The 70,589-nt window shown below is 41.4% G+C and overlaps 6 protein-coding genes across 11 annotated transcripts in view; 5 read left to right on the top strand and 1 right to left on the bottom strand.

Annotated features, from left to right (window-relative positions):
• Nucleotides 1-727: 727 nt before the first annotated feature.
• On the top strand, nt 728-32,188 carry tpm4a (tropomyosin 4a). 4 transcript variants are annotated; one of them, XM_061824875.1, is made up of 10 exons: nt 728-847; nt 1,035-1,266; nt 4,451-4,576; nt 23,962-24,095; nt 25,398-25,515; nt 25,619-25,689; nt 26,067-26,142; nt 26,249-26,311; nt 27,747-27,816; nt 31,164-32,188. In XM_061824875.1, exons 2-10 carry the CDS (start codon nt 1,153-1,155, stop codon nt 31,244-31,246), a joined length of 855 nt encoding a protein of 284 aa, XP_061680859.1. In that variant the 5' UTR covers nt 728-847; nt 1,035-1,152; the 3' UTR covers nt 31,247-32,188. The 4 variants fall into 4 exon arrangements, with proteins under 4 accessions (XP_061680859.1, XP_061680858.1, XP_061680861.1 ...); XM_061824874.1 differs by lacking the exons at nt 728-847; nt 31,164-32,188 and adding an exon at nt 28,425-28,613 and having other exon boundaries at nt 867-1,266; XM_061824877.1 differs by lacking the exons at nt 728-847; nt 1,035-1,266; nt 4,451-4,576; nt 31,164-32,188 and adding exons at nt 9,302-9,864; nt 28,425-28,613.
• Nucleotides 32,189-32,465: 277 nt separating this feature from the next.
• LOC133503347 (small ribosomal subunit protein eS27-like) lies at nt 32,466-36,445 on the bottom strand. Its single transcript, XM_061824880.1, has 4 exons — nt 36,379-36,445; nt 33,653-33,767; nt 33,404-33,515; nt 32,466-33,310 (listed from the first exon to the last, which is right to left on the bottom strand). The coding sequence occupies exons 2-4, from the start codon at nt 33,744-33,746 to the stop codon at nt 33,217-33,219; spliced, it is 300 nt and encodes a 99-aa protein (XP_061680864.1). The 5' UTR covers nt 33,747-33,767; nt 36,379-36,445; the 3' UTR covers nt 32,466-33,216.
• A 24-nt stretch (nt 36,446-36,469) lies between these two features.
• LOC133503346 (ras-related protein Rab-8A) lies at nt 36,470-45,011 on the top strand. The gene is made up of 8 exons (XM_061824879.1): nt 36,470-36,696; nt 37,106-37,166; nt 40,037-40,097; nt 40,225-40,302; nt 40,775-40,864; nt 41,716-41,781; nt 41,856-41,906; nt 42,773-45,011. The coding sequence occupies exons 1-8, from the start codon at nt 36,573-36,575 to the stop codon at nt 42,860-42,862; spliced, it is 621 nt and encodes a 206-aa protein (XP_061680863.1). The 5' UTR covers nt 36,470-36,572; the 3' UTR covers nt 42,863-45,011.
• A 4,078-nt stretch (nt 45,012-49,089) lies between these two features.
• hsh2d (hematopoietic SH2 domain containing) lies at nt 49,090-53,788 on the top strand. The gene is made up of 6 exons (XM_061825763.1): nt 49,090-49,146; nt 49,271-49,414; nt 49,638-49,727; nt 51,335-51,500; nt 52,868-52,999; nt 53,071-53,788. Exons 2-6 carry the CDS (start codon nt 49,296-49,298, stop codon nt 53,344-53,346), a joined length of 783 nt encoding a protein of 260 aa, XP_061681747.1. The 5' UTR covers nt 49,090-49,146; nt 49,271-49,295; the 3' UTR covers nt 53,347-53,788.
• Nucleotides 53,789-54,761: 973 nt separating this feature from the next.
• tax1bp3 (Tax1 (human T-cell leukemia virus type I) binding protein 3) lies at nt 54,762-60,400 on the top strand. Its single transcript, XM_061825974.1, has 4 exons — nt 54,762-54,961; nt 56,504-56,623; nt 59,643-59,720; nt 59,867-60,400. The coding sequence occupies exons 1-4, from the start codon at nt 54,770-54,772 to the stop codon at nt 60,029-60,031; spliced, it is 555 nt and encodes a 184-aa protein (XP_061681958.1). The 5' UTR covers nt 54,762-54,769; the 3' UTR covers nt 60,032-60,400.
• A 6,540-nt stretch (nt 60,401-66,940) lies between these two features.
• The window catches only part of slc1a6 (solute carrier family 1 member 6), a 20,045-nt gene continuing 16,396 nt past the window's right edge, over nt 66,941-70,589 (top strand). Inside the window, exons 1-3 of one of the 3 annotated variants that reach the window (XM_061825680.1) lie at nt 66,941-67,167; nt 67,243-67,302; nt 69,920-70,189. In XM_061825680.1, the coding sequence (XP_061681664.1) occupies nt 69,964-70,189 (226 nt within the window). In that variant the 5' untranslated portion in view covers nt 66,941-67,167; nt 67,243-67,302; nt 69,920-69,963. Of the gene's footprint in view, nt 67,168-67,242; nt 67,303-67,652; nt 67,862-69,310; nt 69,482-69,919; nt 70,190-70,589 lie in introns of those variants that run through there. The other 2 variants (XM_061825678.1, XM_061825679.1) reach the window with 2 other exon arrangements.

The raw sequence follows: 70,589 nt of genomic DNA on the forward strand, positions 1-70,589 counted from the left end.
TTTTTGTCACACGCTGACAACCCTGCGGCTTATGCAATGATGTGGTTAATTTATGCATTTTTTTCTAACGGCCGCCAGGTGCGCTCGAGCAGAAAAGGTAAGAGTGAGAGAGGTGCAATATATGCGTCGAGGAAGATGCAGGTTTAATGTAACTTTGTGCTTTGTGCATGAATAAAATAAGCATGAACAGATCCTCATCATGGAAAATGCAAGAAGAAATGCACATGACGCAACTTTCAATTTAAAAGCAATCGAGGTGGCTGTCAAAGAAGGAAACAGAGCTGCTGCACGTAAATCTGGCATAAATCAATCGATTGGTGAGACGCTAGAAACGGCAGCTGGAAGAACTGGAGCAACGTAAAAAGAGGAAAAAAAACTTTCAGAGGTAGTAAAAGCAGGTGGCCTGAACCGTGTTGCTCCTGTGTTACTGCCTCGTCTCAGGCACTGTTTGGAAAGAAAAGCCAAGATATATTTGTAATACTTTGGAAACTCTTTTTGTGTACCGTCTTTCTTTGTAAATATCTCGTGTTTCAATGTGGGCACATGCGGCTTATAGACAGGTGCTGCTTATGTATGTACAAGATGTTTTTTTTTTCCTTTAAAAATGTACTGGGTGAGGCTTATACTCAGGTGCAGCTTACAGTCCAGAAATAACGGTACCTAGAATATGTTCTTCCTCCTCCCTCTCTCTTCCTCCTCTTTATATGCTCTTGTTAGGTGGTTAAATGCGGCTCGCTCGCACTCCTCCACATTTCCCCGTGAAAGCGCAGCAACCCAAATAAGGACATCATGCACGGGTGAAGACCAAGGGAGCTGAGCAGACCACTCCTTAATGGAACGGCCTTGGGTGAGTGCTTTGATAGTGGTGAAGTGTGAAATAGTGATAAGTTGGGACGGAGTAAGTCCAGAGTGGCGAGTGGAGAGAAGGGGATGGAGGGATGAGAGGAGGAGAATTGGAGGACCTGTGGGCAGGTTCTGTTGCACCCATATAGAGCTCAACGCTCCATCTTCCCTGTTTCTCTCCTCCACTCCAGCTCTAACCTCCTTCACCACACCGACCCACAAGGACCCTCCTCACATCCTGAACCAAGCAAAGACTTTGGAAGAAACGGTTTATCACCCCACCAAGCGGGATCCGAGCAAGCAGCCACCATGGAGGCCATCAAGAAGAAGATGCAGATGCTAAAACTGGACAAGGAGAACGCCATCGACAGGGCGGAGCAGGCGGAGACGGACAAGAAGGCGGCTGAGGACAAATGTAAACAGGTGGGGGTGTGAAGACGAGGACACACAGACCATTATTAATACGAATATAAATTGCATTAGAAAATAAGGTTAAATGCAAAAAAATATTTGCTTATTACGCATACTACAACAAAATGAACACGCTGTTTGCCAATCGCATTATCATGTCATATGTTTTCCCAGGGCACTCGTTGCTAAGCGGAATTTATACGGCTGGATAAGAGACACATCAGGAATAGGAAGTCAGACAGACAAATATTAAGGAAATGACTCCATATCAGTAGCTGGAATGTCAAGGAGTGAATCTATCCAAAATGAGAAATAACTTGTCCGAAAATCGCTGTTATCAAGTGGGGAAAAAAATGTTCATGCAAAATAATAAAGTCACTTGTAGTTTAAACAATACTTTGATGAGCTGCAAATGTTGGGACCACCTGGGAACGAACACATTTTTATATTCTGCATTCAAAGTATTCATATACTGGAAAGTCATTGTTGATGCAAAAGCCAACGGAGCTCAGAGGAGATCTTCTGGAAGCACTTTTCTCGTGTATTTACATTCCCCAGTGTTCATTTACTCTATTGCATGTCTTGGCATCGGCCTAACGGCGAAGAGCAACCCACTTACTGCGGCCAGGATAAACAACGATACCTCATAAAAGTACTCTCGATCCCACTTCTGCTTAATGTAAGATATCCAATAGAAGCACAAGACTGACGAGGGCCAAAGCAAAGAATCCGAGTCTATTTGACACGTAGAGGCGACACCGAGCAAACCCCATAAGTATTTAATTGTCACAGGGCAACAATAACATCTGTGTTGACTTTAAAAGGGTGCCTGCCTGCTCGCTGATAACAACCCTAATATTGGACGCTGAAGTGGAAACTGATTGTGTGCTATAAGAGGAACACTTATCGTCGTGTGTGTGGGAGGGGGGAGGACCTCAACAACTACTATTTAAATGTACACCACATATCTAGTTGCCGTATGACCATTTCTTTCTTAGTTCATTGTCAAAAGATATTGGGCTGATCCGTGCGCTCATACATACATACTTCTTCTTCTTTTCCTTTCGGCTTGTCGCGATTAGGGGTCGCCACAGTGTGTCATCTTTATCCATTTAAGCCTGTCTCATGAATCTTCCTCTCTGACACCCACTGTCCTCATGTCCTCCCTCACAACATCCATCAACCTTTTCATTGGTTTTCCTCGCAAGCTCCATCCTCAGCACTCTCGTCTCTGGACATGTCCAAACGATCTAAGTCTGCTCTTTCTAAACTTGTCTCTCAAACATCCAACTTTGTCTGTCCCTCTCTAATAAGCTCATTTCTAATCATATCCAACTTGGTCACTCCAAGCGAGAACCTCAACATCTTCATTTCGGCTACGTCCAGTTCTGCTTCCTGTTGTTTCTTCAATGCCGCCGTCTTTAATCCGTACATCATGGCCGGCCTCACCACTGTTTTATAAACTTTGCCCTTCATCCTAGCGGAGACTCTTCTGTCACATAGAACACCAGACACCTTCCGCCAACTGTTCCAACCAGCTTGGACCCGTTTCTTCACTTCCTTACTCCACTCACCTTTGCTCTGTATTGTTGACCCCAAGTATTTGAAGTCATCCACGCTCGCTATCTCTTCTCCCTAGAGATCCACTCCTCCTCCACCGCCCCTCACATTCATGCACATATATTCTGTTTTACTACAGCTAATCTTCATTCCTCTCCTGTCCAGCGCGTGCCTCCATCTTTAAAAATTTTCCTCCGGCTGCTCTCTGCTTTCACTCCAGATCACAATATCATCTGCGAAAATCATAGTCAAAGGGGATTCCAGTCTCACCTCATCTGTCAGCCTATCCATTACTACCACAAACAGGAAGGGGCTCAGCGCGGATCTCTGATGCTGTCCCACCTCCACCTTATATTCTTTTGACATACATGTATACATACCTCAAAATTGGATTTGGATTTATGACAATTTTCTCCAGCCATTGAGCCGTTAGCGCAACCGCTTACCCTCATTATTTTCATGGGTGTACTGTAGCCCATCCTAGCTGACCTTGAGCAGGAGGCAAGAGCACACACCGGAATGGTCACCAGACAATTGTTGGGTTGCATTCACGTGATAATCGCCGCCATTTCTACAGACAAGCTAGGCGTTGCAGATGACATCACCATGGCAACGTCCACAGACCCATCTGTAAGCGGCGAGCGGCGGATGTTTTCTGCCTACTTTAATCCACCGATGATGTCGCCAAAGCTAGATATGTACAGAAGATCAAACTCTGTGAAGATATCGATTCGTATACTTTCCACAACGACGTACTTTCAAAGGATCTGAAAGACTTCCCTTGAGTAGAATATCCGGACACTAGAAATACACATTCTTACCGCTTATAAAATGATCAGACCAAATTTTCAAATAACCATTTGCTTTGTGTACTCGACCTTCGTTCAGATCTGCACGTCATTTATTTGCAAGCCACTTTTGTTGCCATTTTTTTTCGATAACTCCATTGTATCTTCTCCTTCATGCAATCTAATCTTTGGAACACGGGAAAAATCTCTTCCCGATGTCTCTGTTTCTGCGATTTCCACACCCGTAGACGCAACAAAATTCTGGCATGATGACGACGGACAGCTGACTGCTTGCCTGCAACAATGGCGGTCAAGTACCCGGATGAACAAGCGTGACGTCACGTGCAACCAAGCCATTGCATGGCACGCATAGCTAAACATACACATTCACACCTATGGACAATTCAGACTCTTCAATTAACGTAACATGCATGTTTCTGGAAGACGGGAGGAAACCGGAGTACCCGGGGAAAACTCACACAGACGCAGGGAGACCATGCTAACTCCAGGGCACAGGCTGGATTTGAACCCTGAACCTCAGAACTGGGAGCTGGATGTGCTAAGAGACAATGCTGAGACAATTTTAGTGTTGATCAATTTATTGACACCTATTTTGCAATTGGTGGCAGCACATCGGCGTCGTTGAATATGAGTTTGGATGATTGTTCGTCTGTATTATGCCCAGTAATTAGCCGGAAACAACTGCAGGGTGTACCCTGCCTCTCACCCAAAGTCAGCTGGGATTGGCTCCAGCTCAAAGCAACAGTCGCGATGACAAGCATCACTGAAAATGGATGGAGGATTTTTAAAAATGATTCCATCTAATCATATTCTCTATTTATCTATAGCTGGAAGAAGAGCTACTTGACCTCCAGAAGAAGATGAAGCAGACAGAGGATGAACTGGACAAGTTCTCTGAGGGCCTGAAGGATGCTCAGGAAAAACTGGAATTGTCTGAGAAGAAAGCTGCCGATGTAAGCCAACACACACACACACACACACACACACACACACACACTATATACAAAGCGGGGGTCAAATAACTTTCACATCACTCACTTTCCCTTCTCGTTAATAACTCACTGAATCCACACTGGGCTCACGGCAAAGCTCAATTGAGCATTGTGAAGCCTGCTATTCCGCAGCTGGACTCTGTGGAAGTAAGAGGCAGCTGTAGCTTCACTTTGATCCGTACGAATGCTTTAGAGCTCTTCAGATATGCATTCCTGTGCAGCCACTCCTGAAAGATGAGCGTTCACTTACCAAGACACACAGACACACACAAACCACAAAAACGCTTCACAGTTTTCCGACACGTATGCTCTTCTACTCCCTACAAAAGTCAAAGTAAGTTGCAGAGGACATATTCATCACCATCCATCCATTTTTTTCAATTTCTTTGGGTCCAAGCAGGAAAGCTCACAACTAGGGCCCCTTCCAAGCTAGCATGTCCCAGGTCTCCCCGTCGGCCTCGACCCTATTGGCCATGCTCTGAAAAGCTCCCCATGGAAGCATCCATAAGGAATTAGAACTGGATTTCTCGTCATGGATCACCATTTTGACATTGTGGAAGGGTTTAGATATTGCCTAAAGCAAGGGTCACCCACCTTTCTGAAAGTGTGAGCTCCTTCTTCAGTACTGATTAATGCAAAGGGCTAACACTTTGATACACACAGCTGAAAAAACAAATTTGTCTGACATTGATGACCTCTGCTTTGGAGCTTTGTTGTTCAGGGCTTTGTAGGTATACCCTAACCGAGGTTTTCCCGAGGGAAATGCGTCCAATCGGTTCAAACTAGGAGTGATTCAGAAAACCTCTGTGAAGAAAAAAAGAAAACTTTTTTTTTTTTTAATGAATACTGGGCACCACTAACGCCAGGCTCACTGGCAAGCGCCTTGTAGCTGTGCCTTTACCAATGGGAGCTTCATCAGACTACTGCCCTCAACTGGAATTACAGGCGTAAACCTCCTTGACGGGCCAGTTTCTGGCTAAATATTCAATGCCTCTTGCAATTTAGGATAAACTAAATTGTGTTTTGGTTTGGGATTTGACCAAAATGGTGACGAAGTTCCGACATTCCCCATTCAACACATGAGCTGCCACCACACTTGGCTTTCTCATCTATACCAGTATGACTTATTTTCTAAAAGGACAATAGTGGTAAGAATAAGAATATTTACTTGAGATTATCCTTAAGCACGGTAAACTGGATGGGAAATGATGTACAGCATGTCTTTGCTGAAGTCAAGCGAGATGGACCCCAGCATAACCACGACCCACGTATGTCATATTTTAATCTTCCACAAAACTCCTAGACTTATATTTTAATGTCACGAGTTACAGTCATTCACGTATGACTACGGCGTAAACACTTTGGAGAAAGAACCGTAGTAGACACTGCATTGCATTGTTTTGAGTGCAGTTGGAGGATATCCCAGGGAAATGCGGTGTAGCAGGAAACACAAAAGAAAGGGAAGTGTGTCAGTGAGTCACCCCAGATCAAGCTCCTGTCCTATTTAAATAAACTAGAGAAGAGTTCTAAGAGCTCTTAGTTCCCGTTGTTTTTCAAGAGCCATTCAAAGCTATTTGTACTCTCTCAAATGTCCTGGAACTAAATCTCTCTGTCTCACTTATTATTAGAGGCAGCAGTCATTCCAGGCTAATGACTTAATATTTCTGCCTTTAAAAAGATTACAATGCTGTGTTTTGATTGGAATTTATTATTTAATGTGTTGTAATGTTGGAATATTGGATGGAGCTGTAGTACCCTGAAAAAACCCATGCAAGCATGTGGGGCGGGGGTGGGGTGGGGCCTGCAAACTTCACACATGAAGTCTGTGTCGGGTTTGTGCTGGAACCCTGAGACTCAAAAAGGGTGATTCAGACGTACTAACGATTAGGTCACTGTTCTGCCTCCAGACACCAGCGTTTTGGATATTGCTTCAACATTAAGGGCAGGTCGAAACTAGTCACCTTGAGCAAGAGTCCATTCAGTTGTGCAAGTGTACCGAATGGTGTGTCCGATGAGTGAAGACGCCGTTCAAATGCGGGGAATCGTGTGAGTCAAGCAGTCGTGCGTTCGTTCGCTCCACCGAAGCCGCTGATCCACAGATCAGTAGCACAAAAGGATTGAGAGAAGGAAAGACACGGTGGCACCATGGAGACACAGTTCAGCTAATGGTAAAAGCAGTAAAAACACTTCTTTAGGACGCTGTGGTGGGAGAGGAGGAGAAGAGTTTGTGGGGGCTCCTCTGGAATGTCAGGAATGCAGCTAAGGCAAACAACAACAACAAAAAAAATGTCAGCAGTCCTGTCTCCAATAAAATCTTCGCTTCTAGCATTTCCGTTGCAAATCAGACGGAGTAGCGGACAAGGTTGCCGGTTCTCCTCACGCTCGGCAGTGAAGACAGCGGAGATTTGTTTGGCTCCAAGGCCAGAGAAGCCGCCCTCTTCATTTACACAATTGACGCATCATAAAAAAAAGCAAGCAATTTCTATAGAGAAGTTCATAATTGAGCAGCGAGGACAGACCTACATGCATCACTTTCAATCCATCTATTCAGTTTTTGCCTTGTCGGTCAGTCGGTCTTTGAAGCGACACAATTAAATGAAAGGTTTCCAGAGGAAGGGACAAGTCCTCTTTGGGTTTTTTTTGTTGTACTTGAGGTACTTGAAAAAAACTCAAGTATTTATTTCAACCGTATGTGGCACAAAAATGAACTGCATTCAAAAAGCGTTGAAAGATGTGCGACTGAGGACATTTTGAAAATGTTCATCAGGCAGAAATACATTTTGTTCACTTCAAATATGAAGGAGTTCATGACCTTTGCTTAATTGAAAGCATTCAAGAGCAACACCGGCACTATTAGGCACTGTTAAATCATTCATTATGTTTTGCATTGTGTTATTTTGCTAGCTCTTGATTATTATGTGTTATCGTAAGCAAATACTTGAATTTTTAAAGGGTTTGTCAAAGAAATATTGTTCTTTTTTTATGGACTAAAAGTACAGACGGGGTTATGGTAAAATTAGCCAGCTGTGGGTTATGACTACAGACATTTGGATACAAAGGAGACAACATCTGCTTCTCGGAAAGTCGTCTCATATTCTCCATAGAAGTCTCCATTGAAACCACAAAATGTCACTAAATTTGTTGCTTGTCACTTGTATGGAAAAACATCACTAAAGGGGTAAAGAAGTCACTAAATATAGTCGCAAAATTGCTAAGTAGCCCAAATTGAGTAGTCGCTCACTTTGTTGCGACGGCCTCGGTTTGACCTACTGTTGTCACAGTACTGAATGCTGAATAACGTCTGAGATCTTTTATTGGACACATCTGAACTCTGATTGGTAAAAAAAACTGGCCCATTCCTAATAGAGTTCAAGTTACATCGTCCTGCACAACTAATGGACCTTTCCGACCTGTCAATCACTCATACAATAATAGCCAATCAGATAGCCGCATTGTCTTAAACCCTGGCTTGACACGCCCCTCTCGCAGTATTGTCCCACTAGCAATGCTGGTGGTCAGTAGCATGCGCTTGGAAAATTTAATGGTATGAAGAAAATGGTCCTCAGATGCGCTTGGGGAACGTTCAATTCTGATGAAAGATAACCTGCTAGGTTACAAGGGGCCCGCTTGATTCATTTTCCAAAGCTTAAAACATGGTTGACGAAGTGTCTACGATGGATTAAGGCTTGCAGAAGAGCACATGTACAATTAAACGTGGACAATATCGACAAACACAAGGCTTTATGTTCGAAGGTAAGAGAGGGAGAAGTATCTTTGAGTTTGATTGAATTATTATCAGTGCTTTATACATAGCAGGAGAACAACTTTCACTTTGTTAGCTGACCTGCTGAATGAAGTGTGTCATGTTTTATGCCGAAGAGTAGGGATACGTAAATGCAACAGAAATGTCTATTTGCCGATTTGTATCACATCGGACATCCATTACGAGTCAAGTCAAATGCATACACCCACTCACTTCTAAAGACTACAATGATATTAGTCCTGATCTTTCCAAGTAAAAAGTACTCACCCTGCTTGACATGCGCAGTACGATTCCACTATTTTATCCTGTTTGATTTCAGTCTGAAGTTTGTGAGGCGTCACCGTCCAAAATCTTAATTCCATGTACATATCCTCACGTGAAATAGTTGAGACATCTCTGTAGAACTCTCTTGGACAAGTCTGACGCATTTGGCAAAAAAAAAAAACATACCCCAATATTATCTGGAATACGCGATAGAAAATCGACTTCAAACATTTTATGTTCAATCGCCATTTTGAAAGGTCGCCATCGGAAGGGTCCATTATGAAGGACCTGGGTAGATAGACATGACAGCAAACAGGTTGGAATCTGATTAGACAACAACAAAAATAAATATAACATCCTCAACATGCATTGAAGAGAGTGCAGTCAGGAGAACCAAACGGACAATTTTACTCTTACTAATAATTCAATTTAAGTTGATAGAGTTTCGCCCAGTAGCAAAGGCCAACGACTAGTTGTACAACACAGTATTTTGTACGACACGTTGTACATCCGGTCATTTTAATTTCCAATCTGACATTGAAGTGAACACGAGCAGTCGCGGGTGATCAACTTGAACGCACCCTTAAGGCCCCGCCCCCCCGTGACCTCCCCATCCAATCACGTGTCTCCTCCTCTGGCCTCCACAGAGCGCCTCTCTCCTCCACTCAGCCTTTCTTTATCCTCACAAGTACCGCGGACCAAAGAACTGCCACATTCCCGAGGAGGACCCAATTTCCTTTTTTTTTTCTCCCCCCCCTCCCCACGCCTTTCAAATTTCATTGATTCTTCAGCAACAACCACAAAAAAAAAGATATTCGGGGGACCACTTGAACATTCCTATTTCCTGGTTTAATAACGCGTTTTCGTTGAACGTCTCCGTTGTCGGGACGGACGGACCTTGACTCGCTCATTCAAATATTCTACTCGGGTTTTTAATTTTTTTTTTAAGTAGTTTTTTTTAAAGCAAGTAAGACTAATACAAGCAGGCTAGTTGAAGCCACTTTTTTTAAAATTATTATTTGGCATCGTTTTCCCCCTCCCGTTCACGTGTGGTGTAAAGTTAAGGCATAAAAAAAAAAATCGATCGACAATGGCAGGTTTGAACTCTTTGGATGCTGTCAAGAGGAAGATTCAGTGTTTGCAGCAGCAGGCAGACGACGCCGAAGACCGGGCTCAGGTCCTGCAGAGGGAGCTGGACAGCGAACGAGAGCTCCGGGAGAAAGTGAGACAATTAAGTTCTTGTATTAACCATCTCGGTGCACGCGTTCATGTCTGCAGTAAGTGTGGTTATTTTATTTTTTTTAGCTGATGATGTTATTACTCGCTGGTATCGGTGTGGTTCCGTTATTCGGGCATCGCAGTCGTAGAATAAAAGCGAAGAATAAAGCTGTGCCATTCATTGGTCGGCCACAATGCAAGGCGTTGGTCTTTTTCGGGGTGGAGAAAGAAAAGTTTGGATTCCTGCGGGTCTTTGCGCATGCGCGGTGCGGCTCCATGACCAGTCTAAAACTCCCCAAAAATCAATTTTTAGCAATCTGAATTGTTTTCAACAGAACTTCATGGCGACATCATTAAATGGACCCGTGGATTGTATACGCTTTATTTGAAAGAAAAATGGATCTTACGAGCATCACAATCCTATATTCTAAGAAACTTTAAACTTAAAAGATGTTAACATGGCAGATTTTTTTTTCTCCTCAATATCTGTGGCTATCACGTGTACAATTTAAATAAAAAAATAAATCTGCAGTATTATGGACACCTCAAAATTAATAGTGGTATTAAGGATGCAATTGCGAGTATAAATATTAACATTTTAGTGCTTGCTGATACCAAGTACCAATACTTAAGAATACCATTATGTCTTGAAATTGCAATGAAAGTACTTTTATTTGATAGAAATATTGTTCAAAGGACAACTTTAACAATTTTTTTTTTAGGAAATTTTCACTGATGTAACTCTTTTCAGGACTGACATTTTAACCTTCAACTGCATGTTTTTCAGACGATTTTGCAACACATCTCACTTAAATGTAGCCTGTGACACAATTCAAATGAGTTTTAAAATACAACTGTAGCAGGACAATGGAAATTTTTACATGGTAAAATTTTTAATCTGCCAAAAAATGTCCTCCATGCTTACCTTTGTTAGGCTGGTGAAGCGGTATCGCTGTCATAGTATTGGAGCATTTTACAAGTCATATATTAGAGCATTGTTCACCATTGAAATGATTTGTAATGCCATTAATCTGTTCCAGCGTCCTAAAAAAAAATTATATTAGTAGGCCATATGTGTTTTGGACATTTGGCTTTAAGGGCCCTGGCCTAGTGAGTGACAACTAGTGCTTGAGTCGGGTTGGTTGGGTTAGTTTATTGTAAGTGTGAGTTTTTGACCTACTTATGAGCGTTGTCATTTGAGTGTTTGGCTGTTTTTCCATTCAATAAAAAAATGTATCGGCAACTGTGACTCTACTTTCCCACATGCAAAGATATTACAGTACCTGTGGACTGAAGCCTGAAGGCTGTAATTTGAATCAGAGTCTGGTAAATCAACATTTGGATACATTAGAGTAGCTAGCAGTGACTACATCATAGTTCAATGCTTCGGGGGTTTAATGTTGACTCTGGCCTTCCTGTGTGGTCTTTTCATGTGCGTGGGTTTTCTCCCGGTACTCTGGCTTCCTCACACATCCCCCGGAACACGTCAGTTTGAATAACGGCTCTCAATTGTCCATAAGTGTAAAACTGTGATGTGGGAATGGTGGTTTGTCGATTTGTCACCCAAGGTTAGCTGCTGGATTTGCTCAGCTCACGCTCGATCCTCGTGAGGACATGCGTTTAGAGAAAATGGATGAACAATAGAGTTAAAATGGACTCCTACTGTTAAACAGGGTTAGGGTTCGACTCAGTCAGAAGACATGGACTTTAATGTTTACTTGTAATCATCTCTTGGTATGAGCCTACACTGACATGACAACTTTCGTAAATGCTTACTCAATAAAGACAGTCAACTGTGTCGCAATGAGTCAGTCTTCTATTTTTTTTTATGTGCCACCTGCCACTCTCACATAAGGGGTATTCGAAGTCCACAGTGGAAGAGTCCGGACAATGGAATCGCTTAGCAAGCACGCTCGGGTAACAGTCTTGTTTCATTTATGACATTTTGCACCGTAGGGATACGGCGTGTGGAGAGATTCAAGGTGAGTGGAAGGGTAAGGTTGGGCTCTAAAGAGATAAAAGATGACGTGACGAGAGAGACTGCTTGGCCTTATTTTCTTCAAACTCTGCATGATTTAATCTGTGCACCTTCTAAATTGGCAACATTGCAACTAATACGTAAGTGAATTGAATTTCCCTTCGGGACTATAGCTCAGGGTGGCAAGGTGGCGCAGTTCAGTCCCCGCCTGTGTGAAGTTTGCATGTTCTCCCCATCCCTGCGTGGGTTTTCTCCAGGCACCCCGGTTTCCTCCCACATACCAAAAATATCCATTGATTGGACAGGGGGGAGACCTGGTCACATTGCCCCTAGGTGTGATTGTGAGTCCGACTGTTATCTGTCTTCATGTGCCCTGTGATTGGCTGGCAACCAGTTCAGGGTGTACCCTGCCTCCTGCCTGATGATAGCTGGGATTGGCTCCAGCACTCCTGGCACACTCGTGAGGATAAGTGGCTAAGAAAATGAATGGATGGACGACAGGTCAGGGCGGCAAGGTGGCGTAGCTGGAAAGAGTTGGCCTCACAGTTCTGAGGACCTGGGTTCAATCCGGGCCCCACCTGTATGGAGTTTGCATGTTCTTCCTGTGCTTGCATGGGTTTTCTCCAGGTACTCCGGTTTCCTGCCACTTTCCAAAAACATGCATTCATTGGATACTCTAAATTGCCCCTAGGTGTGATTGTGTGTGCGACTGTCATCTGTCTCCATGTGACCTGTGATTGTCTGGCAACCAATTCAGGATGTACCATACCTCCTGCCTGATGATAGCTGGGATTGACTCCAGCACTCCCAGCACACTCTTGAGGATAAGCGGCCAAGAAAACGGATGGATCTATGGACTATAGGTTGGTGGAATGGTGGACAATTGTTTAAAGTGACAGCCTCACAGTTCTGAGGACCAGGATTCAAATACCAGCCCCGCCTATGTGTGGTTTTCATTTTCTCTCTCTGTACTCACTTTTTGTCAGTCAGTACTTAAGAGAGACTTCAAGTTCTCATAATGTTCTGAACTCCTTTTTCTGAAAGAGGACTTTGGTGATGTGAAACTGGGTGTACAAATCCCGAGAGCCTATGCTGCTTGTAGCCCAACTTGCAATTTTTTGATAGTAATAATTTATCAGAATCAAATAGCAAACATTACTGTACTGTATCTACAATTTCAGTTTCAGTCATTTCTCTTCACCGTCGCGCTTCTTTATAAAGTTGAATTGAGCCCCACGCCTGTTGTGTGGCAGAGTGCTGCACTCGCATATGTGAATAATTAGGACAACCTGGAGTTATTCCTTGGCACAAAAGTACTTTCATTGGAGCTCAGGGAGATCAAAAGAGGAGCATTGCTGAATGCGTTCGTGTAATGAATCATTGTTTCACAACGTGGACGCAAGAGACACACAGCCTGCATTTCTGGCTAAAAATGAAAAGTACTGGGGTTTGTTATTTTGGATTTCAGTGGTTTCAGGCTCTTTGGACGTGTCACTCTGTCGTAGCGCAGGGTTGGTTGTGTGTTTGTTTTGTTCTTGTGTACTAGAGGAGTTTACTATAAGTTCTTTACATAAACTGTTTATTGGCTGGTTTATGGATCAACAGACCAGACTTACTCGCTCCCCCCCTGCTTTTTTTTGTACTTAAAACTGCAATTTGTTTACCATGAAGCATGCATGCTTGAGAAACCTTGGCTGCCCTGCCCAGGATGTTGACTGCCAAATCTGGCCTTCACTTCCTGTCCCTGTGGGTCCAGTCTCACAGGAAGATGAAGTGTATGCAACGCACTGCGGGTTCAGTGGACAAAAAAAAAAAACCTCATCCATTCATTTAAACTCTTGTACTCTCTCCCTCTCTCTGATCCTCCATTTAACAAAAAAAAAATGATGCAGCAACTGGAAAGATGAAGTTCTATTCCACACATTCATCTTCCCTCTTCAACGCTTGGCAACGACTCTACCCATAATACGCCTTGACTGCCAGCAGTCAGGCTTGAAATCTGGTTGTGTTGTGCCAGTAGTGATGAACGCAGCTGTCACACTAGAGCGCCTGGTGGCTTCTTCGAGCCGACGGATGGTTCTGGTTAAGCGGGGTGAAGTCATTTTTTTAGTAGATGATCAGGTTTTGTGCACTTTGTAATCTTTTGAGGAGTATGTTACTTTTTTTAATGTTTGTAAAGACAACTAAGTGACAATTTCTTGACAGTGGCATGTTCAGATCGCAGAGATGTCAGGGTAAGGCGGTATCAGTGAGGAACCTTTGACATTTTAATTTCCTTGTACCTTGTTCTTACCGCCAATTTACTGTTTTATTGTTAAGTTGCCGTTTCTCTATTGCCTGGTCACGACAGTACAATATCATTACCCGAACACTGATTCCACAGTTGAATATATTCCACTCTGTGACCTTCTTTGACTTCCAGTTTGATGAAATGTAAATTCTCTGTCAGAGTAGGTAGCTAACCGCTAACCAATGAACCGGCCGGTTGTTAGTGGCGCCCACTCAATGTCGCAAGCTACAGGTGGTCTCAAATACACGACATCGATCACAGAAGATCCAGCAGAAAGGGAAACAAACAAAACAGGAAGTATAACCGTAGTCAAATAAAACCACCGACTTAACAGAACCCACACTTATGCTCAGTCATCCATGAGGAATAGCCAAAGATACAGCGAAAAATGCGCCAACTTAATCATTTGGAGGTTCTAGCCAGATTCCAAGTTAAGGGCATTCAAAAGTTAAGGGTTCCATGGTTTTATGGTGTTTTTAAAAAGTATTTCAATTGGAAGGGATGAGATGAATTCTGTGGTCCCGTACATTCTTGCTCAGTATTGCAACAATTCCAGTTATTTGTCACTCTCCATCATTTACGCCCAAGAATATGCAGAACTGAGTCGAAGAATGCAAGTGTTTTCCATTATAAGCATTATTTTCCTCGCTGTCTGGCGTGTATAAATTGAAGTTGTCATCCCCTCTGCTGCAGTGGGCTTCTGCTTCTCTCACACTCGACAGTCTGTGGAAAGAATGACTTCCTGGTTGCTCTGTTTTCTTTAGAATTCCAAATATAATGCATATCGGTTCCGTATCGTCAGCGCCGGGCATTCTAGGGAACACTCCCACGTCGGTGGCTTTGTGGCAGAGAGATAATTACGTGATTATGCCGACCGAGACTGTGCGATTTAGTTGAAATGATTGTTCAGTCTGTGCCAGCAAATGCCAGATTTACTCCTAAACTTTAAGGTGTTTTTTGGCCGACCAAATTGATTGAGTGACTCCATATATTTAAAGTGGCATAATATATTTAATAATAGAAATGTATACTGTAATTCCTGGCCTACAAAGTGCACCTGGTTATAAGCTTCAACCAGTACATTTGTAAAGGAAATACCATTTACATGCATGGGCTGCAGCTGTGTAAAAGCCGCAGATGCCCATATTGAATTTGACTTTGAAACATGAGATATTTACAAAGAAAGACGTTACACATAGTTCAACACTAGCGCCGAAGTGCTAACGCTAGCGCTGCGCTAACAGGGTCGGTTACAAAAAAAAAACATACTGTTAAAAATCACTGAGACACGACAGTAACATGCTAGCGCAGCGCTATAATGGCGGGACCGGTAAAAGTCACTTCCTCTGCACATATATTCCACTGGTCTCACTCTTACCTTTTCCGCTCGAGTGCCCCCTCGCGGCCGTGAGAAAAAAATGCACAAATTAGCCGCATCACCACATAAACCGCAGGGCTGAAAGAGTGTGGAAAAAAGTCGCAGTGTATAGGCCGGAAATTACGGTAATTACAAAGCAATGAACAAACAAATTGCAGAGTTGCTGTATCAAATACTGTACATGTTTTCAACAAGTAACAGAGTGGAATCCTGGTGCCTTGTCTGCAGATATAGTATCAGTTCATAATGCAAAATCATGGCAGTGATAAGGTTTACTCATGGTACATCAAAAACCTAGAGCACAAAATAGAATTCAAAGATCAGGACTGAAATACATTTTGTTGCATAGCTTACAAAACACTACAAAATAATAATAAAACTGCTTACAATGTTCCAAAGCCCAACATGTTCAAATCACCTAGCAATAGTATTTATACAGTGCCCAAAAGTGGCTTGTAAAATGTTTTGCTGGGATGTTTACTTGACCAGTGGACACTTAAAAACCCTAACCTCTATTTATGGACACACCAAACAGTATAAAGTTGTTTTCCTGCAATGCGACACAAGAGACTGACGTTAGTCTGAATTCAACTTTGAAATCGTCTCAAAGATCAATTGTAGGAGAAACAATGTTTATCCAAATTACTGTAATTCCCGCCTACATAGCATACCTGGTAATAAGCCTCCCCCCAGTACATTTGTAAAGGAAATACCATTTGGTACATACATACGCCGTAGCTCTGTAAAAGCTGCAAGTGCCCATATTGAAACACGAGATATTTACAAAGAAAGACGGTTCACAGAGAGTTGAACGCTAGCGCCGCACTAACAGGGCCGGTTAAAAAAAAACATACTGTTAAAAATCACTGAGACAGCGCAGTGGTAACAGGGCCGGACCATCAATTCCTCGGCACATATATTCCACCGGTCTCAGTCATACCTTTTTCGCGCGAGTGGCCCCTTGCGGGTGTTAGAAAAAATGCACAAATTATCCGCATCACCACACAAACCACAGGGTTGAAAGCGTGCGAAAAAAGTCGCGGCTTATAGGCCGGAAATTACGATAAATGTATGGGCAAACATTCCATTCAAGGAGCTGTGAATGATTGAATGTGAGGCTCATGTTAACCTTTGTGGCGAGAACAAATAAATGTACAGACTAACTCCAAACTAAGACTTGTGCGATATGCTAACATTGAGCACAACATTGTGTTGTATGACAGCAACTCCCCGGTGTGTTTGGCTTTCAAGGTTCCACTGTACTCGTCTATATTCCCATATTGGTTAGGGAACCGTTGTATCAAGAATAACCTCCACAGAACCACAGTGGCGTTATGTCGCTCATTAGCCCACTGCCCTGGAATCGGCTCGTAATTAGATTCCGCTCTGACTTGGCCTTGATTTTCTTTGTAAAAGTCTCTTCGGTGCTGTGTTTCTGTAAACTTTAATGTCAGTCCCGATGAGCTGAATCATCTCGAAATGACAAATTAGCTTGCAGACAATAATGATTTTCAGGAAATATTAGCTTCTTGCTCGGCCACTGGGGTTGATGTGCGTCTTATTAAATGTGCAATACTGCTCCAGTTTAACTTATTTTTTTCTCTAAGGAAAGATACTTCTTTTACAGCTGTAAAGTACAGAGTGAGTGCTGAGACTATGGTGTCATTTAAGGGGGGGGACTCTCTCGTAAAGGAAATGTAAAACTGTTGGGCAGCTGACTCATGTCATTGTTGAGTGCAGTTTTATAGAATACGAGAATACACTAAAGCGTCATTCGTACTGGAAGGGGTGAACAGTAACAGCACACATGAAGAATTTAGCATAAACATATGTGTTCAGTGGGACCTTGACTTACAAGTGACCCAAATTACAAGATTTTTTAGAGTTATAAGCAGTTGGTAGATTTATTTATTTGTTTGTTTTTCTTGATTGACTTCAATAATGAGCAAACTTCATTTATGCTTCTGGTACATTGCTTTACAATGCAGTGCTAGTTTTCATAACATAACAAATACACATTTTGGTGGTTTTTTTTTGTTTGTTTTTTTTGTCGGTCTGGAACAGATTAATGGTAGATGAATTATTTCAGTAGGGAAAATTGATTTGCTGTTTGAGTCAACTGAGGTAACTTGGTCAAATGTAACTCATAAGTCAATGTACCACAATAATACTTGTAATAACTGAGATGTGTACATTGTAACTGTACATGAATAAGTAATATTAAAAATGTGGATGCAGAGGTGGGAACAGTAGCTAAATATTGTACTCAAGCAAGAGGACTGTTACTTGAAAAAAGATAAGTGATATGGATGATGAATAAAAAGTAAAAAGTACTCCTAAAAAATACTTGAGTGAGAATGAAGTCAGTTAAAAATACTACTCAAATACAGTACTGAGTAAATGGTGACTAAACTGATTTTTATTTTTAGAAATCAGAGCACAAACATCAAATAAAATATAAATAACTGAATAAAGTGTGTGTGTGTGTGTGTGTGTGTGTGTGTTGTGTGTGTGTGTGTGTGCGCGCGCGCGCGCACATGCATGAAGGCTCAGATTGTTTTAGTTTTACAGTTGTGGATGACCATGAAATGGGGCTAATGTGGGCTAATGTGCATGTGCCAAAACAAAAACATCTGCAATTTATCGCAAGCTGTTTCCTCAGGTTGGAAATGGACAGGTTTATCCATGTTTGGGCAGACAGTTCCAGACGAATACAGTACTACAATGCATGAAAACTGTTGTATTTAGTCATATGAAATGTAATCACAGTCGCATGTCGCTGCCTTCTAAGAGTGTGCTATTATACAGATGCGAAAGTAAACAAAAGCAGAATTAATACTCAGAACAGTTAATATGGTAACAGTCATCTCAATATGAAGTTCTTTTGGTCTTTGCCGGAAGTGATTGAATTGTGGGCAAAGCTGTCATTTAATCTTGAAACAATATTCGTTGTCCTCAATGGATTCCCCCTCCTCTGGTTTAGGGGGGAAACCTGTTCACATTAATACGGTTGCACCAATTTGGTACCTCAACCTGGTTGTCCATTCTTTGTGTTGGCGATCCGGCATGTAACATGACAACCTACGCTTAGCTGGGCATCATTCTAGCTAGTTCCTAGGGTTAGGGTTAGGGTCTGTGTTTTACAGGCGGTCCCTTCATTCGAATCAGTGCTTGTACTGTGTATGTCTGGAAGCGCGTTAATGCGTCTAGTCTAGTTGACCTTAAGCTCATGAAAAGCCCGTTTGTTTGTACTTCAGCGTTCGTCGTTGAACACAATTCAGGAAGTAGTAGGTCATTTCTGTTATTTCAGGTTCCACCCAAGTTCTGTTCTCTTGAGCCAGATGTGCTGTCGACAGATGTCAGCCCGTTCAAAGTAGATTTGACAATGTTGAGCCGATTTAGTGCTTTTCATTCACCCCGCGGTGGGTGAGGTTTTCCCCTCTTATCAGCCGCTAACTGTTTTAACACACTTCGACTCTGATTCCGCGAACATTTCCTGCCTGTACTCCGTAGCCTCCCCCCCCCCCCCCCCCGCAGCAGTACAGCAGACTCTAGGACTCTGGGGGCGGGGTGGTAGAATGGTAAGGTGGAAAGACTTTCCAACCAATTAAAACAGCAAAGCGACAATGCGGATAAATTGTATTGCTTTCAAAAGGAAACCATGCATTCATTCTCCAGCTGACCCAGTGACAGGCTGACGCCACTCTTACGTTACCCCTAAATGGAGCGGTGCATAATAGGTACCAATGTGGTCCAGATTTTGGGTTTTTTTCTCAGAACTGTAGTCAGTTCCATATGTCCTTCCTCAAATTCTGGCCGCCCCATTTTGGATACTTTTTTTCTGGTGACAATGTTTGTATCCTAGCTGCTTTGCTGTTTGCAGACGTCAGGTCAGGATCTTTGAGGGTCCGTGATTTTGAGCAATAGCCAAGATCCCAACATTGTCAAAAGTCACACGCCTTTCGTCAAATTTAAGAAGTAGATTACCGTATTTTCCGCACTATAAGGCGCACCTAAAAGCCTTTAATTTTCTCAAAAGCCCACGGTGCGCCTTATAGTCCGGTGAGCCTTATATATGGATCAATATTGAGCCTTTAGTGCAGCGCCATCTAATGAGTGCATAACGTAACCCCAGCCTCTTCTGTAGTGTCTATTCTAGTCTCCTTATAATGTGGTGCGCCTTATATATTAAGTTTTTTTTTTTTTTTAGATAGGCCATTCATTGGGGGTGGCCTTATAATGCGGTTCGCCTTATAGTGCGGAAAATACTGTACATTTTTTCTCTCTCAGAATTGAAGGTTTACCCATTTTGCAAACCACTAATTCTGTTGAGAGCTGTGGTTGTTTATGGAGACTGTCGCAGCCGACCATTGGAAAATGGAGGGCGACACTAATTTGTTTTATACGGTCAAGAAGGCTTTTCCTACAAACCTCTTCTGTAAATAGTCTTTTAACCTCATTTTATTCAGTTAAGGCGATTGAGAACAGTTTCTTATTTACAGTGCTGACCTGAGGCAAGCAGAGTAAAAAAAGCAAAATAAAAATAAATAATAATCAAATACAACAAACTGCCAGTGTGATAGTTTCGTAATACATTACATCATAGGACATGATGAATAAAACGTTCATGATTACCGTAATTCCCGGCCTACCGAGCACACCTGGTTATAAGCCTCAACCAGTACATTTGTAAGGGAAATAACATTTGGTACATACATACACTGTGGCTGTGTAAAAGCCGCAAGTGCCCACATTGAAACACAAGATATTTACAAAGAAAGACGGTATACAAAGGGTTTAACGCTAGCGCGTTATAATGCTAATGCTAGAGCCATGCTAACAGGGCCGGTTGGGAAAAAAAAAAAAAACATACCAGTAAAAATCACAGAGACACGGGAGTAACAAGCTAGCGTAGCGCTAACAGGGCCAGACTGGTAAAAGTCACTTCCTCGGCACATATATTCCACCGCTCTCACGCTTACCTTTTCCACTCGAGTGCCCCCTTCCGGCCGGTAGAAAAAAATGCACAAATTAGCCGCATCACCGCATAAAGCGCAGGGTTGAAAGCCTGTGGAAAAAAGTCAGGGCTTATAGGCCGGAAATTATGGTAAGTACTGCACTTAACCTATCCAGGTTCATTTATAAAGCACTTGTAGTACAACCCAGAGCTTGACACGGCATAACCTAAACAAATAAATAAGACACACACAGAGCAACGAACAATACATTTTCTGATTTTACGACTGTGTTGGCGTCGGTATGCGACACAATGGTGTGTTCTGCTTTTTGTACAAGTCCGGTTACGTCGCCACCACTGGAACAGTACTACGTCATAAACCGAGTTCCCCCTGCACATGAGAAAATCCAGATGGTGGGATACAAGTTTGTGGGGTCAAGGTCAATTGTATTTTTAATAGCCAAATTGGACTAAGATTATTGTCAATTAACCCGAGCTCTTTACTGAGCTCACCAACCTCTCTGCAATGCTTCCTTTTTGTCTTTTTTATTTCACCACATGTGGAAAACAAATGACCCGGCCACCGCTGATCCAAGTGGAAAGCCCTCGTGCTCGGCGTGGATCCGACTTCTGGACAGCATGACGAGTTTAATGAGTGACTGACCTACTAACTTGTGCCCTGCAGCTGAACACAGAATCATTTTTGTCTAAGAAACTACCAGCTACTATCCTTTCGGAAACTGAAGTACATTTTTAGTGCTTGAGGTTTTGATAAGTGGCAATTTCTGGAAGCATATAAAAGCCAGTAAATGGATGAATTTGTGGAATTGTAGAATTGCAACTCAAATTTTCAACCCCTTCAACACTGGACATCTAAGAGGAAATTCCAATATAGTTGTATGTTTGTTTTTTGTTTGTTTTTTTTCCCCCCATCTCCTGCCTTTGTTTTGCAAAGAGACAGATTAGGGGGAAACACCCCAATTGTGCATGCCAAGTTACTGGAAAATGACTTGCAATCTTCAGATATTACAGAAAGAATTTAGGTTTTGTCAGGTCTTATTTATTACAGGGATTGTCCTGTCAGGGAGATGTCCACTGAAGACCCCCCCCCCCCTCCCCAAAAGCCAAATAACTGTTCATTTTTAATGAAATTGGATAGTCTAAATGTTCTGAGCTATCATATTGAACAGGATCATTTTTTAGCGGAGATTTTTTTTTTATTTTTTTTTATTTTTGATATACCGTGTAACCTTGGAGTTGGGGCATACTGTAATTGGTTCTTGTGAATGCATAAACTCAAAGCAAGTTAAATGTGTATCATTTTCCTTTTTGGTTGGGCACGTACTCTGTGTTGAGGTGAGTCTGAGAGTCAATATGTGCCACCAGGATTTGAATTTGAAATGCCACAGAAAACTGGATTTGGATTTGAAATGTAAAGTGATCACATTTTCAATAGTTGAATTTCAGTGTAACATTTCAATGGTAACAATAGAACTGGCTACAATTTGCTGTCTGAAATCCAACCGGCGACAACTCGCAGTCTAAAATTCAGCGCCTGTGCCACCAGGTAGGGTTACTTCAGGTCAGAACCGAACAGCCAGCCAATCCAGTTACGCTCTCTTAGTATGTGACGTCATGTGACTAACAAAGCGTAACTGCGATTGGCTGGGTGTTCGGTTCTGACCCGATGTAACCCTCCCTGGTGGCACAGATGGTGAATTTTAGACAGCGAATTGTAGCTGGGTGAAAAGTTGGAAAGTTACACTGAACTATAACAATTGAAAATATGATCACTTTATATTTCAAATTCAAATTCTGTTTTCTCTGTCATTTCAAATTCTAATCCTGATGGCGCATATTTACTTCCATACCCCCAGCTTGTCAATGCAGGGAGCAGCAGAATGGACATTCAATTGACCTGTGACAAAAATTGTTTATTCCTTATTGTTTTTTCTCATTTAAAAAGGAATATTTCGGGGGGGGGGGCTGGAACAGATAAATGCCATTTGCATTACTTTCAACATGTGAAGACAGTCAGAACTTTATTTACCAGGGTGAGAGTTGACAAATACTTCTGATTCATAATGATAACCCTACCATGATGTAGGACATTTGTGTCCTGATGAAGTCAGTATCCACCACTCCATCTTTCTTATATAGTATTTGTCCCCACGAGGCTTGCGGCTAGACTGGGGCCTCTCTGTTGAAGCTGACTTTGGGTGAAAGAACGGACACACCCCGGACTTATCAGTTAATTACGAGAAAGACAAATGAGCATTTCCATTCACATTCACACCAACAGGCAATCAAGAGCCTTCAATCTACACAAGATTTTGGGAATGCGTGAGGATGCCGGAGATCCTTCATTATGTATTAATTCATAAGTATCAAATTCAAGTCCTGGTGGCACATATTTACTTCCAAAGGTGATCAGGAGATCCTCCTACTGATACTAAGTATGCCAAAAATGAAGACCTGCAATATGCTGGGGGCGGCATATTTATTACCAATTCACCAATGTGTTCAGTCCAATGCGCAGTGTTGATCAGGAATAAAAATGCTATCAATGAATTAAACCTGACACCAACCAACCACAAACACAGGAGATTTTCAGTGAACTACTGAAGTAAGGTAACAAAAAAATTTGTGAACGCCACCATGGATGCTCTGTTACTCAGCTTGTCCTTGTTTAGACAGAAAACAAGTTGACTGAGTCAAGGATATCTTTACTGGTTACAGCCTAGTAGTGTACAGTACAGGTACTCCATTTTGCTTCAATCGCTTCAGCTTCACACAATCTGTATTAATAGTCATATTGGTGGGGTGGGGCACGACGGATCAGCTGGAAAGCGTCGGTCTCACAGTTCTGAGGTCCCAGGTTCAATCCCGGACCCGCCTGTGTGGAGTTTCCCTGTTCTCCCCGTGTTTCCTCCGGGCACTCCGGTTTCCTCCCACCTCCCAAAAACACGCAACATTAATTAGACCCACTAAATTGCCCCTAGGTGTGATTGTGAGCACCGCTGTTTGTCTCGATGTGCCCGGCGATAGGCTGGCAACCAGTTCAGGGTGTACCCCGCCCCCTGCCCGTGGACAGCTGGGTTAGGCTCCAGCACTCCCCGCGACCTTTGTGAGGATAAGCAGTTAAGAAAATGGATGGATGGATTCAGAGGGGGGAATTGAATTTCGAAATAACAGATTTAATCAAACTTTGGAATCTTTTCATCCACTTTTTGATGTGGAGTTATATTGGCGTAGTGAATTTCTATGGCTTTAAATTATTGTGCTTTCTGGAGATTAAAAATCAAGGTATAGACTCTTCTTTTTGTTGTTTGTTAGTCCTTACCAAGCAGTGGAGTTTGGTTTTTTTTTTCAACCCCGTTTGTGCTATTTCCCCTTCTTCCTGTTTAATATCGGCGGGGGGAAGGGTGTTCCATCTTGTCTGAGTTAAAGCTGAATGAATGACTAAATGTATCTTCCCCCTCTCCTGCGGTTTTTCAGGCAGAGGGTGATGTCGCCGCTCTGAACCGTCGCATCCAGCTGGTGGAGGAGGAGTTGGACCGGGCCCAGGAGAGGCTGGCCACAGCGCTGCAAAAACTGGAGGAGGCCGAGAAGGCTGCAGATGAGAGCGAGAGGTTAGTTGGTTTCTCTGTACAACACATGCAGTTCATGTGTGGCGGCATGCTGCTTCTTTCACGTTTCCTATTATCCTCGAATCAATACACGCCACTGAAAATACGAAGAAAGAGATATCGCGACATATCGGTGAATTTATCCCCTAATGTGATACTTCCTCTTCTTGTACAATTATTATTATTGGCAAAGTATTGCAATAGAAAAGATAGCTTGTCAGTACAAAAGTGTAAACATAGTGTGTGTCTGTGTCCAGATTTTCAAAATGTATTCAACTATGAATATTTATTCCAGAGTTTATTAGCTGTACTTTTACTGGGGGGGGGGAACAAAATTTTAAGTTGTACTGTTATACATCGGTTGGTTGGTAGGTGTCAATAATTCATATATTTCACATCAGAAGTTTGCTGTATTAAAATATCTGTCAGTTGGGAGTCTGGTCTGGTGGACTGAGGTGTACTTTACATAATTAAGGTTGGTAGCACACGTTAGCGAAAACCTCAACACAAACCGGCTTGTTACAAAATCTTCTTTTAAAAATTTTTATTTTTAATACGTAATTTCGGCCTACAGAGCACTGGATTTTAAACCTCACCCAGTACATTTGTAAAGGAAATACCATTTGGTACGTACACAAGCCGCACGTGTGTAAAAGCCGCAAGTGCCCACATTGAAACACGAGATATTTACAAAAAAAGACGGTACACAGAAAGAGTTTTCAAAGTTTTAATACCTTCGCTTAGCAACAACACGGTATCACGAACAGGGCTGGTTTTGGGTGGGGGGGGGCGCAGCAGTAACACAGCAGGAACACGCTAGCACCGCGCTAACAGGGCAGGTTACAAAAAACGTATACTGGTAAAAATCACCGGGACATGGCAGTAACATAGCAGCAACACGCTAGCACAGCGCTAACAGGGCCGGTTACAAAAGAAAAAAATGCTGGTAAAAATCCCTGAGACACGGCAGTAACACAGCAGCAACACGCTTGCACAGCGCTAATGCTAGCGCAGTGCTAACAGGGCCAGTTAAAAAAAAAAACATACATATAAAAGTCACTTCCTCGGCACATATATTCCACTGTTCTCACTCTTACCTTTTCTGCTCGAGTGCCGCCTTGCCACCGTTAGAAAAAATATACATATTAACTGCATCACTGCATAAGCCGCAGGGTTGAAAGCGTGTGAAAATACTGTAATTTAATTTAATACTTTAATACTGTAGCTCATGAAGCTTGTGTTGATAACATCTTTCATTATTTTTCACGGCCTTCACGTTACCACCTGTTCTCTGGCCTGCTTTAGAGGAATGAAGGTGATCGAAACCCGAGCAATGAAGGACGAGGAGAAGATGGAGATTCAGGAGATGCAGCTGAAGGAGGCCAAGCACATCGCGGAGGAGGCCGACCGCAAATACGAAGAGGCGAGGCTTTCAATCTTTGACTTCAAAGAACAAGACTGACACATGGGTAATGTTCATTTTGAAGCCATCAGAGAGGCTTAAAATCCCCGAACTCTTTCTCCAGGTGGCTCGCAAGCTTGTGATCCTGGAGTTGGACCTGGAGCGAGCCGAAGAGAGGGCCGAGCTCTCAGAATGGTAAACCCCCCCGCCCCCCATTGATTTATATAATCCAGTTAGGTCTGCCGTCGTAAGGACAGTTTAACTTTTTTTTCTTTTTACACTCCCACACTGGAGCTGGAATGAAACAATTAAGATGTGAAGACTTTCATTTCACTTCATTTTCACTTCATTTCACTTGAATTGAGAATATTTCAATTTGCTATCGGAATTATTTTTAATTTTATGTAGTGCAACTCCATGGACTCAAAATAATTTGGACAAGGTGACATACTGTAATTGTATATTTGTAATCATAGTTTTACGCACTTGACTTTTTCTCCCTTTTTGGTTGAGGTGAAAATTCTTTAGCAGTCAATGACCCTCGCGTATCTTCCCTGTGAATGTTTCCACAGTAAAGCCAGCGACCTGGAGGAGGAGCTGAAAAATGTAACCAACAACCTGAAGTCCTTAGAAGCCCAGTCGGAGAAGGTGATGAAGTGTGTGTGAGGCAGAAAGTGTATGATTAACAAGTCACACTGGAAAAACATCTCGGTAATATGTTAGGTAACAATGTGTGTGTGTTTTGTGTGTACAGTACTCAGAAAAGGAGGACAAGTACGAGGAGGAGATCAAAGTTCTCAGTGACAAACTGAAGGAGGTGTGTTTCATTTTCTGTTCATGCCAATATATATATATATATTTTTTTTTTTTTTCAATTAATTTCCGTAGACTTTTTCACGAGTGAAACGAGTCACAACAAATGGGTTATCTTTTACATTTGTTTGATGATCTAAAACAGGGGTGTCAAACTCATTTTTTCTCACGGGCCACATTGTTGTTCCGGTTTCGCTCAGAGGGCCGTTATGACTGTGGAACAAAAATATTTAATCATCTCGTCATATTTACATCATCAATTCATGAACTCGTTTTGGAATCAGAAATCAAGGGTAATGTGTTTTTCAAGTATTCACGTTTGGTCACATAAAAATGCTTGTCAAATCTCAACGTTATCATTTATGTTATATGAGCATTTCAAATTTTGGTCCAGATTTTTACAAGAATCATGGAAATTCACATTCTAGATTTGGCTTCGCGGGTAACATAAAATCATGTGGCAGGGCAGATCTGGCCCCCGGGCCTTGAGTTTGACACCTGTGATCTAAAACATTGTAATGGGAAACCTATGCAAAAAAAAAAATAGTTTGACAAGAGGGTGAATATTTTTATCATAGCCCTGTGTAGGGTCAAAAGACTTATACATGATCACAAGATAAATGATCTTAAGATAGTAACAAATGTGTTCTGCAAAGGTTTATGCAAATATGTTTTAATAGATACTAATGAAAGAGGAACCCCATGGGACACATTGGAACGGTAGTCAGTAGCAGTCACTTTGATTATTACTTTTAGTTGCAGTAGTAGAGCTTAACGTCTTCTTTTTTTCGTTCGGCTTGTCCCATTAGGGGTCACTCTTTGCAAGGTCCATAAATTGTATCTTGGTCCTCCATTTTGAAGAAGTTGCCTTTTGAAAGTACATATACTGTACCTATGCAGTATCATGAAGCAATGAAATTGTCCACGTCTCTGCCTGTGTTTTTCTAGCTTTATTCCTCTAACAAGCATCCTCCAAAAGACATTTAAAATTAAAACCCATATATTCACGGCAACGAGTCCCGTAATTTCCGGCCTATAAACTACGACTTTTTTCACCCGCTTTCAACCCTGCGATTTATGCGGTGATGCTGCTAATTTGTGCATTTTTTCCAACGGCCGCAATGGGGCACTTGAGCGGAAAAGGTAAGAATGAGACCGGTGGAATATATGTACTGAGGAAGTGACTTTTACTGGTATGTTTTTTTTTGTTTTTGTTCTTTTTTTTTTTTTTACCGGCCCTTTTAGCGCTGCGCTAGCGTGTTGCTGCTGTGTTACTGTCGTGTCTCAGTGATTTTTACCAGTACTTTTACACAGGTGCGACTTATGTATGTACAAAATAATTTTTCCTTTACAAATATACTAGGTGAGGCTTATGATCCGGTGCGCTCTGTAGGCCGGAAATTACGATAATCCTGGATTATTGTCTGTGTTCCCGTCAGGCTGAAACCCGTGCAGAGTTTGCTGAGAGGACAGTGGCCAAACTGGAAAAGTCCATCGACGACCTGGAAGGTATCACTTTCATTCTGTTCATTCCAAAAAAAAAAAAGTCCAAAAATATAGACAGCACAAATGAAAGAATTGAAGAAAGAAAATAAAACAAAAATGTCTGTACCTGGTTGCGTGGATAACACAGCTGGTTTGTCAATACAACGTTCTGCTTAATGTTGATCTCAGAAGGGGTGTCCTATTTCTGCATCGCTGGAACATTTTTGTGGTATGGAATATATAAATATGTGGAAAGCAGACCATCTAATGTAGGGACAGAATATACAAAATTTCCAGCCCACACTGAGTTTTGTATTCTTCAACTAAAATTAAATGCACGTTATGTTCACTGAAGACACAAAACCGATTACGGGTGTAAATGTGAATGTCGACAGTTGTCCCGGGTGCACCCCCAACTTTCAACCAAAGTGCCAAAATTCAAAATGTTCGTAAGGTATATTTTTTTATTTAAATAGTCAAGCATTCACTCATTTCATCTTTCATGTTTTTCTTGCTGACCCCCTCCCCCCCCTTCCTCCTTGTTCTTCTTCCTCCTTCTGCCTGCCTGCCTCTCGCTCTGCTTTTGGGCTCTGCTCTCCACGACACCCGCCTGTGTACTTCCTGACCTCCAGATGAGCTCTATGCTCAGAAGCTGAAGTACAAAGCCATTAGCGAGGAGCTGGACCATGCTCTCAATGACATGACGTCTCTGTAGATGCGCTTGGCTTTCTTTATATATATTTTTTTTTTGCTCAAATTCATCCTTGCAACGTGCCTTCTTTCAATCTCATCAAACGGCAATTAAAAGCTTTCTCTTTCTACGTCGCAACTCTTCTTCCTCATCATTCATGCCCACATAATGATGTTGATGTGCACTCTTTTGCAAGTGCGTTGACAAAAACAATGTGTTGCCTCAGGTGAGACTTTGTATGTATTTTCCCCTTTAACATGATTTTGGTGGTTTTATGGACACTTAACAGTGACTATAGTACATCTGCTTGTTGTAATAACATTAAATACAAGAGTTGTATCACCCCCGCAAAACTAAAGAGTTATTCAAATGTAGCTTTTAGTGAAACCGTTAACTATTCATTTAAAGATGTTTATTAATATGTTTATAGAGCTCGTGCACCTGCATCATTAAATCACGTGACTCGCCATATTGCCGGTCAAACAAAGCATTGTTGCAAGTTAATCCCGTTGAGACGATAGGAAAATACGGTTTATAGCACGACGCCCAGAGTTTTGTCCGACACCGTTAAACATTTAGAATGTGATGATAAACAAGGGTATGTGGAAAAATAAAAAGACACTTGGCATAGAGGACCCATATTTAACGCTGAAGTCGATGTTTTTGACGATTTAAAAAAATTGGACTGTTAACCCGTTTCCGTTTGTCTTGGACAACTGGATCTACACATGGATCTGGTGAGTAAGTCGTCGAGATTTACACTGAAAAGTTTGAAGGCTTATAAAAGTCTGGACGTATACAAATACTTCGTTTCTGGATCTGTTCTCAATTAAGAATAAATCCCACATAGTGATGGAGACACTCAGATTTTTTTCAATACAAATACCAATATTTAAATAAATGGCTACTGGTTTTGGCGGCACGGTGGCTCAGCTGGTAAAGTGTTGGCCTCACAGTTCTGAGGACCGGGTTCAACCTGTGTGGATTTACATGTTCTCCCCGTGCCTGCGTGGGTTTTCTCCGGGCACTCCGGTTTCCTCCCACATCCCAAAAACATTAATTGGGCACTAAATTGCCCATAGGTGGTATTGTGAGTGTGTTTGTCTCTATATGCCCTGTGATTGCCTGGCAACCAGTTCAGGCTGTGCCCCGCCTCCTGCCAGTTGACAGCTGGGATAGGCTCCAGCACTCCCCGGGACTTTCGTGAGGCTAAGCGTCAAAGAAAATGGATAGATGGCCCCTGGTTTTGCACAAACTCGCATTCATTAACTATGATTGGGGGGGGGGAGACGACAGGGAGACGGATTCTCCGTACACGGAAGCGTATCACTGCCACACATAAACCTCTGTAAACCATCTTTGCGACAGACGGTTTATTTTCTTTATTTAAATATGCATTGTTCTCAAATGAGTCAACTTGGTATTATAAATACTTCTTGGTTATTTAAGATTGAGAAGTATTATTTCCTCCCTGAAATGAAATGATCGCTACACACGCCTGTGTATTTGGTTGGGCACCATCCATCACATTTAATTGCCAAAATCCATCAATCTTTTCATCTGGTATGCTATCGAATGACCTCTTTGAATATTTGTCTCGTCTGTTGTGACAACAAACAGCACAACAGGTCTCGGGTTTTTTAAATATTCTCCTCCGATTCAATGTCTCCCACAATGTCGAGCGGCTCTGTTTGACCTGCAATATGGCACCGTGAAAACGGTGACGTCACGTGCACGAGCTCTATAGTTTTCACAGGTAGCAAATAAAAAGGTGGTTTTGGCAGTGACTCAGACTACATTTAACTAATTTAGCCAATAAATTCCATGTGATGTTTTCTATGGAAACAAACCATAGCATTTTTGAATTCTTCAAATTAATTTGTGAAAAATAGAAGTTTACAATGTCGACCCAGCTTTCCTAAACACGGTATCAGCTACGGAGTCAAATTGCAACTTTTTAGAATGTAAAAAGTCTGAATTTCACACTGCAGTATTCCAGTATTTCATCTCCTTTAGGAAGCCTCGAGTCTACCTTTAGATACAGTATCAGAAGGAAATGTGCCTTTCTATATTGTGGAAAACAACAACAGATAGAGTCATGCATTTATAGTTAGTTAGCCTTCTGATTTACAACCATGAATGCCTTATTTTTATTGTTTGGGGAAAATGAGAACAAAACAACAAATTTAGCAAACAAGAAGAGTCCAGTTGCCTCGATTCCAACTTTTCAGATTACATCCTGACAGGGATGACTGAGACATAAGAAGTTAGGTAAGGTTAACGTGTTTAAAGCGTGTAGGAAGGTTAATATTATTCTAGAAATGCTGTCACATAAAGGCTGACTTAGGTGAGTAAATTAACGCCCCCTTTCGACAATTTGAGGAACTGCGGCCTATAAAGCCTGACTGTTTCATCCAACTCTTTATATTTGATTCCATTAACTTGTGCGGGTAATATCTAAAGTTTGGCATGTGCAGTTTGTTGCATGATAAGCACATCATTGTGGTTATGATTATCTGCATGTTGCACAACTTAACCAAAATAGTGTCCAGGGCAATAATTTTTGTGTGTGTGTGTGACAAAGCCACACTGTCAAATTAAGAAGCACACTTTTATACTTGGTTCTTTTTCACACAAAAGTTGAATGCTCACTGTGTCTAATTTTTTTATGTCTTTGCAGAAAAATTGTCACATGCCAAAGAGGAGAATCTGGATATGCATCAAGTCCTGGACCAGACCCTGCAGGAACTTAACAGCTTATAAACACACACACACACAAACACACACATAAGGATGAGATGTAACATTCCATAAATGTTCAACTCCATTCCACTGTCTTCCTTGAGTAAGAGGGGATTGATGTAATGTCCCTTTGATGTTCTTTTTGTGTCATTGCTTTTTTATTTTTTTTTTTTTTTCAAAATGCAATCTTGTTTTCAAGACTGGAAGTTATTCACGCTGTTCCTCTCAAACTGTACAAATTGCATCCCCGCATGCAGCCCCCAATTATTTAGACCCCTTTAAATAGAAACTATTCAAATTGAGATTATTTTGTCCCATCCAGCCACACCTCACAGTTGTGGAACAAGCACAAACCATTTTTTTTTTTAACTCTCAATTGTAACGGGACTCTGAAGCGCCACACTGTGGTGGAATGCAGCTATTGAACACAATCAGCATGGTTATTTTATGTAATTCACATATACAATACCCACTTGTGTGTTTAAATGGGCATTTTTCTTTTTTTTATTGTTTGGTCCTGGTACAATACAATTTAAGTTAAAATATACATGTATTGGATACAAGGTAATTTTCCAGCTTCATCCAAATTATTAAAAACTTTTTTGTATTGCTAAACTGCAATTATGTACGCATTATTTTGTTTAGATATGCAATCTTAACCCCCAAACCACTGTAGGCATTGTGAAGTATGATAAGCCACGGATCCTCATTGTATATAGTAGAATAATGTTAGGTTTAGTGCTGCCTTTTTTCTTTTTTCTTTTTTTTTATCATATATCGATGCCAGAGGAACTTTCAAGACCAAAGAAAGCAAACAACGCACACAATAAATTGTCAACACCCTTTTTTTAAATGTCATCTCATGCCAGGACCATTTGAAAATGTCTACAATTTATGTTAAGAACATTCACCAAATCCCCTCGTCACCTAATAAATGTTTTACAGAAATATTGACCAATTTGACTCCATGTGGTTTGTATTGGTTTTACAGCATTAAGATTTTGTTTTAAGTGTACAGTCATGAGTTTTGAAGATGAGAAAAATATTTATTGTACATTTCTCGAGATTTTTAAAGGGGTGGAAACTTCCCATTTGAATCCCACGAGATCACCTTTTAATATGAAACTATTATGCTATTACTTTTAACATTTAACTTCATAAATGCTCTATTCCACAGGCTATATTAATCCATTGCACTAAAATAAGATTTTACTCAATTAAGAGTTATGTAATGAATTTTTTTAATACCTTTCTTAATTTATCCCATTTTTCTCCCCTTGAAGTGTGTAATTTTGGATTCTTTCATTAAATATTTGGTGACTATGAAATTACTGTAATTATAAGTACTTAAATCCTGCGACCCTTTTGAGGATAAGCAGCAAAAAATGGATGGATGGATAATTAAAATGAGGATGAAATATTTATTTATTATCAAGCTTAAATTATTTTACACATTTTATTTTCACCTCCTCTACAGATGACCTGGCCCCTTTGCCCGTTTCAAAAACTGAGCACAAAAATTTCTCCATCCGTCTTCTATTATTTTTATCCATCCATCCATCCAAAAACATTCCATCCATCCATCCATTTTCTTTGCCGCTTATCCTCACAAGGGCCACGTGGAGTGCTGTAGCCTATCCCAGCTGTCAACGGGCAGGAGGTGGGGTACACCCTGAACTGGTTGCCAGCCAATCGCAGGGCACATGGAGACAAACGGCCGCACTCACAATCACACCTACGGGCAATTTATCTGTTATTTCTAATTATGTATATTTATTCCCATAAAAAATTCCAATAACAAATGCCTGCAATTTGATCAAATTAAGACTTAAGATGTTTAATTTTGCTGGGATAAGGTATTTTCAAACACATGCTTTACAGTAAATGACAAATCTGTTGATTTTTTTTTTTTTTTTTTTTTTTAAATGTCGGATTTATTAAACTACAACTTCTTTTAATGAGAAGGCCTCGTGGACTAACGTTGTGTAACCTTAGCCGTTATGACACACATTCTGGTCGGTGATCCTGCCAGTCAGGATGTGGGCTGCCACGTTTCCGCTCAATACTTCCTCCTGAAGGCACATCCTGGATGGACAAAAGACCTTCTGCATTAGTTTGTTTCGTCCTGCACAGAACCATTTGGAACTAGAAAAGCAGTAGAAATGTCTTGGATCTCACCTGTAGTTAAGTTTGCATTTCCCTCGACGGGGCCTGCAGAGGATCACCGAGCAGCCAGCACAGGGCACCACGGTCTGGGAATGGCTGAAGATGCTGGTGATCTTGGAGCACCCTGGTATTAAAAGTCATCTTAACTCACTTAATTCAAGTGCTGGCATGTATGACACCCGCAATGGAACTAAAACTAAATTTCAAATTGTGAAAGAATCCAGGTTGAACACCGAGTTGGTAAATCCGAGGGTGGCTCACCCATGCATTTGACATCCACGAAGTAGCTGTTGGGGGACTGCACCAGACGCTTTTTCTTATGTCTGGCATTCTCCTCAGCAAAAGTGGGGAACATCAGGTCACGGATTTCTTGTTTCTGAAACACACAAACAATCATCGAACCCGCTCCCTCCCGGAACTGGACCCACTGCAGTTTGCCTATCGAGCTAACAGGTTCGGGGGTGACGCCGTCAATATGGGTCTGCACTTCATCCTTCAACATCTTGACAGCGAGGATCCCTTTTGTGGACTTCAGCTCTGCGTTTAACACAATCATCCCTGAACTCCTCTCCTCCAAACTTCTCCGGCTCAGCGTCTCGCCTGCCATCTCCCGGTGGATCCACAACGTCCTGACGGGCAGGACGCAGCAGGCGAGGCTAGGGGGACGCCACCTCATCCACCGGGGCACCCCAAGGTTGGGTCCTCTCCCCTCTGCTCTTCTTGATCTACACAAATGACTGCACCTCGTGGAATCAAACTCCTGAACTTTTCAGATGACACCACGGTCATCTGCCTCATTAAAGACGGCAAGGAGCTTCGACTGCCAGAGAAAAATTCCTTGCGTGTTTTTACACACTTGGCACACAGCTGAGGTCGGATTTGAACCCAGGTCCTCGGAAGTGCTCCATTCATCCATCCATCCATTTTCTTAGCTACTTATCCTCACGAGGAGTGCTGGAGCCTATACCAGCTGTCAAAGAGCAGGAGGCGGGGTACACCCTGAACTGGTCGCCTGGTCATCGCAGGGCACATGGAGACAGGCAACAGTCAGACCTAAGGGCAACTTAAAGTGTTCAATTAATGTTGCATGTTTTTGGGATGTGGGAGGAAACTCGAGTGCCCGAAGAAAACCCACGCAGGCACGGGGAGAACATGCAAACGCTACACAGGGAGGGCTGGGATTGAACCCAGATCATCGGAACTGTGAGGCCAATTCTTTCCAGCTGATCCACCATGCCACCTCTGTGTTTTATCGAATTAAATGATTTAATGTATTCTTTTGAAATAGTTTGCATCCCTTGCCAGTTCAGAATTCAGTCCAGTAGTCTAAGGAAATTTAGCTTCCATCCAGTAACCAGTGCCACCTTCTACAAAGAGGGTTCCACTATAAGAAAGAATCAGAGTACGGTGCCTCAAATGGAATCAGGACAGGAATGTGCCCACAAACTGCCCAGGCACACCTCATTTTATAATCAACACATGCAACGGAAGACTGAATTATGACTTACCACTTACTCGATAGTAATAGGTAATATTTCCTATCAAGCACACTAAATGAATTTTGACTTTTATTGTACGAGGGTGCTTGGGCAAACCCACACAGCAAATCCAAATTTGTTGACAACTTACTAATGCTATACAGTTCAAGCTTTAATACGTTTCATTTAGAAACAAAAAGTTCTCTTGTCATCATATTAAAATACAATCAACATAGTGTTAGGATAAGAAAGTCTTTCTTACCATTTTGTTCAAAATCACGTCATTTTTTCCTCCCAAGAAAAAAAAATTGTATATAAAACAAGAGCTATTAAATGTGCCTCTCTCAACAGAGTTTGCCGTTGATTTAGTGTTTAGATTTGAGCATCAGAGTTTGTTAAGCAAGGCGGAGTTAATTGGCACGCCAAATAAAACACAGCCGGTCTAACTCTTCTCTGAACATCAATTTTAGCTGACAGTACTCATCATCATATACTATACATCTTATAAGTCGTAGACTATAAAGACCAAGACAGTAACAGTAATCAAGTCAGATAGATCTGATGGGCAAGGTCATTTATAGATGAGCTCATAAAAAAATAATGAAATGTGAATGTAAAACACTTTATTTCAAACAAACATTACATATTTACTTTGTATTCTATAAATTATACTAATCACATCTATTACATTATGTTGACAATACAATAATGTATCGAGTCTTTTTCTAGTATAGAAGGTGTAATAGAGTTGTATTTTTTAATTACTTGTTAAAATATGACTTCACAATAATATTATATTTCGACTTTACCATGAAAAAAAAACGTTATTTTCATATTAGGATATTTAGATTTATTCTTGTAGATTAAGAAATACATTTCTTGGGGTGGGGTGGGGGGGGTGTTATTCGCTTCACTTTTTTTCTCGAAAAATATGAATTTGTTTTGAAATAATTATGCCCTTTTAACAGGTAACTTTTGTATATCCGTGGCATATAGGGGTGCACAAGATAGTTATGTTTCATTAGCATTATAAAGTCTCTGGGGGGGAAAAAAAAATCTCCCTTTTAAGGGCTCTCTGGACCCCAAAAGTTTGAGGACCCCTACTGTAGAATGCCTTCACTGTGATTTATTTTTCTTTTAATGCCAGAAGTTCGTGGTTATGATATTGCTACCAGATAACGAATCTTATGCAAATCTTATCTTGAATGATATAGGGAATATCTTGCTTCTCTTTAACTTGTGTCATCATCATGGAGGTTGGAAAAAAGTAAGGCATAAAACGTATAGACTTTTTAAATAAAATATAGGTCTAAATACTAGGGTAAAAATACATAGAAAATGTGCTGAAGTACAGTAACTAAGTATTTGTACCTGCTTACATTCCAGCACTGAGGGAAAAAGTGAACAATTTTGACAAAGTAAAGACAAGCAGAAATTATACCCGCTATTAAATCCAGGGAGCAGAAATACAAGTTTGTTTGAAAAATAAATACTCAAATAAAAACCTACATTTACGACATTTTTGTACTTTGTTACATTTTGGGGAGTCAAGCGCTGGCTTATAAGCAACACACCCAACCCGGATTTCCGGAGCCACGAGGGCACCGCTAATTGACAGTTGGTCCGACCAATAGGCCGCTTGCTGAGACCCATGACGTCACAACGGGCGGGACATCCGCAGCGGTAAAGCTCGAGCTAATAACATGGCGAAGACTTACGACTACTTGTTCAAACTACTTTTAATCGGCGACTCCGGGGTGGGGAAGACGTGCGTGCTGTTCAGGTTTTCAGAGGACGCCTTCAACTCGACGTTCATCTCCACTATAGGTGAGTTCGTGGCGAACTTTGAATGTGTCCGACAAAGTGGTCCGAGGAGCTGCCCATCCCGTCAATGCTAATTTGCTGCTAACTTTTTGAAGCCAGGAAGCAGCTCGTTGAAGGGGATATTCCGTTCACGCAAACAAAGGCAAATTTCGAAACCTAAGCCCCTTGGCTGTAATGTTACATCTTCTTCTCTCAATCAAACGTGACATTAAGTGTACTCTTCGGAACAAATTCCTCCTGACTGGCTAAAGCTAACGGCTAGCTTAGTTAGCAGTACCATTTTTCTCTCGACCAGCTGAGTACCAAACCACACAGAACGGAAGTTCTATGTAACTCGTTCATAAATCCACATTATATGCTGTTTATCCCAGTCGAATAACCTCTTTGTGATCAAATTGTATTTTTTTTCAAGGTATTGATTTCAAGATCAGAACAATTGAGTTAGACGGGAAGAAGATCAAGCTACAAATATGGTAAGATGTCACACACTATCACATGCTGAGACTGGCAGTTCAGCCATTAAGCACCAGGGGTGTCATTTAATTTTGCTTTCACTTTTTGCAATGTCATCACATGCATATATGCAACATAACATAGCATATCCACTGTGAATACATGTACAGGTGTATCTCAATAACTCAAACTATTGTAGAAACGTTCAGTTATGTAGTTCAAATTTCAAAGTGGTACACATTGGACAATGCTTTTGAGAAGGCCAATCCCTCCCAAATCTCAATATTTAAAAGATAATTTTGAGTACCTTTTTATTGGAAGCCTTCACACCAGATGTTGGAAGAGGGAACGTCTCCACTAAATGTGTCATCAGCAAATTGAAACTTCCAGCAGATACAGAGCAGCTCTTGTAATAGGCCTAATATGGACATAATTTGAAATTAATATGCTAGAGACAAGTTGTGCTGAAAGTACTGAAACATTGGGCAGTTGGATGTGGATTCTGAAATGTCATTTTTCAAATTTAATTTAATCTAATCAAATTTGTTGCAATGCATTAGCATATTTATTCATTCATTAAATAAACTCAATTTTCTTTAAATCAACATTAAGCAGTCTTTTTTCGGAATATTACCTCATGATGAGTACGCTGGTTGCTTCACGCTTGAGATCCTTTTGTTTACGCTTGAGATCTTTTTGTTTGACATGTTCGCGCTGGGATTTCTTTATAAATTTTGCATGTTCTCCCCGTGTTTTTGTGGGTTTTCACCAGATATTCTGGCTTCCATGGGGTTCATTGATGACTGGAAATTGTCCATACAAGTGAATGTTAAAGGTTGCCTGTATGTGCCCCGTGCTTATCTGCCAACCAGTCAAGCTCATTCTCAGCGCTAAGCATTACAGAAAATGAATCGATGGACTTTTATGTGCCTTTAGGTTCTTTACGCACTAGAAATTAAATAAGCATTTAACACTGACGGGTGACAAGATGGCAAACGGGGATGTTCCCCAAATATTTTGAGTGTTTCTCCATGCCAACACAATAAAGGACTAGTGGAAGGTCTTAGATTGGCAAAGTCAGTAATTGCACTTTAAACCAGTAGTGCATTTTTTTTTTTTTTTTTTTTTTTTTTTAATAAAACCTCCTGAAGAGTAAACTGAAGGATAACTCCCCCAGAAACTAACAAGAAGTCAGATGCTGCATTTAAGGCCTGGGAAAGAATTTGGAAGAAAAAAGAAAATAATTTCCGAAGTCACTGGATCGCAGGGTTGAAGCAGTTATTGCAAGTAAAAGTTATGACACCAAATATTAAGTTATCCACGTTAAGTTCATTTAATAATGTCTGTTCCAATACCTTTGCTCACTTAAAAAGTAGGTTGCTTCAAACAAAAGGTGCTGTGTCCTGTGTTGCCTAACACGTCGAGATGTGAATACTGTGAAATAATAGCTGGAATTGGGAACTTTTGTCTCATATTCATCTTGTGATTTGAAACCTGAATTTCTTCACTATACAAGAAAAACAAAGGAATTGACCTTGGCATTCCAAAACTTTTGGAGGGGACTGTAACTCTGTCCAACACCATACAGGATCAACACGGAAGTGTAAAATAAGGGATATTACCGATATTAAACACTTTAAGGTATACGTTTGGCATGGGCAGACTCTTCTCCAGTTGCTCTAAAGGCCATTAAATGTTACTACACACTTACCTGTCTTTTTATGTCCCCTGTGACTGACTGGCGACCAGTCCAGAGTGCAGTCCGGCTTTCGCCCGCAGTCAGGTGGGATAGGCTCCAGCACCTTGCAATCTCAAACAAGGTAATCAGTGTGGAAAGTAGATAAGTGGGTTACCACACTCCCCTCCATCGACAGTTATTTTAGGATAATGATGGGCGTACCTCTAATGTAGCATACGTAGACCATATTTAATGCTTTGTCCTCAACAGGTGTATTTTGTTCATTTGTGTTGTCTGTCTGGAAATTGTATCTATCACCAAAATAGTTTATTTTATGTCAAGCTTGCATTGGTGGGGTATAGCCGATCTGTACGTTTATGCTGCGCTCTCATTGGCAGATATCCAATACATGTTGGATTTTTATCTACATGTAGAAGAGGCTTGATTCTGGTCTGAAGCAATCCAATTTTATTTTTTTCTGTGTGCGCAGCCATGATGCTTGTATGATTTTGCGCCACTTGGCTGTCACTTGAAACGTGCAATGTAAACATCCATCCATTTTCTGAGAGGCTTGCCTCACAAGAGTCGCGGGGGTGCTGGAGCCTATCCCGACTGTGAACGGGCAGGAGGCAGGGTACACCCTGAACTGGTTGCCAGCCAATTGCAGGGCACATTGAGACAAACAGTCAGACTCAAAATCACATCTAGGGGGAACTTAAAGTGTCCTATCAATGTTGCATGTTTTTGGGATTTGGGAGGAAACCGGAGGAAACCCACGCAGGCACGGGGAGAACATGCAAACCCTACACAGATGGGTCTGGGATTGAACCCCGGACCTCAGAACTGTGAGGCCAACGCTTACCAGCTGAACCACTGTGCCGCTGGTCTGAAGCAATCCAATTTAATTATTTTCTGTGTGCACAGCCATGATGCTTATCTGATTTGGGCCACTTGAGAGCAAAACCAAAGTGACTTTCACTTGAAACGTGCAATGTAAACACGGTCTTGGAAAAATTCGTATCTTAACATACTGTGACATTTATTTCATATGTGTGCTAATTAACACCATTAAACTTAAAAGAAAGTGTGGTTTTCATCTTGAGTACAAGCTACCCAAATCCCATTTGTTATTTGAGGTGATAAAAGACAAAGATTATGCTGTTTCTTGTCTGCTATCTGTAGCTGAAGTTGTACATAATTTTTCCCATGCAGGGATACAGCAGGACAGGAGCGATTCAGGACAATCACGACAGCCTACTACAGAGGAGCCATGGTAGGAACAATGACTTACTACATTGACGAGCATTTTTTCAGATGATACTATTGAAAACTTAGCACATATTGTATTTGCGCTTAATGTTTGTGCCTCACTTACATGTTATCTTGTATGAATGCTGCAGGGCATCATGCTAGTATACGACATCACCAACGAAAAGTCCTTTGACAACATCAAGAACTGGATACGAAACATAGAAGAGGTAAACCTTCCAAATATGACCTCATATTTACAAACATTCCTCACATTTATGATCTCTGTTTCCAACTGTTCAAACTCACTCCAATTCGAGGTTGCGCTGTGGTGTGAGAATCCATGGTCACGCCTCAGTGGTTTTCAAACTGGGGGGCTACCAATAACTTACCTTGAACACTCTATTAACGCCCAGCTGTTGTTCACATTGTGTCCCACCCCACCCCCACACGTTTAATATTTCAGTGCTAGTGCTGGGGTGGGGGCCAATGTTAATCACCAAAAAGGGTGCTATGCCCAAAAAAAGTTTGAAAACCCCTGGGTTAGTGAGAGGATACGGTACATTCTTGGAGTGCGATCATTAATTCTGACACCACAATAGAGCAGTCATTTAGATTATCTTGCATCCAGTAAATTTCACAATTGAGGGTCTCTTTTATTGTTTTTGTATAATGTTCACAATTTGACTCTTGTCTCCCCAGCACGCCTCTGCAGACGTGGAGAGGATGGTCCTCGGCAACAAATGCGACGTCAATGACAAACGACAGGTGTCGAAAGAAAGGGGAGAGAAGGTTTGTGTTACATTTCTGATTAAGATGGTGCCTCTCAATAAATTGCATTATCATGTTGTAAATGGGGAAAATCAGCTACTTTTGACTAAAACGGTTCTCAAAGCGTTTATACCGAGTTTCTACCCCAAAGAAAATACTTCTCTATATTAAAATACAGTAGCTAAAAGGCTAGTGCTCTTCAAAAACAAGTCTGTTTTTTTTTCCCTAAAGTATATGTATTTTAAGCTATTGTCAAGATAGTCTGAATATTGGCAAAGCTTTTAAATGAAAAAATAAACTGACTTAAATATGGTTCAAGTACAATAAAATGTAGAGTACATAATGGTTAAATAAAAATTGCACCCTATTATAAGTTTAAAAACACAAAATGTTGTTTAACATTAAATGCAAAAGCTTTTAACAGAAGTTAAATACAACTGAACTGTAATCAGCGAGTGATTCTTTCATGGAGCACTCGAAAGAGGGAGCTCATGTGCCACACTTTGAGAATATAAATGAAATTCCCAACACACTTGAGCACAGTTCATTGGCACCAAGTTCCCACAAGATGGTGGCAAAGCTATAATTTTGGCTTTAAATTTTTTTTTACCTCAATTCATTTTGTTAGCTCCTTGGCACACAAGATGGTGCCCAAATAATGCTTTAAATGCTTTGTGAACTAAAACAGAAAATATGTAAGTTTTTCAGATAATAACTGAGGAAAGTTTCCCGCAAAAATCTGCAAATATGTCGAATCGCCAATGCTGAACCATACCAATCGCTGAACTGCATTGCGATGTATCGAGATGCAGTTGTCCATCATAATCCTGCAAGGCCGCACAAACTGATTGTCTGGCTTCAAATCTGTTTAGCTGGCCCTGGAGTACGGCATCAAGTTCATGGAGACCAGCGCCAAGGCCAACATCAACGTGGAGAACGTACGTTCACGCCTAACAATTGCTGACGTTAACCCGCCTTCGTCCATTTTGAATTTTTAAACCTCGATCTGCAGGCCTTCTTATCACTCGCCCGAGATATCAAAGCAAAGATGGACAAGAAGCTGGTAAGGATAAACACACTGGAGCAGACATACCGTAATTTCTGAACTATAACCTGCACCTGGTTATAAGCCTCACCCAGTACATTTTTAATGGAAAAAACATTTTGCACATACATAAGCCCCATGTTTCCACATTGAAACATGAGATATTTACAAAGAAAGACGGTACACGGACTTTTAACACTAGCACCGCTCTAACAGTGCCGGTTAAACACGGAAGTAACACGCTAGCACAGCGTGAACACGGCCGGACCGGTAAAAGTCGCTTCCTCGGCACATATATTCCACCACTCTCACTCTTATCTTTTCCGCTCGAGTGCCCCCTTGCGGGCGTTAGGAAAAAATGCTCAAATTAGCCGCGTCACTGCATAAACCGCAGGGTTAAAAGCGTGTGGAAAAAGTCGCGGCTTATAGGCCAGAAATTATGGTAATCTTATTCCATTGAGCTATATGTTGAATACAAATCGTTTTCTGACAATAAGGTAGCAATCTTGTCTTTTTTTTTTTTTTTAATTACGAGAGGGAAAAATCTTTGTCAAGACAATGGTACAAATCATCACGAGTTGTTACTCCTTATTGAAGCAAAAGCAAACAATCATGTTTGTTATACAGAAGTGAAAGAGCAGAAAAAAGGAACACACCCTGCCCGTCATTCTGAAAACATTCTCGAAATTGGCTTCATCCGGGTATGCTAAAACGTATCTAAGGGAATGGGTGAAGGCACAGGATGAGAGAGAGAGAGGAAGAGGAATCCAGAGAGTAGTCAAAACAGTCCTGAGCACTTTTGCAAGGGCACAGAGAAGTACTGTGCTTCCTATTATGTGGAACAGAACTTTTCCCAAATCACCGTATTGTGCCTGGAATTTCAGGAGGGCAACAACCCCCAAGGCAGCAGTCAAGGAGTGAAGATCACAGAGCAGCCCAAGAAGAGCAGCTTCTTCCGCTGCTCGCTCCTGTGAGCCGCCGTCGGCATCCACCATCGATCGCCTTAACTTTTTGTCCTCCCCCCTGCCACTGGACAGAACTGGACAGAGCCTGCTCAGATCTCTCCTTTCAAACGTCTTAACCCGTCTTCCTCTTCGCTCGGCTGCCCCCCAACACCACCACCCCACCCCCATCCGTCGCTTTATACCAGTCTTCCCGTGACTCCTGTGAATTGATCTACAGTGGCCTGTTACATACGTGCTGAAGCCAATAAGTTTTGTACAAATGCTGGTTCAAAGTGACGACTGTAGATTTTATTGACTTTTAAAGATCCCCCCCCAAAAAAAACTGACATTTTTTTATTAGCTTTATCTGAACAGCACTATCCAACCCAAAGTGTACTAATTGATCTTTTTTGTTTGTTTGTTTTTGGTGAATTTTCAATAAGTTATCCTTTTTTTTTTTTTTTTTTTTTGATAGCTGACGGGGAACTCTAAATTACCACGGTCAGTAAAGGCACCATTTAATACTTCTTGCAGTGGTACCTCGACTTTCTAACAAATTTAGTCATCGCTTACTTTTTTTTTTTAAGTTGCAAGCATTTGATTGGTAGACTGCGGCAGAGTTTGCTACACTCTGCACCCAGCATCCCGTATTTTGCTCACAAATCAAAGCACACGAGTTATGTCGTATAAACACTGGGTTTATGCTTATATGTCCACCCTCCCTCCTCAAGCTGAGACATTCCGTTTTCTTTTTTTTTTTTTTTTTTTTGTGAAGACTTGGATGTGCAATGTGATGATGTCATTAGAGGCCAGTCTGGCTCGGTTCGTTGACATTTTTTTTGATATTCATGGCACAAATACGGCTGCCGCTTTGTCGTACACACTTCCTCCACCCCCCCCCCCCAGGAGGAAACAAAGTCACAGCAGCACAAGAGGGGGGGGGATTGCAGTGACAATTTAACATCTCTTTTTTTTTTTCCCCCCCTCTCGTTCCCCCATGCATTTCTACTTCTTCCTGTTGCCGGTTTCCAATGGGGGGAGTCACATACACGACTGTTTTGAGGGCCTTAGATTGGGGGCTGTGCTGTAGCAGTATTTATCGAGCAAAGAAAAAAAAAAAAAACAGGACATAGCACCAAAATGACAAAGTGCCCTTTTATGTTCTTATCAATCATGCACTTTTTTTTCTTCCTTTTCCTGTGTTCTTTCTGTACAAAGACAAAAAATATCATCGGATCTATCGTTTCTTCACATTTGTTGACTGTTTTTGCTGCAAGTCTTAACTGAAAGCGTTCATGCACAAAAAAAAAGAAAAAAACACCCACGCACTGAAATGCATTTTATGAAAATGAAGATGGCATGTCTGCAGTTTCCCTTCTAGTGAATTTGAAATGTTTTCAGCAATGCAAACATTTAGTTATGTCCTCTATGTCTTAGCGCAGCCATCTGAACTATGCATTCCGGGTGCATGCACACCTCAAGAGCTTTATTTGAGAATCGTGCACAGTATGCAGATGATGCGGAAGTTATTCAGACCCCCCTTCAATTTTTCAAGCATTTATTATATTGCAGCCATTTGCTAAAATCTTCTCCCTCAATGTACACACAGTGCCCCATTTTGACAGAAAATTTAAATATCTGAATATCACACTGCAATAAAACATTTTGCGTGACAAACAGAACAAATGATTGTGAGAAATTTGTGGCATACAACTGCAAAACAATTCTCGTTTTTCTGTCAATATGGGGTACCATGTGTACATTAATGGAAAAAATGATTTTAGTGAATAGCTGTAACAAAAAAGAAAAATGTAAGGGGCTCTGAATACTTTCTGTATCCGCTGTATTTGTGATTTCTTTGTCTTAATGTCACTCCAAATTCAGCTCCAATGTTAAAATATCGGAAATAGTTGAAGTTTGTTCAAAATCACCTATGTGTTACTTACCTGTGGATTTAAATAAATTTGCCAGATTAAAAAAAAATCTTCAATTTGGGTAGTTCCAAAATATTTTGTTTCCCATATTAAATTGAGATTTCGTTGCGTTCGGCGGTCCTGACATCATTCAGCGATTGTAAATAAGATCAACGATTGTACTGTAGTTTCATAAATCTCATTGGTCTACACACCTGTAGATATGTGTTCTTTGGATGATTTATTAAAAGATGGGATTGAAGGTGTTCAGTGTTGTGTGGTTTCAATTTTCTTTTGTTTGTGCGCACCCTTTTTTTTGTTTCGTAAGTCCACGTTGCATTTGCGTGCACGTAACATGAGTGTCTTCAATTGGTCTCACACCTTCGACTCAAATCATTTGAAATAATTGATGCTGCCGCTCTTTTCCTGGGTGTGTCCTTGGTTTCGTGGTACAACCTTTTACGACAAGTTTTTAATCAAAGACTCCGAACTACAGCTGCATCTTGATAAAGTAGAATATGAATAGCTAACTGATTAATTAACAGTGCTCATATGTGAATGACAATGTTAAAGTAGAAACACCTAATTAAAATTGAAATGGAAGTGTAATTAAAATTGAAGTCCAAGATGGGAATTATAGTGACTGATATTACATCTTAATACTGTATGCATATGTGGTATATTTAAAGGTAGAAATAAATGAAAAAAGTTCAAACTAATTTAAAATATTCTAATTCACAGGTGTCAAACTCAAGTCCCGGGGGCCAGATCCGGCCTGCCATGTAATATTATGTGGCCCCGGAGGCAATTCATGTGTATCAACATTTGTGATTTTTTTTTTCTTCAACTCTGTACCCAAATTTCAAATTGTCGTATCATAAATGATAATGTTGACATATCACAAACATTTTTGTGTGACCAAACAAAAATGTTTGGAAAAGCCCATTACTTTTGATTTCTGATTCCAAAACTAGTTTATAAATTTCGTGTGTAAATACGATGAGCCGGTTAAATATTTTTATAGTTTCACAGGAAACGGCAAGTACAATGTGGCCCGTGACAAAAAATGAGTGACACCCTTGAAGAGTGAAACTATAATTTTAGATGAAATATTTTATGAATGTTTTTTTAAATTGTTGAACACATATCGTGAATGAAAAGTCAAAATCCAACATGGTTGTCAAACTTTTTACATAAAATGGCATCTGAAAATAATGTACTACCACTATAATGACCAACATTCCTAAAAGGTGTATTTAAAATTTTAAGCAACTGCATCCATTCATCCATCCATCCATTTTCTACCACTTCTCCGGGTCGGGACGCGGGAGAAATAGCTTCAGCAGGCATACCCAGACTTCCCTTTCCATAGCCGCTTCTTCCAGCTCTTCCGGAGGGATCCCGAGGCATTCCCAGCCAGCCTAGAGACAGAGTCTCTCCAGCGTGTCCTGGGTCGTCCTTGGGGTCTCTTTCCGGTGTGACATGCCCGGAACACCTCACCAGGGAGGCGTGCGGGAGGCATCTGGATCTGAAGCCCCAGCCACCTCACCTGGCTCCTCTCAATGCGGAGGAGCAGCGGCTCCACCCAGCACCTCCCGGATGACTGAGCTTCTCACCCCATCTCTAAGGGAGAGCCCAGACACCCTGTATTGAATGTATTGAAATAAAAAATTAAACAACTCATGCAGTACCACTTGACTGGAGGACCCCATTTACAGTAGTACCACAAGTGGGAGGAGCACCACACTGAGAATCTTTTACATTAAACAGGATTTTTTTTTAATTGGGAACTAGTGTTTTGATTTATTTTTAAAGTTCCTCATTACTTTAGTATTTCATGTTCATCATTTTAAGCGTGTTTATTCACATCTCATAACAGGTGATTTGACAATGTCATTGTGATGATATGATGTCAAACAGGTTCCCTTCGATTTGAACAGCCGGTTCAATTTCAAGACTTGTCACAGTGTTTGTTTTTTTGGCGCAGGCGTGACGTCAAGAGACAAATGATTAATTTGGCTTTATGTTAGAGTACTCAAAATAAACCAATGTGGATGATTGAAAAAAATAAAAAACATTTGCACGTGTGTTTGGGCTATGAATAGGGATAATCTTAAAAAGGTGTAACAGGGTGTCAACAAGACTGGCGTGCGAAAACCTTTCAAACTGGTTCTCTCGGCTATGACTCCACGGGGGGGGGGAATACAGTACAGTGCAGTATATCTAGTCCATAAACTATCTTGAGTCACAGACAGTACCTAAAAAAAGCCTACAAACCTATCCAGTGCCCAAATAATATCGCTCAAGAATACAGTTTAATAATACAGTACCCAAAGTGACAACTTTTGGACACAAGGTCAATTGTTTTACCCACATATCTATTTTCTCATGATCAAAAAAAGGATATTTTCCAAAACAGAAAATAACGGGATCTTAAAAGTTACTCCCACAGTGACCCGCCGTAATTGGACCCCTGAACTTACACCAAATTAATTTGGTTCTGGTCTATGATTGACTGGGAACTTGGTGAGGGTGTTGTCTGCCTTTGGCCTAAAGGCAGCTGGGATAAACTCTGTGACTCAGTACAGCATAAGCTCTTTGGAAAATGAATCAGCGGCTGGAGTTGAATTCCCCTTAAATAAATTTTGGTAAAAATATCTATCGAAATTATTATGAAATTATTAAGGATGAACTAGAACTGATTGTGTTAGCCTGAATTGCCCGTACTGGTTTGACTACCTATTTCTCAATGGGGAACTGTGCATTCAGCATCATCACGTACTTCAGTGGAAATTTACCTGACTTAATCGCATCACAATTATCGAAACCAACAATCCAATTGAGAAAAAAAAAATCTTTGCTTCTCTACATCATCTCGAGCAGTTCAGAATCAATATTTACCTAATATCCATCCATCCATCCATTTTCTGAGCCGCTTATCCTCACAAGGGTCGCGGGAGTGCTGGAGCCAATCCCAGCTATCATCGGGCAGAAGGTGGGGTACACCCTGAACTGGTTGCTAGCCAATCGCAGGGCACATCGAGACAGACAACAGTCGCACTAACGATAACGGCGAGTGGCAATTTACAGTGTCCAATTAATGTTGGATGTTTTTGGGATGTGGGAGGAAACGGGAGCGCCCGGAGGAAACCCACGCAGGCACGGGGAGAATATGCAAAGTCCACACAGGCGGGAGCGGGAGAATTGAACCCCGGTCCTCAGAATTGTGAGGCTGACACTGTAAACGCTTGTGTCACCGTGGCGCGCCAACAAAAACTTTTGCAAATTAAAAATAATATGTTATACCCAGGCGGCACAGTGGATCAGCTGGAAAGCGTTGCCCCGCCTCCCGGCCGATGAGGCTCCAGCACTCCCGCAACCCTTGTGAGGATAAGCGGCTCGGAAAATGAATACATGGATAATAATCCCCAAATACCTTTGCTCCCCTTCCAAGGGAAAATTGAGCATAATTGTTCTGTGTCTGGCAGCACGGTGGATTAGCTGGTAAAGCATTGGCCTCAACCTTCTGAAGTCCCAGGTTCAATCCCGAACCCGCCTGTGTGGAGTTTGCATGTTCTCCCCGTGCCTGCGTGGGTTTTCTCCGGGCTCTCCGGTTTCCTGCCACATCCCCAAAACATGCGACATTAATTTCTACACTCTAGGTGTGATTGTAAGGGCAGCTGTTTCTCTCCATGTTCCCTGTGATTGGCTGGCAACCACTTTAGGGCGTACACCGCCTCCAACCCGATGATAGCTGGAATAGGCTCCAGCACTTCCACGACTCTTGTGAGGATAGGCAGCTCAGAAAATGAATAGATGTACATTACACTCACAACAGATGCCGATTATTAAATGTATTACTATGTGTAGATCACTGAAGATGTGTACTAGTACTAGTACAAGTTGAACACTTTTGTTCTGACCAGACATTTAAACAATGGGAAAATGTTTTGTATTTTGTGTAAATAACCGCTTGTATAACCATATTTTTTTTCAGATTTTCTGCCAGAATAAAAAAAATGAACCATTCAGCAAAAATGAATACATAGACGTACTTGAATTGCTTTACTGCAATTGTCTACGTGACATGCTGTCGGGGGTCATTTCTAGTCCCCAGGCCTCGAGTTTGAGACCCATAAAGTATCATCTACGGTAGGGAGCGTTAAGCAATAAATAATTTTTTTCCCCTCTCCAACTGCGTTTATATTTGTATCTGTGTTGTTTACTTCCTCCTCTCCTCTTTTGTTGACAAAGCTATAAGGGCGCTATTTTTCAAAACGTCCTGATTTTGATCTGACCTTGTTTTTCCGGCTGATGGATTTGGATCCCGCCCACCCCCAGGACAGGTTTGTTCAGGTGCGTGAACGCGGCTGTCATTTTGCAGCCGAAGGTTTCGTCAGAGTGAGTCGCTTTGTTTTTTTAAACGAAAATGAAACACGTTGATTTTTTTTTAAAAAAAGAAAGAAACTTAAATGTATCTTAAAAAAAGATGAATTGTTAAAATGTCTTTCTCTTTTCTTCGTAGACCTTTAAGTGAAACCTTTTTCAATATGACCGAGCTGAGTCAGCTGTCCCAAGTGCGGAATAATACCTGGTATGTGGCTTCTCAAGCCGCTTGGATTCAAAACGGATTCGTCCCCGAATGGTTCCACGGCAGAATTAGCAGGAAGTAAGTCACCGCTCGGGCTTTACCATCTGTGTGTATACTTACCAGTTTGACCATAAATCCGGTGTGGGCAAACCTTTCACCCCATGAAGTATGTTAAATGATGTAACATTTTAATTGATTTTGTGAAGCTGAGATGTTCGGGTCACAAAATGGACCCCAGTTGGAGACATAAAGACGGATCACTTTTCTGATTAATGAGGCTTGTCTTTGTGTTGGTGTGCAGGGTTGCGGAAGAACGTCTGATGTCCAAGCCCGCGGGTTCCTTCCTCATCAGAGTGAGCGAGAGTAGAGTTGGCTACACGCTCTCGTATCGGTAAGCTTGCACAATATGAATGATGCCCGGCGATCGGAGGAAAGTTTGAAACTATAAATATTTGAACACCCTGCTATATTGCAAGTTCTCCCACTGAGAAATCACGCAGGGGTCTGAAATTGTCATTGAAGGTGCATGTACACTGTGGGAGAGATAATCTTAAAAGAAAAATCCAGAAATCACAATGTATGATTTTTTTAAACGATTTATTTGTGTGATACAGCGGCCAATAAGTATTTGTACACCTGTCTATCAGCTAAAATTCTGACCCTAGTGCTGTTGGTCCGCCTTTAAAAGTCCACCTCCACTCCATGTTTTATCCTGAGTCAGATGCACCTGTGTGAGGTTGTTAGCTGCATAAAGACACCTGTCCACCCAATACCATCAGTAAGGGTCAAACTTGTAACATGGCCAAGACGAAAGAGCTGTCCAAAGACACCAGAGACAAAATTGTAGAACTCCACATGGCTGGAAACGGCTACGGAGAAAATGCCAAGCATCTTGGTGAAAAAAGGTCCACTGTTGGAGCAATCATAAGAAAATGCTAAACATGATCAGAGTGGAGTCCCATGCAAGATATCACCTCGTGAGGTCTCAATGATCCTCAGAAAGGTGAGTTTCCAAGGTGACTGGTAATACACTAAGACGTCATGGTTTGAAATCATGCATGGCACGGAAGGTTCCCCTGCTTAACCCAGCACATGTCAAGGCCCGTCGTAAGTTTGCCAATAACCATTTGGATGATACAGAGGAGTCATGAGAGAAGGTTTTGTGGTTAGATGAGACCAAAATGGAACTTTTTAGTCATAATTCCACTAACCGTGTTTCGAGGAAGACAAATGATGAGTTCCATCCCTAGAACACCATCCCTACTGTGAAGCATGGGGGTGGTAGCATCATGCTTTGGGGGGCTTTTTCTGCACATGGGACAGGGCGACTGCACTGTATTAAGTCAGAGCATTGAAGATGGGTCGTGGCTGGGTCTTTCAACATGACGATGACGCCAAGCACACAGCCAGGAAAACCAAGGAATGGCTCTGTAAGAAGCATATCAAGGTTCTGCTGTGGCCTAGCCAGTCTCCAGACCTAAACCCAATGGAAAATCTTCAGAGAGAGTTGAAACTCCGTGTTTCTCAGTGACAGCAGTGACAGAAACCAGTCTGATCTTGAGAAGATCTGTGTGGAGGAGTGGACCAAAATGTGTGCAAACCTGGTGAACAAGTACAGGAAACGTTTGACCTCTGTAATTGCAAACAATGGCTACTGTACAAAATATTAACATTAGTTTTCTCAGGTGTTCAAATACTTATTTGCAGCTGTATCACACAAATAAATCGTCAAAAAAAATCATACATTGTGATTTCTGGATTTTTCTTTTTAGATTATCTCTCTCACAGTTGACATGCACCTGCGATGAAAATTTCAGACCCGTCCATTTCTAAGTGGGAGAACTTAAATGTAGCAAGGTGTTCAAATACTTGTTTTCTTCACTCTATTTCTGTTGCTGGGCCGTTTTTAAGTAAAAGCACGGATCCGTGTCTGTCTCATTGCTCCATTTATTAGTCCACAACAATAAATGACTAATTTCACTCCCGTTTTCGCCTCAGCGCCGAGGGCTGCTTCCGACATTTCATGATCGACGACATGAAGGATGGCTCCTGCGCCATCGTGGGCGAGAAATTGTGTCACCCCGGTCTGCAACAACTGGTGGACTTTCACCAAACGGTCCCCATCGCGGCCCACAATGAGGTGCTGACTCAGCCCTGTGGAAAGGTGAGGACGCCTGAACACTCGCTTAACGATACAACAACATCTCCTCGAAGCTACCTCGACATCCAAGAAAAACAGATCCTGCTACCACCATATTTATTATCAGACCTTTGGTGATGACTGGTGCCAAAGACAACTTTTGGAATTATTGCACCATAACATATCTTCCCACATTTTACCCCATATACTGCCAGGCCGCCACGTTAACACGGATATTTTAATCCAACAGCCGTCAATAGCAGTGAATGAACTTCACAGTGGGTGTGTGGACAGGCACTAAATACAGAGACACGAGAATTTATATACAAGCCATTAAAACCGTGGTCTCAAACTCACGACCTGCGGGCCATTTTAGGCCCCCAGGGGGGATATTTTGTGGGCCCCACCTCACTATGAAAGTTAAAGGTCAAGTGTTATCCCTATAAACATTCTAAAATAGATAGTGAAATGAAAAATACATATAACATTATTCACTTCAATGTCTACACAAAAAAATAAACATCAGCGGAGAGCATGTCATCCATGCGCAAAGTTGCGGAAGTCTAATTCGACATCGAAGCGGTCGCCATATTGGCTGCATTTACTGTCCGTGACGTCACCACGGACTGTAGGACACGCCCCTTCAGACAGGGAAGCTCTTTTCAGACATCTCAGAATCAAGTGAAGTGTCCGGGGCAATATTACCCTGTTCTTTCGAGCCATATTTAGATGATATGTGGATCACTTCTAACTAACAACAGACTCCCCGACTGTATGTAGCGTACTCAGCCGCGAGCGATCACAATGCCATGGCCCGGGTGTGACAAGCCGATCCCGGCTTTGGCCGGGGTGGCACCGAGGTGGCTCATCGCGGCGGCGAGCCGGGCCACTTTAAAGCCATATATGTCAAAATCATGTTTTGTGGTGAAAAAACAGATGGGTCCATACCGGCTGCCGTTTTTTTCATTAATAACATACTAAAAATCATCCATTTCATGACGCTTGACCTTTAACAATAGTCACGTGGTGTTGCCATGGAGTTTCATGAGTACTTTTGGACACAACCCTTTTACACCAGCTTCCTTGCTTATCTTATTTTGTGCTATAAAAGAAAAAAAATACCTTTTTTACATTGTTCATTTAAATTGCAAGCATGTCCGCCAAGACGCCGCCCCAGCCTCAGCTAGCTTACGCCCACAGCGGCCCCCCAAGGGGAATTGAATTTGAGAGCACTGCATTAAAAAGTCAATCTTCTGTGACATCTGCACATATATGTAATGCGTTTGTCCCAACACAAAAGCGGAACCTGTGCACATTTGGTACACTCCTATCGATTGTGTGGTGTGGTCTTCATGAAAGTTTGGGTTCATTTATTCTGTCTGCTTGAACAGACCCCAGCTGCCAGGAACAAGTACAGTGGGATGAGCGCTGTGGATTCTACCAAGAGTCACATCATATCAAAAGAACTCGGACCTAATGCTCAAAATAATCATAAACATAGCAGTGATACACGTCCAGCCGCGGTAAGACTTATTTGACTATCATCGGTTGGGTTATGCTTCATATAATTACATTTCTGTCTTGTTTTTTGAAGCCCATTCCAAAAACCAGGAAGCGATACATCACTGACATGACTCTTCCCGTCCAACCTCCTGAGACCCGGGTGGGCCTCCCTCCTACCCGTGGCCCCGATAACGAGACAAACGTGAAATGGAACGCTCCCTGCAAGGCCGAGGAGTTACAGGAGTTGACCTGGGAGCAGCTTTTCGACGCCGCGCTCGCCGCTTACGACGACGACGGCGAGATGCTGCCGAAGGAGTACTCGCCACCTCCTCCTTTCGCGCCCGGTTACCAAGCCGAAGACGCATGAAGGAGAAAACTCATCGATAGGATTGTTTACTGGATTGGAGATCACCCATCAAGACAGGCAAAACCCTATTAATGTGAATGCACACACACCAAAAAAAAAAAAAAACCACTGAGACTTTTCGTATTGTGTAAAATTGGCATTCACTGGACTTGCATTAGCTGCTTTGTTTGAATGATTCAACTTCGTGTGGGTGTATTAAGTAACACAATTATAATATACATCATATGTTGTGACTCATAATCACCACCCAGGTATTCTACTGCAGTCACTAAGTGCGTTAAGGAAGTGGCTTGCAATTGCAGAAAAGCACAGTTCTAACACAGATCTCCTAATAAAGGAAGGCTAGATGTTATAATCAGTACATTTTGCAGGTATGTATGTGATGTAACAATCAAGCTGTGACTACTCCTTTTTTTTCAACTGATTAAAAAAGTAATATGTACACCCATCCATGAATCCATTTTCCATTTCAGTGATTCTCAAAGTATGATATGAGTACCAATAGTGAGGCGTGGGCTCCTTTTAGTGTTACGATGAACACTCACCGCCTCAGTGCAGTCCAGTTGAATTGAACTATTCAACTCATTAATGAAAAGAATTCAAATTGAAATACAGGAGTTAGATGAGGCAAGAGAGCAATTATTTTTCAATAGATCATTCTAATAAGGTTCTACTGTCAGGTCATACAGACCGTTTTAACTTATATTAAGACAGCTGTGGTTTTAAAACCTCAAACTCTACTTTTAGGTTTTTGAAGTGCAGCGTCAATGTTCAAACTGAGCATAATGTTACAGTGATTTACAATATTAACCGTTTGCAAGTGAACGGGATTAGCAGCGGCGCATGCATATTTCAAATTTCAAATTACCGTAACTCCAATCTACTTTGTACAGTTTGAAACTGCCCCTGAAATGTGTGAAACTAATATATTTATTGTTATTATGGTGCTAAAAGTTCTGAGGACTAGGGTACAAATCCTGGCTCCACCTGTGCGTCGTTTGCATGTTTGTGTGCAGGATAAGGAGCTCGCAAAATGGATGGATGTTCTGTACTATTTGGTCTGGAGCTAAACCCTGGACTGGTGGTCCGTCATTCATAGGGGTATACTGTATTATTTTTCATTTAACATTTATTTATCCAGGAAAATCTCATTGAGATGTATGCATTAAAAAAAATAAATACAAATATATATTAAAAATATACACACACACACACACACACACACAACACACACATATATATATATATATATATATATATGTATGTATGTATATTAGAGAGACAAAGACTAAAAAGTTGTTCTCTGCATGAATACTATTCTATTTAATTATATATATTTGTTATTTTAATTATATATAACACAACTACATTAACCACAATGCACCAGGATAGCGATATTTTATTAGGCCACGCCCACTTTTCCATGTCGGGATTTGCCCTGCCTGTAACTCATGTAGCAGATATCAAGGAAGTTGCCTCACTTTGGATTTTTTTTCCCCCCCTCCCCTCCCAAACTTTCTCTTTAAGTTGTCCTTTACGTTGTTATTTCCCCCCTTCTGAACATTTCAACAGTAAAATGTCTTACATACCCGGACAACCGCTAACTGCCGTTGTGGTAAGTTCATGTTTGGGGCTGGGGACTGACACGTTTAACGTTACTTCAATTTTCACATTCTTACGCCAAGTTTAAGACCATATTCTTGTCATTCTCCATCTACTACAGTCCAGGTATTGATAACGTAATACGGTTCAATAACCAACTTAATAGTTTTTGAATTTTTTTTTTTGTATCTGAACTATTCTCTAGCTAGCTATTGTAGCGAAGATTAGTCGCTTTGTTGGGCACTTGAACGCATCAAATCAGTAAAGCGTCATTAACAGTGAGTTTATCTTATTATTTATTTATTAAAGCCATTCATCCCATCATTCAACCAAACATGAAAAAGATGACAATTCTGTTTTTTATGTTTGCCAAGTGGTTGTTGATAGCCCAATGGGCGTCACCGTGTAATGACGTGATTTTCAAGCTTCCATAAAATCGCGGGGCCTTCAGTTGCTGTGGGAATTATCACTATTACGACCAAGTCCACTGCAGGTCATATAAAGTACAGTATTTGAACCTTGTGATTGTCTATGAAATGTTTGTGTATAAGGCAACTATATCTCTGTCAAGTAGAGCCTCTCATTCTCTATATTACTAATCTTCTAAATTATGTATTAAAATCGACTTTGCACTTGTCGTGTGCTTGATCAATGAACACTTTGGTTCCTAACTGTTCTGTGCATGTTATTGTGAACGGTTGTATTTTTCATCCGGTACCAAATCGGCTGAAAGCTATACGCCAGGCCCCAGTTTGTGCTGAAACTCAGGTGTTAAACTCAAGGCCTTTGGGCCAGATGCGGCCCGCCACATGATTTTGTATGGCCCACGAAGCCAAATCCTCTGTGTCAACTTCCATGATTCTTGTGAAAATCCACACCAGAATTTCAAATTGTCGGATATAATAAAGGAGAATGTTGAGATATTATCAGCATAAACAATGGTTGCAAAACCCATTACCTTGGAATTCTGATTCCCAAACTAGTTCATAAATTCTGTGTGTAAATATGATGATTTGATTAAACACTTTTATGGTTTCACAGACTCCTTCTGAGGGAAACCTTAACTACGTGACCCGCGCAAACGCGAGTTTGACACAACTGCCCTAAAATATTCAAAGGGGCGCAAGATGAAATGATTATTCCTCTGAATGGACAGTGCGAGTGGACGTTGGGTGACATTTTTAGAATTATTCGAGGTTCTTAAAAATGATTTTCTGACACCTCATTGATTGAATGACATCCAGGCAGCGCTCCAGGCCACTCTCGACATCATTATCAGCTGTACTCCTGATGGAATGTCTGGTTACACACACACACACACACACACACACACCACACACACACACACACAGACAGAGCACGTCTTTGTGTTGATGAGCCACCACTCGATCGCAGTCATCCAACTTCCAGCTGCTTTTCTGTGTCACTCGGACTGACACTATTGGTTCTGTCTCGGGGGGGGGGTGTCGAACGGCAAAATCGCATATTTGTGCGTCAGTTGTTTGAAACCACCTTATGATTTATTTTATTTATTTTTTTCTCGCTGTCTTAACAGCAAAGGATTGAGATCCAAAAGTTGCGACAGGGAGACAATCTAATCCTGGGTTTCAGCATCGGAGGAGGGATTGACCAGGATCCCGGTCAGAACCCCTTTTCAGAGGACAAATGTGACAAAGTAAGTGCACCCTTTTTATGTAGGAATGTCAAATCGGCCAAAATTGTCGTCAAGAAAGAGTACATTGGAATAATATGACTCAACTAATACCCGAATCAGACTACAAGACAACGTGGTCGTTCACGGTGGCACTGTGTCCCCGCTACTGCCAAATCATTTTGCCGAATCTTGGTAAGCTTCAGGCAACATTTTATTACTAGTTATTATTAGGCAAAAAAAAAAAAAAAAAAAAAAGGGGACAAAAATAGGAAAAACGTGGTTTTGTCACCAGTGCTCAGGAGTGGGCTGTCTGTTGAAAAAGACAAAAATAGAAACTAGTATTAGGCAAATTCACATCCATCCATTTTCTTCGCCGCTTATCCTCATGAGGGTCGCGGGGAGTGCTGGACCCTATCACACCTGTCAACGGGCAGGAGGCGGGGTACACCCTGAAGTGGTTGCCAGCCAATCGCAGGGCACATGGAGACAAATGGCCGCACTCACAATCACAACTAGGTACAATTTAGAGTGTCCAATTAATGATGCATGTTTTTGGGATGTGGGAGGAAGCCGGAGTGCCTCCAGAAAACCCATACAGGCACGGGGAGAACATGCAAACTCCACACAGGCGGGTCTGGGATCGAACCGTCAGAACTGTGAGGCCGGCACTTTACCAGCCGATCCACCGTCACATGTTTTAACGTGTTGTTAACCCGCTAGAATGCAAGTGTCGCGCTACCACAGGTGTCAAACTCAAGGCCCGGGGGGCCAGATCAGGCCCGCCACATGATTTTGTGTGACCGGCGAAGGCAAATCAAGTGTCAACTTTTTTGATTCTTCTGAAAATCTGTTCCAAAGTTTCAAATTGTCATATATCCATCCATCCATTTTCTTAGCCAGATATCCTCACAAGGGTTCTCGGGATTGGTGGAGGCTATCCCAGCTGTCAACGGGCAGGAGGCGGGGTACACCCTGAACTGGTTGCCAGCCAATCACAGGGCAGATAGAGACAAACAGCCGCACTTACAATCACACCTAGGGGCAATTTAGAGTGTCCAATTAATGTTGCATGTTTGTGGGATGGGGGAGGAACTGGCGTGCCTGGAGAAAATCCATTCAGCCATGGGGGAGAACATGCAAACTCCACACAGGCGGGTCTGGGATTGAACCCGGGACCTCAGACCAACGCTTTACCAGCTGCTCCACCGCGCTGCCGCAAATTTATATATTACCCCAAAATATCGCGTTAAAACAGTGTATTTTTTAAAATAGCACAAATTAAGGCAAATCTGTCACATTGAATGGGCTCGAACTAACCTGCTTTGTTCAAACGTATGAAACGGCACGGTGGGTTCACTAGGCCAGATCTGGCCCACGAAGGCAAATCATGTGCATCAACTTCCATGACTTTTGTTAAAATCTATACCAACGTTTCAGAGTCATATCAAAAATGATAATGTTGAGATATTGCAAGCATTTTTTTTCTTAGCAAACATGAACAATAGTTGAAAAACCCATTGCCCTTGATTTCTGTTTCCAAAACTAGTTCATAAATTGCAAAAAATATTCTATATTGTAAATTGTGTGTAAAAAAAGATTATCCCATATGAAGGTGGAAAGAACACATTAACAGGGAAGTATTCTTAAATTTGTTGGCAGCTTATCTTTTGCTGGCACCTCCCGTTTACCCACCTGTTGAAACAGATATCGACAACCTGCCCGAGCAGCACCTGGTGCCTCAGGTGATTTGCTGTGATGATATAGATTATGTGATGACATAAGATGGCTGCAGGTTGATACCAATCTTGCATAGTTAGCATGTATGTCATCACTTTGTACTTCCATGGTCATCGGTTCACATTGCACGCAATATACTACTATGATTATCATCATCACCTTGAAATGTATTTGTTCCGGCACCTCGTTGTTTTAGTGGTTAGGATCTTCACAGTTTTGAAGATCTGGTTTCAAATTTGTGTGTAGTGTGAATGTTCTCCATGTGCTCAGATCAGTGTCAAAATATTTTTAGTGTGATATTGCTTCCAGAAAAAAAGTTACATTTAAGGTTATCATGACTTCAAAATAGATTTTAACTTTTAAACCCCAGACAGCTGCAAATGTTTAAAATATTACCGTAATTTCCGGCCCATAAGCCACAACTTTTTTCACATGCTTTCAACCCTGCGGTGATGCGACTGATTTGTGCATTTTTTTTTCTAACGGCCGCAAGGGGGCACTCGAGTGGAAAAGGTAAGAGTCAGAACAGTGGAATATATGTACAGAGGAGTGACTTTTACCAGCATGTTGTTGTTTTTTTTTTACCGGCTCTGTTAGCGCTGCGCTAGCATTATTGCTGTGCTAGAGTGTTGCTGCTGTGTTACTGCCGTGTCTAAGTGATTTTTACCGGTATGTTTTTTTTTTTTTTTTACCGGCACTTTTAGCGCTGTGCTAGCGTGTTGCTGCTGTGTTACTGCTTCGTCTAGGTGATTTTTACCGGTATGTTTTTTTACCGGCACTCTTAGCGCTGTGTTACTGCCGCGTCTCAGTGATTTTTACCGGTATGTTTTTTTTTTACCGGCCCTGTTAGCGCCACGCTAACGTTAGTGCCGCGCTTGCGTGTTGCTGCTGTGTTACTGCTGTGTCTCAGTGATTTTACCAGTATGTTTTTTTTTTTTATACCAGCCCTGTTCGTGCTACCGTGTTGTTGCTATGTTGACCTAAGATAAAGTATTAAAACTTGAACTCTTTCTGTGTACCGTCTTTCGTTGTAAATATCTCATGTTTCAATGTGGGCGCTTGCAGCTTTTACACAGGTGCAGCTTATGTATGTACCAAATGATATTTCCTTAACAAATATTCTGGGTGAAGTTTATAATTCAGTGCGCTCTGTAGGCCGGAAATTACGGTACTTTAAAAATGTTGTGTAGTAAAACTGGATTTCGTTCAACCTTCCACATTCAACTGTATTATTTGGTTTAAATTCATAAATTCGACTTTTAGATGTCACTGAATGAGTTCAGCTTTTTTTTTTTCCTTTCAGGGTATTTATGTGACCAGAATAACACCAAAGGGACCAGCAGACATGGCCGGCTTGATGATGGGTGACAAAATTATGCAGGTACTCGAAACGTCCACCAGGCAGCACTACGTGACCACAAGCTCACTGCAGGGGCTTCCCCCCCCCCCCCCAACCACCCCCAAGAAGGAAACTATTTCAACATTTAATTTAGTCCTTGAGGAAATCCGTCTCGTTTGTCTTTCCAGGTGAACGGCTGGGACATGACCATGGTGACTCACGACCAGGCCCGGAAAAGGCTGACAAAGAAGAAAGAGGATGTGGTCCGGCTCCTGGTCACCAGGAAGTCACTGGAGGACGCTGTGAAAAATTCAATGGGGGGCACGAACCCCAGAAAGCAGCAACAGCAATGAGAAGCTTTCCGGCAACCGCCAAGTAGCACAAACACAACCACACAGATGCTCTTGACTGTTTTGAGACCCTTTATTCCATTAAGTCGCCAGACAAGAGGAGCACATCTGTTTATTCCACACACACACACACACACACAACGGTACATGTTTTTGTAGCATGGAAAGCAGGGATGCATTTTGTCTACATAAAAGACACCATTTTGAACAGAGACTGAATGAAACTTTGTACCTGCATGTCAGATTTTTTTTTTTCCGATTTAATACCTTTTTTTTTTACTATCTTTATTGTAGCTATTTGTAATGTAGCGCTCTTTAATTCTATACCACTGCAATTGCCAACCACAATAATAAACTAAATTCATCACGCTCTTATAGTTTCAATCAAAAGTGAGAGGCAGAATTTCTCATCTTATACTAGAACTAATACGTACTCATAATTATGGCTGATGAGTGGATCCGTTGCTCTGTGAGGTTCAACCAAAAATGGGTTGGAAAGTAACATGGGGAAAAAAAACGGGTAATTTGTATGTGAGGGTTGCCAAACTAAAAGCAAAGATTTGTATAAAGCTGTGGTTGCAAGCGTAGCGCTTTTGTTGCCAAGGTGAAGGAGCACACTTCATTGTACAAACACTTGAGACTCCTTTGAAAGGCACAGAACAATTATGATCAATTTTCAGAAGGTTTCCGTTGGAAGGGGAGCAAAGGAAGTTGGGGATTATTATCCATGTATCCGAGCCGCTTATCCTCACAAGGGTTGCGGGAGTGCTGTAGCCTATCCAAGCCGTCATCGGGCGGGAAGCGGCATGCACCCTGAACTGGTTGCCAGCCAATTGCAGGGCACCTGGAGACAGAGAGTCGCACTCACAATCACACCTCGGGTCAATTGAAAATCGCCTGGAGAAAACCCGCGCAGCCACGAGGAGAACATGCAGACTCCACACAGGCAGGATTTGAACCCCGGGTCCTCAGAACTGTGAGGCTAACGCCCTAATAGACCGTGCCACCCTGGGAATTGTTAATGGACAAAGTTTTGAATTCATGATCATTTGTTGTGCTAGCAATCAACTGGTAAGTTGTGTTTCCTGACAATTACTGTACCTCGTATGGTCTCCTGAATCTCCAAATTTCTCAACTTTGAATGAATTCCAGCATAGTGGTTAGCATGTCTGCCTCACACTTCTGGGATTTGTGGTTTGAATTTGGTCTGGCCCGTATGGAATTTGCATATTCTCCTTGTCTTTACGCAAAACAAGTAACTTACGTTCATCAGAGACTCAAAATTATGCAGAGGAATCAATTTGTCTTTATATGTCCTACTACAAATCTACGGTGTCTTGGCCAAATGCAGATGTGATAGACACCTACAAACCTAGCGAAAGGATGGACGAACTCTCTAGAAATGTTTTGCAACCCTGTTATAAAAACACGATTCCACATGATTTCACGTGATTTTTTTTCAAATCACTATGTTTCAACTTTAGAACTCTTGGTACTGAAAATTCATTGGTGCTTATAGATTATTACATTTTCAAACTGTTAATGCTTTTCTGTATCTTTTTAATCTTTTTCTTTGTTAACAATGACTTTATTCCTTCCTTTGAAACCTATTGTGAAGCTAACATAGGGTGTTGCTGACCCCCTCCACCTTGGACGCATTTCTTTGGAATGTCAATTTTCCTTGTCCGCTTTCATATTTTGGATGAACTTGCTTCACCGCTCAAATGTTTGGCATTTTATTGTGCTAATCCAGATGTTTTGGTTTATAAAAAAATACACTAGAAATGAAACATGGCTCAATGCTTTATTGTATTTGGTAGCCCTTTTGAAAGGACTCCACAAAGTCGTGTGCAATTTGCCTCTATCCTCGTACCGTAATTCCTGGCCTACAGAGCGCACCTGGTTACAAGCCTCAACGAGTACATTTCTAAAGGAAGTATTTGGTACATACATACACCGGAACTGTGTAAAAGCCGCAAGTGCCCACATTGAAACACGAGATATTTACAAAGAATGACTGTACACAGAAAGAGATTAACGCTAGCGCGGCGCTAGCGGTAGCACCGCGGTAGCGCTAACGCTAACACAGCTGGTTAAAATAAAACTGATAAATATCACTGAAACACCCCAGTAACACAGGAGCAACACGCTAGCGCAGTGCTAAGAGGGCTGGTAAAAGTCATTTCCTTGACACATATTCCAGCGGTCTCATTTTTACCTTTTCCACTTGAGTGCCCCCTTGTGGCCGTTAGAAAAAACGCACAAATTAGCCGCATCACCGCATAAACCGCAGGGTTGAAAACATGCAAACAAAAAAAGTCACGGCTTGTAGGCCGGAAATTACGGTAATTATCAATTACAGTAAGACCCCTAATGATGATTATTCGCAAGTTTTTTTCATTTTTTTTTAATATGGCAGTTATTAATTACGGATTTTCTGGTGAATGTTTTCGAAAAGTTGTAATATTACAAAGGAAAATTTGAAATTTTATTTGTAAGTTCTAATATGGGAAAAAGTCAAGAGAATAAAGCTGTATTTATTGCATGATTTAAGTTATAATATAAAACTATAGTCATGATTTTACGTGAGTAATTTAAAAAAAAATCTAAATTTTTGTCATAACACAAGCATAAATGTATCCCTGTGGTCATTCGCAATAAATAATGACTACCAAAAAGAAACTAAAAATATTGTGTATAAAAAAAGATCTTTTCTGAGAATACAGTAACTGGTAGACTGTACCTAATAGGTTCAGGGATACTTTTATTCTTGCAATATTACGATTATTCCTTTAGCATTACAACTTTTTTTTTTTACCATCACGACACAGCTTCATTTATTTTTATTTTCACTATCTTGATAACAGTATGTACAGAAGGTGTGTTTTTCCTACACAAGAGTAAACTTGCTACCTCATATTTTGTACCTGGAATAACACCTGCTTGCTGTCATCTCATGGCACTAGTTCGAGTCGGGCATTGCTCATTCCTTTTGAGAAATAATTGATGAGCAAAGTGTGTGTGTGTGTGTGTGTGTGTGTGTGTGGTGTGTGTGTGTGTGTGTGTGTGTGTGCTGAGTCGAAGGGAAGCATGCTCCAATGCTCCGTTCCACTCGCTTGGGCATCCTAATACTATTACGCAATAAATATGATGAGACAAGAAAGAGGCTGCACAAACATAGCTCGGACTCCCAAAGTCTGTGAGTTTGTCGTCACTTATTGCACATCATGAACACTCGTGTGTTGCTAGGTAACAAATGGACTCGTCGTAAGCGCCCATCTGATTTTATTTCATGAGATAATGTGTGCTTAAAGTCAACCAACATGGACCAGCGCTCATTATTTTGTTACCAAGATGACTTAATGGACCTGCAGCTTTACACGTACTGTAATTCTATTACTTGTGTAAATCATTTTTAAACAGCTTAGCAAAGCAAATTTATTTGCATAGCGGATTTAATACACAAGGTAACTCAGTGCGCTTCACATGATAAAAAGCATTCAAATGCAAAAATAAAAACATTTGAAAATAAAAATTACAATTGAAACGGCTTTTGGTGCAAGAAATATCACAGAAATTTTGCGCACCATAAGGCGGACCTTCAATGAATGGCCTATTTTCAAACTTTTTTTCATCTATAAGGCGCACCAGATTATAAGGTGGATAGAATAGACGCTACAGTAGAGGCTGGGCTTACAATATGCATACATTAGATGGAGTTGCACTAAAGGCTTAATACTGACTCATATATAAGGCGCACCGGATTATAAGGCGCACCTTCGGCTTTTGAGAAAATGTTTTTTAGCTGCGCCATATAGTACGGAAAATACGGTACTCTAAAACAGTGATTCCCAAACAGTGTGCCGGGGTACATTAGTGTGCCGTGAGGACTCTTCAGATGTGCCGTGGGAAGTTATCCAATTTTATGTAATTGCTAAAAAACAAAACATTAAATAAATAATGTATCTTTATTCATCTATTTATGCCAGTGAGGCACAAAGACAGAACAAAAAAAATCCTCTTCTATTAGATGGCAGGAAGTACATACAATAATTAATCAATCAATTTTTGGTGACATTTACTTTTGTTGGTGTGCCGCGGGATCTTTCAATTGTAAAATATGTGCCTTGGCTCTATAAATGTTGGAAATCATTGCTCTAAAACACACAAGAAAAAAGAATAATTCTTTTTATTTTTTTTTGCTGCATATTAGCTAAATGCTGCTTCACCACGTTTGCTTTGGACTTTGCACTCCACCATTTGACCTGAGTCAGTTGATCTCAGACCCCTAATTGGATTGTCTTCCATTAGCATTTCTTTCATATATTCAGGACCTAAACAACTTAGTGGTTTAGTTTCAGAACTTTAAAATCTATTCTAAAGAGCTAACTGGAAGCCACTGTAAAGACTTTAGAATTGGGGTTATATGTTCTGACCGCTTTGTTCTGGTCATAACCCGAGCTGCGGCATTCTGAACAAGGTGCAGTGGTTTAATGCCCTTTTGGGGGAGTCCAGTCAGAAGACCATTACAATAGTCAAGTCTATTTAGGATAAAAGCACGGATGAGTTTCCTTTGGTCTGCTTGACAGACACACATGCAAGCTTTCATCCGAGGTAGGTTCTTCTGATAGTAAAAGGCAGTTTTAGTAATTATTTTGATGTTAGTAACTGATTTGATATGACTATTGAAGGTCAGGTCGGAATCTATCAGAACACCAAGGTTCAGACTTGGTCTTTGCTTTTTAAAGATAGTGGGTCCAGGTATTTACGAACAGCAATTTTCTCTTCTCTGTTGCCAAAAATAATTATCTCACTTTTGTTGTGGTTAAGTTGAAGGAAATTTTGGCTCATCGAGAAATTTATCTGCTTTAGACAGTGGCACAACACTTCAATTGAACTACTGTATGCATGTGTCATCTGCATAGCAAAACTCAAGTTATGGAAAATTTGACCCAAGGGTAGCATTTATAGGCCGAACAGGAGGGAGATTGTTGCACTCAATGTGTTTCGGCAGAGCACAAAAGAGAAGCGTTGCCGCCCGCAGGCGTGTGTGTGAATAATTACATCCATCTAAATGCGGATCATATGTGTTGCGTTCCTCCCACGTTATATGGCAAGATAATTGTGTTCCCACGGCGATGCCATCTGTTCCTCATACTTTGGGCTTAACACTATGTTTTACATTGAGACACACGCGTGGAAAGCGTTTATTCGATATACTGTACTTGATATCCAGTTTAAGGTCCATTTATTTGTCTGCACTTCAGCACACTCGTACAATGACTGTCTTACTAGTTGTTTTTTTCCACTACTAGTGCTACGTTTGCCTTGCTAGTACGTAATAAAACTTTGGAACTATAATGTGCAGCCCTAGTAACATTATTCGGCCCAATTCATGAGGATATTTCTTCCACGAGTATAAGTCTGATTATGTTGTGGGGCTGCTTTGCTACAAATGGCACAGGCTACGTGTCTTTAATTGTTTGATTGCAGTGATTGCTTCAAATGTTTGCGCAACTAAATATTACCTTGAGTTTACCATATTTTTTGTCACTTATTGCTTTTCTCAGTTCGGACAATATTTCAGTGTAAATTGTCAGTTTTTCTTTCTTTCATGGAATGGTACCAACAATTTTGTCCATGTGTTTGCAATGCTACCAATACTAAACTAGCATCATATATGTGTAATGAAGTGTCACTATAACGTGAAATTTTATTGATTTTTTTTATTTGTATTATTTTTATGATTAAACACAATTATTGGTAATCCCACATTGCTTCTGAATCCTCTCAGTTGCCTGAGGTTACCCCTCCTGCCTCCTGCCTGTTGACAGCTGGGATAGGCTCCAGCACTCCCCGGGACCCTCGTGAGGATAAGCGGCTAAGAAAATGGATGGATAGATGGATGAATAAAACACATAATGGCGACTAGGACTTCCTAGGATCTGGGTTCAAATCCGACCTCAGCTGTGTGCCGTTTGTTGTTTTTTTTCCTCCTGCACATGTGGATTTTCTCCGGGTACTCTGGTTTTCTCCCACATCCCAAAAACTTACGTTAGGGTAATTGAGGACTCTAAATTGTTCATAGGTGTGAAAGTGAATGAGAGTGCGTATGATGGTTTATCTGCCCTGCAATTGGCCGGTGACCACGACCCATGTGAGGATAAGCGGCTAAGAAAATGGATGGATGGATATTCTTCCAACGTTTCCGCAAAGCTCCTGAACCCCAAGGTAACGGGGCACTCGGAGGCCATGGGGTGCGGCAGCCATGAGTGTGCCCGGGAGTGCACAAGAAATGATTGCCTCATCGTCAGTCATTTTTTTTTTCGGGTTAGGTCGTTTCACTCATGTCCTGTCATCAGATGAAAGTAATCGTTTTCACAAATATGTCAAAAAGTGAGTTATTCGGGTACTGTAATAGAAATAGAGGCTGATGATTGGTAAAACATAACTGCGGCATTGTCTTTGCGGCGGTCAGCTTTAACGTGACGCTTAATAATTATTGTTATACGGTACAAAAAAAGGCAGAAAACTGGTGTAGTTTCATCCCGTTGATCGGAAGCCAACGTTGCATATGACTGCCGCGAGCTTGCTGAGTGGGTGCGAGGGCGTCCGGCCGAGTGCCAAAGGGTTACAAATCCATGAGTAGATGCATGTTGTCATAGCAATGACTCGCAGTACTGTGTTTGCGCGGGCAGCCTTCTCCTTCAGAACCACAACAACTTAGTGTTCCCAATTAAGAACTAAATGGGGATGCTAGCATTCCTCCCCGTGGAGGGTCGTGTCACAATACATGACAAAAATAGCCATCACGCACGTTCCAACTAACGGGTCCCATCCGCAAGAAAGAGGTGTCATAAGTTGCACCACATGTGGGTGTTGTGGGCGCGCAACAGGTGGTCTGTCTTCATTATTTATTTTCCTTCTTCCCCGCTGAAGGATCCTTAGCCTCTCCTCCTCCCACGTAGAGTTCCCGCGCGCCGCTCCGCCACGGAGGCTCCACAAACCGGCGTAGAACGTGACGGCGGGCCGACGTGGAGCGCGTGGGCAACGCCAGGCGCTTATCAGTTTTTTTTTTTTTTTGTCGTCGGAGAGAGGAGACGTCCACGTGGCGGGGAGAGGGGAGCTTCTCGGCCCAGGTGCGTGGAACTTTCCTAAAGAAACGACCCGATTGGCTTTTTTTTGGAATGAACGTTTCAGTCCTCTCTTTGTAGCTTCTTCAAGGAAGGATGATGAAGACCTACAGACGCGTGTGTGGTTGACTTCAACCAAGGGTATCTATTTACTTATAGACTATATCTTTACTATGTGTCTATCTGTAATCATGACAGCTTGACTGCAATGAAGCATCCATTCATCAGTCCATCTATTGATTCAAAATCCCCCGACTACAACTAAATGTGTCATCCATCCATCCATAGCCTCACAACAGCGTACTAACACCAAGGCGATCTGCTCATCAGGTTCTGCATTCACCCCATTCTTATTCATGTTTGGATGTAGGCTGTGTGTCCCTGTGCTCCCCGTTTGAATCAAAGTTGGCAAATTTCATTCTCCTATTAGGTCAACTTCCTGTCACGTGAAGGGCCAATCGAGAACCGCACTTGCACTCAAACTGGTGTGTGGTCAGTGCCTGTCTGTAAGGTATAAAAAGGTCAGCGCTTGGGAGGCATTTTCATGTCTGTCTGCTCATGAGGGGTGAGCGAGCGGCGCCGTCCTCACCATCCCTCGACACATAACCTCTGGACTCACACACACAAACATACACAACCACATTGAAATCAGAGTCACACAAGCTAGATTGGACTGACCCGACACGCTGAATCATGAGCGGTGAGTTTTGACTTTTCACTTTAGTAGGACTAAACATCGTTATTTTTAGTTGAAAAGGTGCTAATTAATTGAATATAAACTAAAATATTTGGATATGTTGGCGGCAACATTGTGCCACAGGAGGTTGGCAGCCGAGTATATTTTGACAAGGTGGCTTAAAGCGATTTTCACTTGTGTGAAATGCTGCATATTTTTTTTTTAGAAGCAGGAACAGAATAGAATTTAAAATCATTCAGTAAAATAGTAAAAGTTAAAGAAAAGTAAAATAAATGATTAAAAAGATTTGTAAATATTTGCCATTTCATAAGTTATTTTAATTTTGTTGATTCTAGTCTGCTTCCTGACTACTGTAAAGGTGCTCTTGAGCAAAGCATCGACCCAATCAACGCCAACCTTCTTGGTACAATAAGTAGAATAGTTTCTTTTACATTTGTAATGAAATCATTTCCATTGTTGTATTAATGAGGCATCCTAATAAACATTACATATATCTTAAGTTGTACTTAATACGTCATTATATTTTAAACCGTGGTCTGGTTAGAGGAATAGAAAATGTGTCAGCACAAGTTTGTAACATGAGTAGTTATGGGGGTTCGTGGCACAAATATCACAAAAATTACTGCCAACAAAAAGAAGCAGGAAGGGCAGTAATTTTAAACGTCATTGCTGTGATGTTGTAATCCAGTTGAAAATGTAGTAGTAAAGTAATAAATGAAGATATGAAAGAGGAGCCCAATGAATGTGCACAAGGAAAAGCAGATAAGGACTCCACTGCCTGTTCTTTTGTAGTTATACTATCTATAAGTTTGTTTGTCGAGGCCAATTGGGAGGAAATGTTGTGACCTACTGAGATAAGGCGGCTTGAGACCAACCGCCACATGCGCGCCCGCCACTGTTTTGCATTGATCCACACAAGGCGAAACGGTAAAGCTGTGGAAATGTTTCGCACCATATTTGATATTTGTTCCAAGTACTGCTGTATTCCTGACAAGTGTTGAAAAGGGTCTAATAGATATTAAGTCAGAAAAACAAGCTTGTCAAGCTTAGTTTTAAGATTTCTTTATTTGGACATAATGGTCACATATATTTTTAGAAAGTTTTTGATTTAATAATTGAATTTAAATCTTTACAAAAATAAAAATACTCAGTTTTGACAAACATAGTGGTATTATTTTATAATGCTTATTTTTGTGATCATTAACTGTACTGTACTTAGAGCTGTTTGTAATGTCTAGCACTTTTTTTAAATGTACAGTAGTAGTAGTAGTACCAAAGTACCTCAGAACTTTGTATTTAATATTATTGGCTCCATACTTTATTGATTTTTTTGGTCTAAAATGGCCCCCACAACCACAATGCAATGCAAAACTGTGCTGCATTGTGGGATTTGGTGGCCATTTACAACTAGCAGTAACCGCGGTGAACGTAAACATTATACTGCCTGCGAAATGGCTGAGACACTGCACAGTGGACTGCTAGCGTGACAGTTATTTCATCATCAGAAATCATCCTTTCATCTGTCCATTTTCTCAACCCTTTATCATCACTAGGGTCGCGGGTGTAATGTGTTTTCACTGATTTTTTTGGTTCATTTTTCAAAACACAAAGGATCAAAATAAGGTAAATATCCCGTCTTTTCGCAGAAACACAAATCGGTTTATGTGCATTTGTCATTCGAGGTTCTGCTGTGTTTCAATAAGCTACCCAAAGTTTTAGACACAGCTCTCACTATAAAAAGATATACAAATTAACTTCAGATGTTTTAGTAGGCTTTTCAGGCCCTTTCTTTGCTTTGTTTTGGTTTGGGTTTGGTATACTAATTGCTGTTTCGAACACATATTGTGGTTAATTCTGAGCACAGACGCATTCCAGTCACCAGAGGATGTGCAGACTTTTGCAACCACATTCTTTCAGTTGTTTATATATACTGACTGGTCTTGAATATATCAATTGATGTGTCCTGTTTGTAGGTTACATTAATGGTTTAACTTTTTAGTAGCAAAACCTGGCATCTGAGCAAACGTACGTGAACCCTCCATCATATCCTCCCTTCCCCAGTTTCACACGAGACCTGCCTCCTAGACCAGGTTCTGGAGCTGATTATGAACGAGAAGCCGCAGTCCACCAGCGCAACTTATTTCCTCAACGAGAACGCAGATAAAACCGCCGTACCTGAGCGGCCGGACCTGAAGCGGCGCATTTGTGCGGCTATGGAGAGGAGAGCGAGCATGATGAAGGAGAAAATAGGCTCCATCAACAAGCAGACCATCAAAGGGTTCCTCAAAAGAAACCTTTTTGTTTTATTTACCGTCGCCGCCGTGGCTCTGGGTGAGTGTTCTGGTCTTATCTTCCTGTAATGAGCAGTGGTGAAGTAACAAAGTACAAATGCTTAGGGCGCCCTGCAAAAGTACTGGAATGGTAAGGTCACTTCCTTTGTTTTTCTTGTACAGCCGACTGACAAAATTTGGGTTTCCGATCAAAAGATCAATATGAGACAATAGTTCAGAATTCAAGCTTTTCTTTCGGAAATCACACAACTAATTAACTCAAATTTAACAGCTGGTGTTTGATCCTTGAGAATTTTCTAGGAAGTCCATTTTTATCCCTTTATTTTTCCTCATCCTGTCACTCCGTCTTTCTGATGCAACATGCTGATGACAATGTGACACAAAGCTCAGTTGTCATGGTCTCCGTTTTGGTCGGGTTGGGTTGGTTTTGTTTGTTTCCT

This window comes from Syngnathoides biaculeatus, chromosome 7 (genome assembly GCF_019802595.1).
Source record: "Syngnathoides biaculeatus isolate LvHL_M chromosome 7, ASM1980259v1, whole genome shotgun sequence".
NCBI lineage: Eukaryota > Metazoa > Chordata > Actinopteri > Syngnathiformes > Syngnathidae > Syngnathoides > Syngnathoides biaculeatus.

Bases quoted from the DNA above. Each gene is read 5' to 3' on its own strand.
- LOC133503347 (XM_061824880.1), bottom strand. From the start codon at position 33,746: ATGTTCCCCACTTTTGCTGAGGAGAATGCCAGACATAAGAAAAAGCGT. The intron at 33,516-33,652 runs GTGAGCCACCCT...TTTTAATACCAG, and splicing joins CGTGGATGTCAAATGCATGG to GGTGCTCCAAGATCACCAGC. The intron at 33,311-33,403 runs GTGAGATCCAAG...TTGTCCATCCAG, and splicing joins AAATGCAAACTTAACTACAG to GATGTGCCTTCAGGAGGAAG.
- tax1bp3 (XM_061825974.1), top strand. From the start codon at position 54,770: ATGTCGGGATTTGCCCTGCCTGTAACTCATGTAGCAGATATCAAGGAA. The intron at 56,624-59,642 runs GTAAGTGCACCC...TTTTCCTTTCAG, and splicing joins CAGAGGACAAATGTGACAAA to GGTATTTATGTGACCAGAAT. The intron at 59,721-59,866 runs GTACTCGAAACG...TTGTCTTTCCAG, and splicing joins TGGGTGACAAAATTATGCAG to GTGAACGGCTGGGACATGAC.
- tpm4a (XM_061824875.1), top strand. From the start codon at position 1,153: ATGGAGGCCATCAAGAAGAAGATGCAGATGCTAAAACTGGACAAGGAG. The intron at 26,143-26,248 runs GTGATGAAGTGT...TTGTGTGTACAG, and splicing joins TAGAAGCCCAGTCGGAGAAG to TACTCAGAAAAGGAGGACAA. The intron at 26,312-27,746 runs GTGTGTTTCATT...TGTTCCCGTCAG, and splicing joins TCAGTGACAAACTGAAGGAG to GCTGAAACCCGTGCAGAGTT.
- hsh2d (XM_061825763.1), top strand. From the start codon at position 49,296: ATGACCGAGCTGAGTCAGCTGTCCCAAGTGCGGAATAATACCTGGTAT. The intron at 49,415-49,637 runs GTAAGTCACCGC...GTTGGTGTGCAG, and splicing joins CACGGCAGAATTAGCAGGAA to GGTTGCGGAAGAACGTCTGA. The intron at 49,728-51,334 runs GTAAGCTTGCAC...TTTTCGCCTCAG, and splicing joins GGCTACACGCTCTCGTATCG to CGCCGAGGGCTGCTTCCGAC.
- LOC133503346 (XM_061824879.1), top strand. From the start codon at position 36,573: ATGGCGAAGACTTACGACTACTTGTTCAAACTACTTTTAATCGGCGAC. The intron at 37,167-40,036 runs GTAAGATGTCAC...TTTCCCATGCAG, and splicing joins AAGATCAAGCTACAAATATG to GGATACAGCAGGACAGGAGC. The intron at 40,865-41,715 runs GTTTGTGTTACA...AAATCTGTTTAG, and splicing joins CGAAAGAAAGGGGAGAGAAG to CTGGCCCTGGAGTACGGCAT.